The 58,528-nt window shown below is 40.0% G+C and overlaps 3 protein-coding genes across 4 annotated transcripts; 1 reads left to right on the plus strand and 2 right to left on the minus strand.

Annotated features, from left to right (window-relative positions):
- Positions 1–20,688: 20,688 nt before the first annotated feature.
- Positions 20,689–29,136, minus strand: LOC122652188 (myosin-binding protein 7). 2 transcript variants are annotated; one of them, XM_043845868.1, is made up of 3 exons: positions 27,514–29,136; positions 21,991–22,037; positions 20,689–21,083 (listed from the first exon to the last, which is right to left on the minus strand). In XM_043845868.1, exons 1-3 carry the CDS (start codon positions 28,918–28,920, stop codon positions 21,080–21,082), a joined length of 1,458 nt encoding a protein of 485 aa, XP_043701803.1. In that variant the 5' UTR covers positions 28,921–29,136; the 3' UTR covers positions 20,689–21,079. The 2 variants fall into 2 exon arrangements, with proteins under 2 accessions (XP_043701803.1, XP_043701802.1); XM_043845867.1 differs by having other exon boundaries at positions 20,689–21,133.
- A 19,573-nt stretch (positions 29,137–48,709) lies between these two features.
- On the minus strand, positions 48,710–50,454 carry LOC122650818. Its single transcript, XM_043844194.1, has 3 exons — positions 49,719–50,454; positions 48,820–49,502; positions 48,710–48,724 (listed from the first exon to the last, which is right to left on the minus strand). The coding sequence occupies exons 1-3, from the start codon at positions 50,452–50,454 to the stop codon at positions 48,710–48,712; spliced, it is 1,434 nt and encodes a 477-aa protein (XP_043700129.1).
- A 5,497-nt stretch (positions 50,455–55,951) lies between these two features.
- Positions 55,952–56,785, plus strand: LOC122650819. The gene has a single exon (XM_043844195.1). It carries the CDS (start codon positions 55,952–55,954, stop codon positions 56,783–56,785), a length of 834 nt encoding a protein of 277 aa, XP_043700130.1.
- The last annotated feature ends 1,743 nt before the right edge of the window (positions 56,786–58,528 follow it).

Below are 58,528 nucleotides of genomic sequence, written 5' to 3' on the forward strand. Positions count from 1 at the left end.
CTAACCCTTTCTCCCCTCATCTTCATCCAGGACCTTCTATTAATTCTGCTAGGCCTCCTCTCCTTGCACCTTATCAACAACCCCCAGGATTTACCAATACAGGAGAGGCAACAAGACTGAATGAGATGGACAATAAGATAGCTCTTCTCATGACAAGACACAATAACATGGAGAAAAAACTCACCCAGCTTGTCACAATCCTGGATGAGAGGGAAACAGAGAAGTTACCTAGCCAACCTGAGCCAAATCCTAGGCATCAGGTTCATATTCAACAAGGTACCCAACTCCTCCAACCAATGTTGCACAAGCCCAACAGTACCAAGGGCCCTCCAGACAGGTAAATGTTGTTTATGCTTTAAGGAGTGGCCGTGAGTATCAACAGGCTAGTGCACCTCAGTCTTTACCATCTCATACACCTGCTGACTCTCCCCCTTCTGAAGATATTCCAGATGATTTGGTTGAGGAAACCAAAGAGGATTCTGTTGAGAAAATTAAAAAGCCCAACCCTGAAAGAATTTATACCCCACCTGCCCCTTTCCCAAATAGATTGGTTAGCAAGAAATCTCCTTCTGTGGAGAAGATATTGGATGTGTTCAAACAGGTTCAGGTGAATATCCCCTTGTTGGATGCCATTGCCCAGATCTCCACTTATGCTAAAGTCCTCAAAGACTTATGCACCCAAAAGCGGACCACCAATGTGCCCAAAAAGGCATTCTTGGCTGCTAACATCAGTTCTCTCATTTCGTAGCCAGTAGCAGCCAAGCATAAGGATCCTGGCAACCCCACCATCTCTTGCACTATAGGTAATACTACTATTGATCATGCCTTATTGGACTTTGGTGCAAGTGTGAACCTCTTACCCTTTCATGTCTACCAACAACTGGGATTGGGAGAACTAAGACCCACCAAAATCCCTCTTCAACTTGCTGATCGGTCAGTTAAAGTTCCTAAGGGAATGATTAACGATGTCCTGTTGAAGGTTGGGGAATTTATTTTTTCTGTGGACTTTATTGTTTTAGATACCCAACCTACTGCCAACTTCAAGGACCAAATCCCTATCATCTTGGGTAGGCCATTCCTAGCTACCAGTAATGCTTTAATCAATTGTAGGAATGGTCTCATGAAATTATCTTTTGGCAATACTTCTGTTGACTTCAATGTGTTTAGATTGGGTAAGCAGCCTGATATGGATGACGAGGTGCAGATGCTTCAAGGATTTTCTGATGATATTAATACGTTCTTTGAGATTGATTTTGATTTGGGATTTTAAGAATGTATGCAGGAATTGGAGAGTATTGATGATACGCTCTTATCTGCGGTCTGGAGCATCCAACCACCTTTGGAGCCCCTTGGACCCCTATTCACTTCCATTCTCAAACCCTCTATTATTAAGGCCCCCATATTAGAGTTGAAGGCATTGCCCTCTAACCTCAAGTATGTCTTCTTAGGACATGATCATATTCTTCCTGTTATTATTGCTTCTGATTTGACTTTTATTTAGGAAGAAGAGTTGATTAAGCTTCTAATGGACTATAAGGAAGCCATAGGTTGGACCATATCTGATATCAAAGGTATTAGTTCCTCCATTGTTCAACATCATATACATCTGATGGAGAGTTCCAAACCTTCTAGGGAACCCCAAAGGAGGGCTAATCCTGTGATGAAAGAGACAATCAAGAAAGAGATCCTAAAATGCTTGGATCATGGCATCATTTATCCTATTTCTGATAGCCAATGGGTGAGTCCTGTGCAGGTTGTGCCTAAGAAAGGAGGAGTCACTATAGTTGGGAATGCCAATAATGAGTTAATTCCAACCCGTATCCAAACGGGATGGAGAGTGTGTATTGACTATAGGAAATTGAATGCGGTAACTTGGAAGGACCGCTTTCCCTTGTCTTTTATTGATCAGATGTTAGAGAGACTAGCTGGCCATGAATATCATTATTTTCTTGATGGTTATGTAAGCTATAACCAAATTCCTATTGCTCTAGAGGACCAACACAAGACCACTTTCACATGCCCTTATGGAACCTTTGCTTACCAGCGTATGCCTTTTGGGCTTTGCAATGCCCCTGCTACATTCCAAAGGTGCATGATGAGTATCTTTTCTGATATGTTAGAGCACTTCCTAGAGGTGTTTATGGATGATTTTTTTATTCACGACTCTACTTTTTTTAATTGCTTGCATCATCTCTCTTTGGTTCTTAAAAGATGCATAAAAAAGAACTTGGTCCTGAATTGGGAGAAGTGCCACTTCATGGTGAAGCAAGGCATAGTTCTTGGTCACATTGTGTCCAAAGAAGGGATCAAGGTTGATAGATCTAAGGTGGACCTTATTGCCAATTTACAATCACCCAAGAGTGTGAAGGACATTAGATCTTTTCTTGGCCATGCTGGTTTTTATAGGAGATTTATCAAGAATTTTAGACAGATAGCTAGACCTCTCACTTCTCTTTTGGCAAGGATTACCCATTTGATTTCTCTTCTGAGTGTCATGATAGTTTTGAGCAATTGAAAAGAGCTTTGACCTCATCCCCCATTATTCAAGCTCCAAATTGGACAGTTTCATTTGAGTTTATGTGTGATGCCTCTGATTTTGCTATAGGGTCTGTTCTTGGGCAAAGAATCAACAAATTGCCCCATGTGATTTATTATGCAAGTAGGACTCTTAATGATGCGCAGCTTAATTATACCACCGCTGAGAAAGAATTTTTAGCTGTTGTGTTTGCTTTAGAGAAGTTTAGGCCCTACTTAGTTGGATCACATGTGATTGTTTATACTGACCATGCAGCTATCAAATATCTTGTATAGAAGAAAGATGCCAAGGCTCGCTTCATTAGGTGGGTCCTTTTGTTACAAGAATTTGATTTTGAAATTAGGGATAAGAAAGGGTGTAAAAATTTGGTTGCAGACCATCTATCCCGGCTGCCTAATTCCTTGACTATTGATTCTCCAGTCAACGAGAATTTTTCTGATGAGTATCTGATGGCAGTGTCTAGTGAACCTTGGTTTGCTGACATTGTTAATTATCTGATTACGGGTGTGACACCTGTACATTGGTCCACCCAAGATAAGAATCATTTCTTTTCACAAGTTAAGTATTTCTTTTGGGATGATCCTTATCTTTTTAAGACCCGCCCTGATCAGGTAATTCGGAGATGTGTTCCTGATCATGAGCAACAATCTGTCTTATCTTTTTGCCATGATCAGGCTTGTGGAGGCCATTTTGGGCCTAATAAGACTGCGGCCAAGGTTTTACAGTGTGGATTTTATTGGCCTAGTCTGTTTAAAGATACTTTTACTTATTGCAAGGCATGTTCTTCATGCCAATCTTTAAGGTGTCTTACTATGAGAAATATGATGCCCCTCAACCTAATTCTGGTGTTTGAGGTGTTTGATGTATGGGGTATTGATTTCATGAGGCCTTTTCCTAACTCTTTTGGTAACTTGTACATATTACTTGTTGTGGACTATGTGTCCAAATGTATTGAGGTAGTTGCTTGTAAGACCAATGACCACAAGGTGGTTGTGAAATTTCTGAAGGAGAATATCTTCTCCCATTTTGGTACTCCCCGGGCTATCATCAATGATAGGAGCAAGCATTTTTATAATCGACCTTTTGAGGCCCTCATGAGAAAGTATGGTGTCGTCCATAAATTGGCCACACCCTACCATCCCCAGACCAGTGGCCAGGTTGAGGTTTCAAATAGGCAGATCAAGCAAATTCTTGCGAAAACCATTAATCCGAACCATAAGGATTGGTCTAACTGGTTGGTAGATGCATTGTGGGCCTATAGGACAGCCTTCAAGACCGATCTTGGTCAATCTCCTTACCGTCTGGTGTATGGAAAGGCATGTCACTTATCTGTAGAGATTGAGCACAAGGCCTTTTGGGCTATCAAGAAGCTTAACTTTGAACTACCCACTACAGGTGCCCAAAGGAAACTCCAACTATCTGAGTTGGAAGAGCTTAAGAATGAGACATATGAAAATGCCCGGATTTACAAGGAAAAAACCAAGACTTTCCATGATAGGCACATTTTGAGAAAATCTTTTGAGGTAGGCCAGAAAATTTTGTTGTACAATTCTCATTTGCATATCTTTCCAGGTAAGCTACGTTCTAGATGGGATGGCCCCTATATTGTTCAAAAAGTTTATCCTCATGGGGCTGTTGAAGTCCTCAATCCAAGTACAGGAGCTACTTTCAGGGTTAATGGCCAAAGATTGAAGCCGTACATAGAGATGCCTACTCCAGTTGAAGAAGAGGTCATGGATCTCCATGAGCCTCTTTACCTTGACCCCTGATATCCTAGTATGTATCCCCTCCCTAGCCCTTTTTCTTTCTTTTCTGTATGCATTGAGGACACTGCATGAATTAAGTGTGGGGGGGTGTGTTGGACTTTAATTGTGAATTTTATGAATTTTGATTGTGACGATAATTTTTGGTTATGTGCATAAGTCTCTTTGATTACGAAGTGAGAGAAAGAGGGAGTTAGGTGCCTTAGCATGCGAAATAATAAAAAATCCCTTTTCAAGGACAGTAGTTGGTTTGTATCCGGTGATGGAGATTGAGTCTGAAAATATGAGTGCTACTTCATTTGATGGTTAGATTCCTCTATGTGTTTATGGACCCCTTTAATCTTTTGGCTAGTAGTTGAGACCAATTTATTTGTGGCAAGGCATGAAAGTGAAAGTGTATGAAAAAAAAGAAAAGAAAAGAAAAACAGAAAGAAAAGTGGAATTCCTTGGGACTAGACAGGGCACTGTGCCTCATGAAGCAGGGTGACTTGATCGAAATTCCTTGGAAGGAAACTCAAAAAAAAAAAACTCTTGCATCAATGTCTCAATGTCTTATGGATACATGCAAAAAGCGAAGCTACCAAGTATTTGGGTGTCTGGTGTATGCTCCACCATGTCATTCAGAGAACAGTAGTGGAGTAGAAAAAGAGTGTGTTGTTCAGAAAAAAAAAAAAAAAAACAAAGCTTTTGCCTTAATGCCTGAAAAATAAAGTATGGTAAAAAATACTCAATGCCTAAGTCTTTGGTTCCATCGGTGCTATGAGTGGTTTACTTGAAGGTGAGTAGTGTTCAGAAAATATGAGGAGATCCATTGACCTTGATGCATGTTTGTTACTTGAATTGATGTGGGGTGATAAAATTCAAGTGTGGGGGAACCTTTGGGTCCTTAATCTTTAGTCGAGTATTTCTTTGAGACTGTGTGCACTATCTTACTTATGCCATGATTAAAATTTGCAACATTTATTTACAATTGAATTTTTTGTGTATTTTCACTGCAAACACTCACGAGACACAACTCATCCACTAGGGGTAACCTAGGGGTTTAAAGGCTTGTTGCACATGCTAAGTGCAACCGTGATTCCTATGAAAGTGAGTTAGGATTTTTTGCATTTTAGGTTAGTTTTATTTTGCTTTACTTGAAGACAAGTAACGTTCAAGTGTGGGGGAATCTGATGAGCACATTTATGTGTGAAATCTTAGGGCATAAAGCATACATTTTACCACATTGGACAGAGTTACTCGGTGCTTTCTTGTACTGTTTAGGTTTTAGGTGAATTCTTATGAAAATGGAGGAGATGATGCTAAGAAAATGTTTTTAAGCTCTTTAGAGATGTTAATAGTATGGATACGTAGCTCATCGAGTCAGCTTTGTAACGGTTCAAACGGCACTTGATTCCGAGTTGAAACGAAGAAGTTACGGCTGTTTCCGTAATGACGCGCGAAAATGGCCTGTAGGGGTTTATTTGTAATTATTGACAGTCGACCGGGGACAAATTAAAACGGAAGTTCGGATTCGAGGGGCTTTAGCGCCATTCGAAGACGTTTTTCTGGTAGCCGAGAGATTCCATTTGGAGGGCTCTGGACAGTCAAACTTCAACTTAAGATATCTTGGGCTCCCGAACTCCAAATTGGACGAAATTTTGATCTATTTTGGGTGATTTTTCGCAAGGAACACAATGGTGAGGCCTATATAACCACTCCATACTCCATGTTTTTTGAAGGACAGATTTGGCATTTCATTAATTATGAGTGGAATCCTAGTCATCACTCTCTCTCTCTCCCCTCAAACTTTTCAAGGGCACTCCTCGAACTTCACTTGGGACGGATTTATTTTGAAAGATATTTTCTCATCTATGGAAGGTTGAAAAATCAAAGATGCTTTGATTTTATTGCTTGGAGAAGATATCTACAAAGAAAAAGAAGCACAAGTCAGAATTAGAAATTTACTTTTCTAGAAATAGAAAATCTATGTAACCAATAGTCTATTCTCTCCCTCTTTCTATTTTTTCTTTTTTTCTTGGGATTCAAGGCATTATAAAAGAGGAAGGAGAAGAGAATATTCTCTTTCTTAGGGAATATTTCTCTTACACTTCTCTCTTCTCTCTTCTCCTCTCTTCCCCCTATAAATACCCGTACCTCTCTTGTGAAAAATTGCTCATTCACTTAGTGAAATTTCTTCTCTTCTTCTCCTTCTAATTTGTGATTTTTGGCTTTTCTAAGTTATAGTTTGCTTTTTTGATTTTCATTTAATGGTTATAATAGTTTTAGTTTATGCTTTAATTTCAATTTAAGTCTTCAATTGGGTTGTAATTTCTTAATTCTAGTTTAGGTTTTAAGCCTTCTAGTCTAAGTTCTTAAGTTGATGACAAGACTTGAAGATTTAGAAGAGGAGGCCATGGTAAGTTTATGCAAGTATTCAAGCTTTTCAATTATATTCATGCAAGCACATCCAGGTTTTACTATCTAAACTCTCAATCTCATTCTCCATCTCCTGGATCTCTCTCTATCTTCTTCTTCTTCTCCCTCTATTTCTTTTATTTTAATTTTATATGGTTGTGATTTGTGGATGTATTTTTATTCCCATATTTCTTTTTATGTGTGGCTGTATTTTTATTCCTTTCAATTCGCTTTAGTTTGATAGGTTAGATGCTCATGTGTTAGGACGCCGATTTAATCCCTTAATTTTGTTAGATGCTTATGAGTTAGGATGCATTGATTTTCATTAGTTTAATTAATTTAATTTAACACTTTAATTTGGTTCACTTTGCATTACTTTTAAGTTAGTTAAATAGAGTGGCGTATATCTCCTCATGTTCGACCTATAGCTACGATTGACCCGTACGCTTACGGTTTTATTTTAACTCAAACAAGGATCTATCAACAAGAATAACATTGAAAGAGGTTTGAACGGAATTAATGGAAGAAAATAAATTTGACTTACCAGTCATGTGACATGAAGCACCTGAATCGATAAGTCATGAACTAGAAAAAGGGAAAAATGCAATATTACCTTTATAGGCTAGAGTGGTTGTAGAGGAAGAGGCAGATATAGCTTCAAGTTGTTGGAGGCGTTTAACTAGCTGATTGTAATCATCACGGGACATAGTGGATGGAGAACTTGATGTGGAACTCTGGTTCATATCACTGGTAGATTTTTCTAGATGGTTGTCAGTCATGGCTGTATTGGCCAATTCATGTGCCCAGTCGGGCTTGCCATGTTTAGCCCAACAAGTATTTACAGTATGATTTGGTTTCCCATAATATGTGCATTGACGGGAAGATTTATCAAAAGATTGGGAACTAGTACCCCTTCCACCAGTGCCAGTGCCACGGCCATGACCCCTGAATTGGCTACGGCCACGTCCATGATCGCGATTAGCAACAAAAGCATAACTCTCTTTGGGAGCAGTATCAGATTTAGATGGGTATGCCAGTCGATTGATACGTGAAAACACTTCATTAAGTGAAGGAACTTTCTCCCGTGTAAGTAGTTGACCTTTCACTGATTGATAATCAATATGTAATCCAGCCAGAAATTTAGCAACATGAAATTCAGCCCGTTGTTGTTTTAACTGATCCAAGTTCGTATTGAGGGGCTGATGAATCTGAAGTTTTTCAATCATACCCTTATAGCTGACAAAGTATTCACTTAAAGTTTTATCCCCTTGTTGGAAAGTGAAAATCTTCTCATAGAGATCATATATCCGGGAAATATTCCTTTCTTGAGAAAAACTTTCACATAAATCATTCCAGACATCCTTGGCAAGGGTGTGAAACATTACATTGGATGCAATAGCAGGCTCAACACTGTTCCATAGCCATATTTTAATAATAGAGTTCTCACGCATCCACTCATCATGTGCTGAAACTGAAGTAGGATCCTTTGGATCAGCAGTAGGAGGATCATTAGTGATATATTTTATTTTTCCTTTGGCATGAATATATGCATGCACAGTCTGGGCCCATAAGAGATAATTGGAGACTCCAGAGAGCTTGATAGTAGTGATTTGAACTTAGACATTGTCCAATGTAGTTTAGGATAAGCCATATTGCAGAAATAGCAGTAGTAATAGAATCAGATTAGGGTAACACAAGACCCAAAATAGTAGCAGCAGCAGTAGTAGGAGCAGCAAAATTGGGATTTGAAACCCCAAAACAGTAGTAGAAGGGCCAACCGATAGCAATAGTAAGGTAAGGGTATGATTAAAAAGCCCAGTAAAACCAACAAGACAATCGATAGATTTAGATTTTGAAGAAACCCATACTCAACCAAATAACAGAAGAATAATCGATTGTTGTACCTGAAGAAGAGAACTGGAATTGGATCAATTGGAGACACAATTATCTAATAATAAGCCTTAACAGTGAACCACAGGGGATAGAAGAGAGAAACATACAAATAGAACTATTGAATCTGCAGTCGATCTTCATAATTGAGTAGTTTCAACTTTAAATTCTCTAATCGATTAAATCCTTCAAGTAAGTAGCAATAAACCCTTAGTTTTCAATTGAAATCTAGGGCTTAATCCATATATGCAGTAGAGGGTGCTGCACCCTTAGAAGAAATTTAAAACTTGAAGAAGACTCTCAAACCAAAATCGCAAGAGACAACAACCTAATGGTTATGCTCTGATAACATGTAACAAAGTATAAAGCTAAAAAATCAGAATTGAGAATGAGAAAGAAAGACAAGAAGAAGAAGAGATGAAGAGAAGTAGAAGAGACAGATGATGTCTCCCTCATAAGGGTTGTATGTATAATCTAAAATTACAATGAAAAAGGGAACTCCTATTCAGATTAGGAATTCCTAATCATGATAGGATTCCAAGTTACAATAACAATAAAACTAAGACTAACAATTCAAAGTCAAACTAGGACTAACAACTAGGAGTCATAACTCAAATTAGAGCTAGGAGATTATAATCCTCAAATCATTGTTCACGTCACTGTTCACGTGAATAGTGTCATGTGAACAGTACTTCAACAGTGATTTTGGAGGAATTTTGTCAGTTTTCCATCCTTCATAAAAGCCCACGGCCCTCTAACCAACTAGCAGGATTGCCATGGTCAGGGAAGGTGAATAGTACCTCTTTTAGTTGTCTTTCGTCCCTTTAAAGTCGGAATTTCTCAATTATCTTTTTTTTTGTTTTTTTTTTTTGTTTTTGTAATGTTCATCAAGTTCTTGTTTGATTTGTTGCTTTTAGAACACTACAATATTTGTCCTTTTGGTTTGCATGGTTGAATTCGGATTTCCATTCAAAGAAAGAATGGGTCCCCTACACCCAAAAGATATTTTGTTTGTTGTTGGAGTGATTACCCCAAGTTTTTGTAGACGGTTTTGAGAATGGAGAAAGAGTACATCGAGTAGAGAGGGAGGGAATTGGCCATGACTTTAATGGTGCAATCTATAAAAAGGAGTTCATGGTTCAACTCTAGTTTAAATTGCAATGATGGTCTTTACTCTCAATAAGAATCTCTCAAGGCCCTTCCGTACAGAGTTTTTGAGATTGACGACTTACCCATTCAGTAACTTCAGCACGGCACATGAACGAATGGTTCTGATCTCACTTGCTTTTATCCCCTTTCCTTGTGTTATTATCTCGCTTTGATCATATGATTCATGGCTTTTATCTCCACCCGCATGCATGGAAACACTTCCATACACCAATCATGGGCAAGTCAAAGCAAAGCCTGTTTAAGGTAGGTGACAAGCATAGTTTAAAAATCGGGAATCGAATCATTGAATTGGCCAATTCGTATCAGAATCGATTGTGATCAATCCCAATTTTGATCGATCCAACACAATCGATTCACACCCAAAACCCTAGAAATTTCCCTATTTTTTTATCTGTGCATCGATTCTAGGGTTCTTGAAGGCCGATTCTGATCCGATCTGGATCAGAATCATCACCATCTGATTTCGTCTCTGATTCCATATTTTAAAACCTTGGCGACAGGATACTAGTATGCTTTAGTTTTGAGGGAATCATCTCGCACCAGTTGGTGAATTAGATGAGGATTGTCTTCTCATTTTTTGGTAATACAAAGGGGAAATTGGCCCAAAAATTGGATAGGGGTTAAGACGCATTAGGGTGCACCAATGACAAATCAAACTGGACAATGGGATAGTGTTTAAGGAAAATCAAACACATGTTGCTCCAACATCTTACAACTGCCGATGAGGAGATTAGACAGCATAACCTAAAACAATTGTTTCGGCTTGGCAAACGAACATGTTGTGCTCCGGCTCCACAGACATGCTAACACCTTTCAAAGCACTTTGACGTGTGAACGAGGTAGAGAAGGGAATGAGGCGAGGTGAGGAACAACAACAACACAACTACATTTTTGGCTTTTCAGTCAGGGGTGTGTCAGAATGGTTAGTAATTGCTTAGTCTCATCCAAGAGTCCAATCTCTTGTTGAATCAATTTTTTTTTTTCGACTGTGATTTCTCTTGTAAAGCTCCAAGCTAAAGTTTAGGATGCTTTAGGAGTAAAGGCAAGATTTGACCTTCAATCGAGTGAATAGCAGGAGATTTAGAGGTCGTGACCAATTCCTATTCCAACCATTCCATAATAGAAAGATTTAGGGTTTTGGAGACTAGATCGATGGCTTTCATCTTTGAGTTCTGATTTTAGGGGTTTTGGGATTTTTCATTCAAATTTGTATCCAATCTAGATCGGAATTGGCAAGGGCTGATTCAATCTCTAATTCTGATTAAAATCCTTGGTTGAATAGGCCAATTCTAGGGTTTTGGGGACTAGGTAGTTGGGTTCTCAAATTTAGGGCCAATTCTAGGGTTTTAGGACCAATTCCGATCCTGAGATTGGATCAAAATTGCCAAGAACCGATTCAATTTGTGATTCTAACTTTGAAATCCTTGGTTGAATTGTTTATATGGATGTTCCATCTAGATCATCCAAGGTGCATCAATCATGAATTAAATCTCGGTATCATGTCGGCCAATACATATTTGTTATCATCTTGGATCTAATACCAATATGTCATCATACGAATGGTCCAACTAAATGTCATCAACCAATGTTGGTTGATGATCAATTCAATAGATCACCATGACTTAACCACTTCAATCCGATATGAAACTGTTGAAGCAAGACCACACCTTACTCGTTCACTGAGCTAAACACCTGAGTTGTTGTTTTAGATACTTACAGTCCAACTAGATGTCATGAACTACCATTGGTAGAAGATCGGTTCAATAAAAAACCATGACCTAATTTTTTCAGTCTAATGTGAACTGTCCAACCATGACAACAACTTACTTATTCACTAAACTAAACAACTAGACTAATGTCTTAGACATTTACAGTCCATTTATATGTTTTGAATTAATATTGATTAATGACGACAACAAAACCCAAGTTAAGCCACTAGAAAAAAATCCCAACATATTTTTAAATTTTAAATTAAATTTCTTCTGGAATCATATGTGTCTAATCAATAGGAAGGAGAAGTTTCTGTGGGTGTTGATTCGCATATAGGGACTCATGTATGAGGAGAGAGGACAGAGATTGTGACTGGCATGTACACATAGTCGTGTGCCCATCTTTTTCTCTTTCTTCCATTATCTTGCTAGAGTGTAGCTCCCCACTAATGAGGAGATAGGTGATCTGTCCAACTGGAGTGTTTAATGAACAGAGATTTTTATTTTTATTTTTTATGAAAACAGTAGGAAAAAAAACTTAGAAAGCTGAGTAGAATACATAGTGTTTGGCTTGCGCATAGGATGCAAGGTTTAGTGCAATAGCTAAGCAGAAATTGTCTTTGAACGTAGGAAAGGTGATATCTAAGGACCTGTTACTTATATACATTAAGTCCTTAGTAGATTACCAAGGCCACGGAGAGTTAGTAGGAGATGGAAGAACATCAGCAATCATTTGGTTAGAGCACCATATTTCCTTGATCTTCAACCCCATTCGGGCTGCGTGATCTAGACCAGTTCTGATACTGTACAATTCTGGTTCCAAGACCGTAGAAGACATAATATACCCTGCAGCTAATAACAAAAACCTCCCATCCATCAAAAAAATAAATGACCAGCCTGCCAGTCTTACTCCTAGGATATGGATTCCTACACATTAAAATAGGATGTTTAAGTAAAGGAATTGGATTCCAAGAAACCATTGTGCATAGAGCCTCAGGATCCTTAAATACAATATTGGGAGAACAAGGAAGGGGGTGTAAATTTAAATCCGCTATCCATCTCGAAATCTGGTTCAGAACCAATGTGGCATTTGGTTTCTTAGAGCCAAACATAACCTTGTTTCTAGCAGTCCATATAAAATAGCAAGTAATTATAAAAACCTCAAAAAACCAAATGGTTGAGGCCTTATCTAACTGACGTGAAGATAAAAAATTAAAACAAAATCCTCTCAGTGAATCATAGGCCAGAAATTCAGTACGCAATCCCAGAGGTCCTGCCACCCAAATATGTTTGACCCAATCGCATGAAAGGAATAAATGCCAATAGGATTCAGTACTATTTCCACAAAAGGCACAAGAGGGATCGACTTGGAGCCATTTGGAAATGGATGCCTTGACCGGGAGTCCTGCATGTATCACACGCCAGAAAAAAATTTTAAATTTTGGGTGAATCTTAAGTTTCCAAAAGAAATTCCACCAAGAGGAAAAATAAAAAGTAGGGGTAACAGGGGAGGAGAGTAGAAAGTTAGCAGCAAGTTTAGTACTAAATTTGCCATCTTTGGCCAGAATACACCACCTGTCATCAGTATTAGTGAAATTAAAATTAAAATTCAGGGGGGAAAGGTGTGCAGGTAGTAAGGCAGTAATAGAATTGGAAAAACGACCCTCCTCCAATCTAATTTGGGCTATGGTAGTCTCCTTATCCTTGATAGATAGATTAGAGGTACCATAGTTAGCAAGGCACAAGGGGAAAGAGGGATTCCACCGGTCTGTCCAAAAATAAGTACTTTCACCATTCCCTATTTTCCGAATAACCATCCTTTCAAGATTAGGGGTTATATGAGCAATGTTGTTCCAGATGCGAGAACCCCGTTTGGACTTGGTGGTAGGGTCAAACAAAGAGGTCTTAGGGGACTATTTAGCCTTAAGGACCCTAGCCCAAAGTGAATTGGGTTCTGTGATCACCCTCCATCCCAGTTTTAATAAGAGGGCCTCATTGTGGTGTTCTGCTTTTCGAAAACCAAGCAATCCAAGGGACTATACATTTTGTCCCAAGCAATTAAAGTAGAGTTCCTTTTGTTGTCAGAACTTGAGGCAAATTGAATCAATGTTCCTGTAGATTTGCCCAAGTAACAAGAAACAATTCATAAGATAAGTTGGGGTGGACCCTAATACCGATTAGATTAGTATCATACGACCTGCATAAGATAATAAATTGAATTTCCAGAGAGAAAGCGTCTTTTGCATTATGGCCACAATCCTACTAAATTCATTGACTGGAGACCTGCAAGGAAATAAATTAGTACCCAAATGACTGGAGGTTTTTCCCATTTCTTTAATACCATTTAGATCAGAAAGAGGTTTTCTAGTTGATGATGGCACATTCCGACTAAAATGGACCCACCTTTGGAAAAGTTAACTTCCTGCCCTGAGAGATCCGAGAAGACGTCTACTTGTGATTCGAGCCCTTAACAAATTTAAGTCATCACTTGATTGGACAACTCGTACCGTAAGGCTGAGCAAACAATGCTTAAAATAAACTAAATTAAAAACGCTGCGTTGAATGAGGGAAAGAATAAAGAGTAGAGAATAATTGCTCGATAACGCTGGGTCACAACCCTCAACTCTCTCACGAACCCTTTTCCTACTTGACATGGCCAGCTTAACTCTACTATCCTAGTCACCTCAACTCTTTCTCTCCTTTATTGCAGCTTCTCTCTTCATTTCTTCTCCTCTATCTACCTCCACCTACCGGAGTTAGTGATCGTGATCTGCAGAGAGCGACAGGTGCCAAGCCAGGTTGGGATGGAGCGTTTTTCTTCGTTTTTTCTTCTCATTTCTTCTTCTCTCCTCTATTCCCTGGTTTTGTTTTCGATTTGATCCCGGTTCCTCTAAGATCTACTAGGATTTGTTTGGACGCTCCTCGCTTGAGCTCTTGCTGCTTGATCAGTGTTCTTCCACGTTAGTGGATCACTGGTTTTGCTTTATTTGGTAGTTGCTTTGCTTGATCCTGGTACTTGAGCCAAGATCTTGCTCTGCTCTCCTTCTTTGTGCTATCCCACCTTGCTGGAGTGTGGTATGGGTGTTGCTATTCTCGGTTACCTCGTACCTCTGCTCAACTATGTCCTCCCGTAATCCCCGTAGATCTCAGGCGGTGGGTGGTCGCCGGCAGTATAGAGGTCAGCGTTCGTTTGGATACAGGCACAGGGGATCGGATTTCTCCTCTACCTCTACCTTCTCCCCTCATGGTCGTGGTGCTCAATTGTTCTTTCAACCAAGACCTTCTCAACCCCTGCGGGTTTGGCAGTGCTAATTCTGTTACTTCTAGAAATGGCTATCCGGTTATTTTTGGTTTTTCAGTTGGCTTCCCTCAGCCCTCCCACGGTATCCTTCAACAACACTTCTCGGCATTATGGCAACCACTGGGCTCGATCTCTTTTTCTTCGGTTGATGAAGGTCGATTCATGGTGGAGCTGAGTTCTACTAGTGCTCGTGATAGAATTATGTCTCTGAGTCCATGGTGGTGTGGCAAAAATCTGGTTCATGTTGTTCCCCATGATTTTGATGAAGATGCATTCACTGCTGAACGTGATTATGTACCAATTTGGGTCCAAGTCAGCCCGGTCCCGACTGATGCCATAAAGCAGGCTGTATCTTGTGTGGGCAAGGTGGTAGACCTCTACCTACAGGCTGACTTGGCACTACCTCCTATTGTGGCCTAGGGTGAAACTGCTGATTAAATGGCGGTTCCCTCTTTGTATGCACTCTAAAATTAGAATCAGCCGAGGTGAATTGTTACCCGTTGTACTCAAATATGAAGCTTTCAAAATATGTGGTCGATGTGGACGCATTTGCCATGATTTCAGTTCATGCCCCTACCATATTTGGTCCGTCGAGCTCTTTTACTTTTGACTCTTCTGCGGGTCTGTTTGATCAAGCTCTCACTACCCCTCTCTCCAAGTGAATTTCACGGGCTTCCATTTGGAGAACCAGCCTAATGACAGACAGGTTGAAACAGTGAATTTAGTCGACTCTAGGTCCTCGCCCGAATCTCTGGCACCGAGGTCTGTGAGACAAGCACCAGTGGATAGCGACACTAATGCCTCTATGGACTGGGAGGGCTTTGACTCTATAATCCCTGTCACTCCCCATATGGGTCTTAATGTTGGTTGTTTCTCTGATCTGTTGGCCGAACCCCCTTTGAACCCCCCCCCCCCCCCCAGTGTCGGTTTCTGTGGTACCATCTGAGACCCTACCTATTGCATCTCCTGCAGCCTCTAGTGATGACTCATTTATTAATGTTTTATTGACGGGAGCCTAAATCTGACTCTTTATCGGTTGATGTACTACCCAAGAAAAGAGAGAACTTGGAAGCCTTTGAAACTGGAGGATCCTCTGTAAACCCTCCTCCCCCCCCTTGCCCCTGGACCTTGACCCATATTTTGGTATTGCCTCTAACCCTGTGCCTGATGTCCCTCACATTCCCCGGCCACCTGAGTTCTCCGCGGGTACTCCTCTTGGTCTTTTTAACATTAAAAAAAGGAAACATTCATTTTCTCCCATTCCATCCTCGCTCTCTTCGGAAACTTCATCTCTTAGGCTACTCCTTGACCACTACCTCGCTTCCTCTCATGACCCCACCACCTTCCTTCAATTCATTCATGCTTGGATTGATGAAGTTTCCACAAACCATCTGTTCGGCTCCACGGACTTCACTGATGATATCAGCTTTTCTCCTGGCTTGGCAACTGGCACCACTCAGGGATCTCGGTCACCAAATCCGGTACATTTTTTTACTGTCTTTGTGGATTTCTTTAATCATTCATGTGTGTTGTTTATTATTTTAATTTGTATATCTCTTTGCAACTTAACCGTAGAGCTCTGAATCGGTCTTTCTCTCCTCGTCAGTACAGATTTTGTATGTTCTTTCTTGCCTGTTTCTTTTATCCTTTTATAATGTTTGTTTTATCTTGGAACATTAGGGGTTTTACTAATAAATTTACTCAAAAATACTTACAAATACACAGTAATAAACATCACCCTGATATTGTCTTCCTTTGTGAAACAAAATGTGTGGATCACTCTAATGTTTGATTGCACCATTCTGTCTTCTTACACACCCTATTGCCATGTTAATAGCTCAGGCACGAAAGGAAGAGTGGGAGGGTTGTGGGTGCTAGTTAAACCCCAGATTCAGGTGCGTTCTGTTGTTCCATCCAACCACTTTATTGCGGTTAAAATTATGGATGGCCCTGCCACAGTATTCTGGCTTATCTGTTTATATGCTCACCCCTCCCCCCTCCCCATGTTGCAACTCGTTTGTTTTGTTGGACGGAATTGCACTCCTTACTAAATCTGGATTGCATGTTTTGCATTATTGGTGATTTCAATGATCTTATTGTAGACTTTTCTCTTGAAGATATTAAATTTAAGGGTTCCCGCTTCACCTGGTCTAATAAGCAAGCTCCCCCTCGTCTAATTAAGGAATGTTTGGACCGGGCAATTGCTTCCCCTCAATGGTTATCCACTTTCCATTTTGCAATCATTTCCAAATTATCACCTATCGGATCCGATCATAACCCAATCTTACTTTCCACAATCGGTTCCCGACCATCTTATAAAAAGCTCCTCCACTTTCAAGATGCTTGGACCCACCACCCATCATTCTCCAATTTTTGTACCTCTACTTGGCAAGCCACCCCCTATGATCGTATCAATTGTAAACTCTCCACTTTATCCAATGCCCTTAGCATTGGAAAACCAAATACATCAGCCCAACTGGAAAGTCTGTTTTGATTCAAATCTTACATGGTCACCTATATTTAGGCCTGTAAATGGATCGGATTCGGCTCGGATACGGATCGGATGTAATCGAATTCAGATATTTCCTGATCGAATACGAATACCTCTAAATGGATTCGGATGGATTCGGAGGCAGATCGAATTCAGATTTTTGACCATCCGTTTACACCTCTGCCTTGTGTAACCTGAACCTTCCTCCCCTTAATGGATACAATTCACTCTCAATCCATAGTTTTAGATCATGATTCTCTTCTCATATTCTAGAACCTGTTGAATCTTCAAAAACCCTCAAGATCGTATTCGGATTCGGATTTTTTTTCCGGATATCTCTAATCAAATACGGATGTCCCTAAACAAATATTGATGCAAATCGAATTCGGATTTTCGGTTATCCATTTATAGTCCTACCTATATTGGAACCAACTACCAAGAGAGGGGTTTTTTTTTTTTTTTTTTTGAGACTTATCTATCCAAGAAGGCAAAAAAAAATGGACACCTATGTTGGAACCAACTACCAAGAGAGGAATTTCTCTCTTGTCAAACAAGCATGAGGACTTAGGTAGAAGAGAAGAGTGGGGTGGTGTGTTTAAATTTAGTGGTGGGTCCCACCTAAATATAAAAATAAGGGCAAATTTCACGGACACCTCCTGTAAGTATTCATTATGTCACAAACTTACCAAACTTAATCAAAATGGCAACCTTCCCCCTAACGTTAAGCACCGGTAGTACCCAAAAATAAAATATCCATTTTACCCCTTAGTTACTTAAATAATGATTTGAATGCCGTAAGTGCTTACTGCTCCACATGGGATGCTAACAAGCCGTTGTCTTGGCGCAGCCAGTATGGATGGACGGCCTTCTGCAGCACCTCCGGCCCCACTGGTCAGGCCGCCTGCGGCAAATGTTTGAAGGTCAGCCCAAACGAATAATCCTCCTCTAAAATAAAAGGTGTAATTTCATCGAACAGGTTTAGGGCAAAGAAGAAGTAGGTCTGGGGGAAGGTGGGTTATCTAACACTAAAGTTTTGTCCCTTTTGACCCACCAGACCTGCAACTGATCACCCCAAGTTAATCAGGAAGGCACTCACTCAAATTTTGACAAATTAAAGAGTTGCTGCAATTTGCCAATGCAGGTGCCAACGCCAAGACCGGTGCTCAGCAAACAGTGAGGATAGTGGACCAGTGCTCTAATGGAGGGTTAGACCTGGATTGGAGTGTATTCCAAGGGCTGGACACTGATGGGAATGGTTACAACACAGGACACCTCATCGTCAACTACGAGTTCGTCGAGGATGAAAGCTTCACAAATAAAAATGAATTTCGAAAATGGACAATGCTTCTATATTTCCATCTTAACCTAGATTTTGTATTCCCAATGAAAATTCTGTTTCTACCATTTGAGTGTTCTTTTAATAAGTATATACTCCTTCAGAACAGGTGTGCTAGCAGTGCTCAAGACACTAAAGTTCATCAACAGAGAAAACAGAGAAGCGGCAGAAACATTGAACACAGCCATGGAGGTATCATAATTCGGGTAGGAGGAAGGGAAGAAATGAAGGCGTACCATATGCAGGCCAGTGCTATCGCTATTGAACTCATAGAAGGAAGGCCTAGTGAAAATTCTTACTGTTTGATAGAGTGGATAAATCAGAAGAGGGTCTCTCAAGCTTTTCAGAAATGTCTGGATTTGCAGAGAGGGAGAAGGAGTTGGGATTGGAGTCTCCAGTGAAGTTTCTAGTGTCGACAACAACAATGGTGTTGGATTCGCAGTCGATGAAATATTTGTTAGGAAGAACATAAGCTGAGGAGACTAGTTGAAGGAGTGAAAAGTGGAGAAGAAAGAACAGAGCCAGATTATTGTTTGTCTAAATCTTGCCCATGGGTTTTGGGAATTAGAGTTTAGTTGCTACAGATTGGGTTTTGGGAATTAGAGTTTAGTTGCTACAGATTGTGATCAGCAGAGACGCTCTGTGAGAACCACAGTAAGGAAGCGAGATTCATCTAAGAACGAAGTAAAGTTGTTAGCTTTTGGAGTTGACTTGTCACCCTCAGCGTGGAAATGTTGCATTTTGATGGATGGTAATGGCTAACGACGATCACACAGTTACCTCTCTGCAGTTACCGTGAACTTTCCACCAAACCGCAATTCTGTGCTCTTTCGCACCCGAACGCATGGATCAGATGCGCGAGCTACAGCGCTTTCAAGAGAGAAGTTTGAGATAACCCTAGAGCCCCTTCTTCTTCTTCTTTAATAAAGCGCTCTCTTGGTCCTTATCTGATCAGAATTTGAATTTTATAAGGCTTGAAGAGGAAGACTGAAGAACGAGAGGAAGAAGAGAAGAAGAAGCAAAGATTTGCAGAGAACTATGGAGACAACCATTAGAGTAGGGTTTTGAACTTCGAAGTAGTGAGTTAAGAAAGAGGAACTAAACTGGGTGTTGCAGATCAGTCCTCTTCCCTGCTCTTGCTTTTTCTGCCTTTCGGACCAACGAAGATGATGAAGAGAAGGGTAATTTGGGGTTTTATCCTTAAGGGTATTATGGAAAGTTCATCCTGTAGTAAGGGTAATTTTATCATTATAAAAGAGTTAAAAGCAATTTAACTGCACAGACCTACCAGAGTGGACTAAGTTGAAATAAAAACATAAAGTAAGGGTAATCTATGATAATTTTCCAAAGTTTGGTATGTCTGTTATATTTCATATACTTACAAGGGGGTGTCTGAAATTTACCCTAAAAGTAACTCTTGCTTCTTCAACTTCCCACGGAACACATACTACACGATTTTTTCTGTTTTACTTCACCAATTTTCTATGGGGTGACGATATGAATTTCAAAATGAGACTGCAATATCATTTTGTACCCTCTTTAGACAACTTCAGATAAAAGAAGTAGGTACATGGTTAAATACATAATTACTTCGCTATCACAATTCCACCAAATGATGAGATTCTAAGTCAGAGTAGTTAGGGAAATGAGAAATGATTGACACGTCTGTAACCTTCATTGACATGAGCATGGAAGATCTCAGGATTCTGATTAGAAAAATCTCTTAGAGACTTGCACAGCTTTCTATTTTTGGTATGAAAGAAATCTCTTTACCTGCAAAGACCAAAGACAGACAAACGGATGGCCGAAAAAAGCCCAACCCTCTCGGAAATGTCACTCACAAATGGGTAGGGAAGGCCAGAAATGAGTGCAACCCGGTCTGTATGTAACATTTTTCTGTGGTCAGCTTCCTCCTGATGAGCCTCCTGGTTCAACCTGAACGCCGGTTGTTGCCGTATTCAGTGGATAACATCAGATATATCTATCCAGAGGAAACCGTAGAAGAAGATTTTATCAATAACAATGTAAAAGACCTCCGGGCCAAAGCTGCATGCTCAAGGACTGGATCAGCAGGAAAATAAGGCGAACATGTTCAGATTGAGAATTGTTTCATGAAATTGTAATATACAGTGGAGGATATCACACAAATTGCATACCTTGAAGTACATTTGTACAGATTAAAGAAACACCCAAATCTACACTTTATCCATGATTTACTACTCATCAATCCCAACAAAAACACTCCCAACCCAGAAAAGAGACATACAAAATCAAAGACTGCACAGAATAATCGAGCCTCCAATTCTGGAATCATGCAGAATCTACAAGAGAGTGCAATCCTGTAAGTAAAATCGTGTTTGATGTCCACTACTAATGGCAGAGATAAGTATAGATTCCACAGATCTGGCTCATGAATGTATGAGCCTCCAAGCTATGTTCTTGCTCGTACATTTGTAAGACACCTCCACGGCCTCATGCGAGGGCCCTTATCTAAAAGCATCAGCAAGCCCATGTTTTCGGCCGATAATCCAAACATATACCTAATACATATTTAAGCCAGAAATGTTACAATAAATTAACTGTAAACATGCAAAGAAAAGATCAACCATTGATCCGGTCATCCAACTCAAAAAGCTAGTTATAATCCAAAAACCAAACCAAACAGATCAACTCTGCATATAGTGCATGGGCTTTCTTTCTCAACCTTAAACAGTAATTTATCATAACCATCAAAGTTTCAACTCTAAATCATATGGGTATGGGTATTGGATTACTACTCTTTCAACAATGGCTCCCAAAGGAATGGACCAGCAATTGACTGGGCTAGAATCTCAATGTGATGCCAATCAATAAGGCTATACAATTTACCATGTAGCAAAACAAAGCCGTCTTCTCTGGGTTGGGAACTTTGGCAGCTGGTCTTACAAAGCAGAAAGTCTAGTAAAAGGTGGGTCATGCGGTTGAAACTGATAAGGAATTTACCAAAAGGTTCACTATTAGGTGTCTCAGCATAGGTTGTGTCATCCCTGTAGACAGACCATTGGATAGGGAGGTCAGTCTTTGTTGGCCATATGTCAATTTTATGTGTTTCATCTCAACCATATGGCCTACCATGTGCTTAACTTTCCACCTGTATAGAGAAAGAAATAAAGTTTGATGGGTAGATAGATAATTTCCGAGCCCTATCAGGTAAAACTGAGGATATACAAGGTTCTTTAGTTTTCATTTTCATGTAACCAAGAAAACATATATATTGTACAAGTTTCTTTTTCACCTTTTTTTTTCCAGTTTGTTATGCATAAAAATGTAGCAGAGACATCGTTCATGGGCATAAAAAACTTGTCTATCATAAAACAATAGTGCAGCCATAACAAACAAAAGAGGATGATTCACTCACTTGCTTCGGCATGCTTTTTTTCTCCAGAATACGAAGGACGTGACCCACTGAATAAAAAAGAAGGGTAGACATAATAAACTCTCTAGAAAGCTATGTTAATTATTTTAAAAAGAAGAAAGAAATGCAACTAGGCATTCGGAACATTTAAAACATCAGATTGCACAAAAACAGAAACATCATCAAAACCTCTGTGGTCCTACTTTACGTAGCTTTGAAATCACAGAGGCATCCCCAAGTAGAAGATAACCTTTCACCAGTGGAACAAAAAATGACAGATAACACTCAGAACTCCAGGTGATACAAAAGTAGTAGTAAAGTTGTAATAAACTTCATTCTTCAAATGCACACCCATACACCAAGACAAACTTCTATCTACAGAGCTTACTAAAACCCCACATGAAAATCAGAATTCTTCACAAAAAAATATTGAAAGAAACAGGCATAAAAAGCAAAGAATAATTAAAAAACAGTATATGCATGGTCAAGGAAGAACTTGATAGGTATGGAGTCGGTAATGAATAAAAAAGATTACATTATCAAACCATACAGGCAGGGAGAAAGGGGGAACAAGTCAATTGAGAAGAGGAATTCAAATCTACAGTAGTCCTCTATGCTTCTAACAAAGATTGTCTAGGAACTAATTTTCTCAGAACCAAGATTTTGAAAACAATCCTGGATGTTGAACCCAAAATGTGGGTCAGTCTGTTCTGAACATAGAGCATGTCAATTCAGGTTAACCAGATGATATTAGCCAATGTCGCAAATATAGCTGCAAACATTTTTTTAAGAGCATAAAGATTCTCTGTTTCTAAGCATTTAAACCAAAATTTGTTTAGGCGCAGACGGGGGAGGAAATTTTATCCTTCATCTCCTCCTCCCAAGTATATTTTTGGCTTGAACCCAAGGGTGCAAAACAACCATTTAGAAACAAAATCCAACTGTTTGTATCAGCAGAGAAAAAGCTATAAGTGTGTGTTCTCGTCAAGTGATGACATTCCCTAATCTCCCTCAGTCACCCACATTTTTCTATTGTGCAACTAGCAAAAAAAAAGAATACACAAAATAAAAAATGAGTTTAGACTTTTTTTTCCCACATTATTAGAACTTTGTAATCTAGGAACCTAGGCAAGCATTGATCTAGGCATTAACCTAGGCTCCTGAGTACTTGCCACCTAGTTGGATAACTCTGGGTTGTAAGAAACTAAGACATTCATGAACCAAACTCAAGAATTTTAACGGAGTGCGGATAAAAGAAAAAAATAAATTGAACAGAAGATAAATATTATGAACGCAATACCATTTAACTATTTATATGGTCCCAAATATAGATATAATCTATAATGCAACATAACAAACTTTTGAGAAAAATATCCTCACACCATCAGAGTGGGGATCCTTTGCCATGCCCTCTCACATCCTGACACTCTCTCTCCTCCCTAACATGTGGGAAATCGATTCCTGCACCCAATTGGTGTGACATGAGAACTGTGGAAGATACCCTCCACACTGGCAGCGTCAGAAACCCTCTCCCTAAACTTTTTTAGTATTTATATCAACTCAACTAGACACCAATGGTAAAAGTATGAGTAGATTTCTACCAAGTGCCAAGGCAGTTGTCTAAGATGTGAAGCAACTTAGTTTGATATGACCTAGGTGATGAAAAATGCACCAAAACAGCATCCTTAGAGAGATTATAATTCAGAGTGACAGACTATCCATTAGAATTTTGTACCCTATTAACTTTCAGGTAGGGGGTGGGAGGAAAGTCCGGATGCAGTTCTTATGAAAGCCATCCAGAAGCGGTCGCATTAAAAAATCTTTCCAAGAAGCGAAGTGTTTTAGTTAAATAAGAACTGCAGTATCAACATATCGGAGGTCTAGTAAACAACAACAACAACAACAAAAAACTAAGCCTTATCCCAACTCAATGGGGTCGGCTACATGGATTCAAACAAAACAAAGTAGGGAAAACTGCGGCCTAATAAAAAAAAAAAAGGGGGGGGGGGGGGTGGGATGAGGAGATGGGAAAAGAGGAATGGGAAATGAGATGTTAAATGAAAAGTGGAAAATTGACAAATGAGAGGTGGAAAATAAAAGTAAAAGTAAGTGGAAAGAGGCACAGCCCAGCAAGTCAAGAGAGCCACAGCTAAATAGGGTCTTGATGCCGGTCCAAGCACTAGGAAGAAGAAGAAGCCATGATATGGCTGCTGTTTTGTTTATTTTCGTTGGAGCCTTTTTCCCATACTTAGTTTTATTTTCAGTGTTTTAGTTGTCAGGGGTAAATCAGTATTTTACCCCTTTTAAATTGTTTTAAGTTGTGTTGCTTAGCTATACTTCCCCTCCACGATTTCTATTAGAGGGTTGATATGTTTTGTAATTAGACTCAAACTTTGGATTTGATTTGAATCCTAGTCTAAGTAGAATTTTGGGTTTTAGCCTTGATTAATAAATAGCACATATCGTGGGAGGCTCCTCCACAGTTCAATGAATAAAATTTCTGCTTCTTAGCTTGCTGCTGCCATAGCAGATTGCTCTTTGAGTGTACATCCTTGCGGATCTCAAGGTGGATAGGCTGGGTGGACTCCTACGACTCCTTGCATTGTGAAGATCGGGAAGTTTCTTCAAGTTCTCAAGCTGCTGCCATTGATCTCTTCAATCCAGTAAGTTTGAATCTGAAATTTTACTTAAACCTTCTTCTTCTCATCCTCCAGCCCAAACCCTCCTAATCTGTCCAGTCTTTCCCTTCATTAGGCCTAATCCGTACCCCGCCTTCATCCACTAAACCCTAACCTCCATTAAACCTGCAACCACCCCATTCTATCCTTAGCTTAAATTCTAAGCGACCCACATCCAGCCATCAGACCAGCCCCAAACTCCCATCAAACATTCCTCTCATCCCTCCTTACAGTCGATCCAAGTTTCAGCCCCAAACTCCCACTCTAACCCCTTCATCTCTTTGCTCCATTAAAACCCAAACCCAAAACCCTAAAATTCAATTCTGCCCAATATTGCAGAATTTCAAAACTCATCCAAACCCTAACTTCTTTATACCATATTAACCCCCTAGACCTGCCCATTAATACCCTATAAACCCCTTTCCCAATATCCAACCCTAACCCTAGTTTTGCCCTAAAGTAGTAAACCCTAACCCAATCGGCTAGCCTTTGTGTATGACCCCATTACCCTAGCTCCTAGTGGGATTACTCCTACCTAGGACTACATTAGGTCTGCTACATGGAACCTTCCTCACAACTTCTCCTATGGTCATTTTAGGTCTGCCCCTAGCTCTTTTAGCTCCTTCGATCAGGATCATATCACTCCTCCTTACTAGGGTATCCCTAGGTCTCTGTTGAACATGACCATACCACCTCAAACAACTCTCAGAGCTTGTCATTGATCGAGGCAAATCCCAAGTCAGCTCTATACGATGATTACGATCATTCCTTACTTTATCCTTCCTAGTTTTCTGCACAACCATCTTAACATTCATTCCTTACTTTACCCTTCCTAGTTTTTCCGTACAACCATCTTAACATTCATTCCTTACTTTACCCTTCCTAGTTTTTCCGCACATCCATCTTAACATCCTCATCTTTGCTACACGTAGCTTCTCAATATGACACTTCTTAACTGCCCAACATTTTGCCCCATACATCATAGCCAGTTGTACAACAGTCCTATAGAACTTTCCTTTAAGCTTTAAGGAATACATCGGTCACACAACACTCCAGACGCACCTCTCCATTTCATCCATCGCACTTTAATCCTCTGTGAAACATCATCTTCCATGTCACATTCTTTATTTATGATTGACCCCAGATATTTAAGTCACTTTGTGGCATCTCTCTTTCCTCAATTTGCACCATGTCAGTATCCACCATAGTATGACTAAAATTACACATCATATGCTCCATCTTCATTCTGCTAATCTTAAAGCCTCTTCTTTCCAAGGTCGATCTCCAACATAGTTGTCACGGCGTCACGGCGATCCAAGTCGGTGGAGGGGTGTCACGTCGATATATCGACATGTCGCCTGCCATGGCAACACCATGGCGGGCATGTCGACCATGTTTTATTTTTTATTTTCTCTATTTTTAATGGTTTAATAGATGTATACTCAAGCCATGTTTTATTTTTTCTCTATTGTTTCTCAAGTTTTAAGAAGAAAATTCAGAAATCGAAGAAGAAATCGAAGAGGGAAAGAAGAAACGAAAGAAATTGAAGAGGGAAAGAAGAAATCGAAAAGGGAAGAAGAAATCGAAGAGGGAAAGAGAGACAAGAAGAAGAAATTGAAGAGGGATGCCATGGCGTAGGTCGCCATGCAACCTTCTCCAGCGCCAGGACGCCATGGCACCTGGCGACGCCATGACAACTATGATCTCCAAAGCTCTAGTTTAGCGTTAATCCCTACTTTTGTCTAATCCACCAAAACGATATCATCAACGAAGAGCATACACCACGGGACCTCATCTTGAATGCTCTTGGTTAGATCATCCATGATGAGCATAAATAGATAAGGGCTTAAGGCTGATCCCTGATGTAAGCTAATCGTATTTGGGAATTCCTTGCTCTGACCTCCAACAGATCTCACACTAGTCACCACGCCTTCATACATAACTTTAATTACATCCACATATTTTTACTCGACACCCCGCTCTTCACTAGGACATGCCGGCTTAAATCTCTAGGGACTCGGTCATAAGCTTTTTCAAGGTCAATAAAGACCATATGGAGCTATGGTAAATGACCAAAAAAGAAAAATTTGAGAGAACATGTTAGATGACACATTCTCCCCCAATGCCTTCTCTAAATATTTCCTCTTTGGGAGGGGCAAGGCCAAAACAAAGCCAAGGAAAACTTTCATGGAAATCCACGTGGAAGTGTAGGGTTTTCTAAAGCTCCCTCAAATAGTTAAAAGGCCTAATGCTTTACAATTCCTAGAGACTGCAACAAAAGCATGTCTGTGATATCCTATAGAATGAAGATGATTACTACTTGTTGGCCTCTATACGGTTTTGAAGTTCAAATGTCCATATTTTGTTTTTTTCTTCTTTTTGACTCAATATCAGTTCCTCTTTTCTTTTATTTTAAGTGGAAAGATATTCCACTTTGTTTCTTAACTTTGTGTTATTCTTTACGCCTTCTCTGTCTTACTGTTATTCCTAGGCCTCTAAGAAACCTTCCATCTTCTGCAGCTCTTATAAGTTCCATAATGTTAAAAGTTTCATAACGTTTGTGACTGAAGAATCTAGCAAACCAAAGAAACCTCTTTACAAACAGCCAAAAGGGGAAAAAAAAAGAAGAAGAAAAAATGCATAGAACTGCAATGAATTATGACTATTTATGAAATTGACTGATGATAATGAAGAAGACCAAGATACTGCATAAGCTAACTATGCGAAAAAATGAGACTATTGTTTAGTAAAAGCAAATCAAATAAGAAAATTCCTGCAAGGGAAATGCATCAATTACAGAAACAAAACACACCATAGATATTGGTGGTTAGATGTCAAAGTCGATTACCTTCAGTACTGACATGAAGGAAAAACTCCCAACCAGAGATGGCCTCTTCACAGGAGGTATCCTTCTTTCGGGTGTCATATCTTTACACAATTGTTGAGCTATTTCCTTCAGTAATACTAGTTGTGCTTTATCAGTCCCCATTGAAATAATTGCTTGCTTCATTGATTCCCTATCTGCCTCAAGTACCTGAAGCCTCATGTAGAGCTTTTTGATATCAGGATCCCCTATATCAGCCTGGTTCAGTGAATCCATTGGATTGTTCACGTAATCTTCAAAGGTTCCAATAGCAGGTTTGAGATCTGCACCATTGTTATAAGATACTCCTTGATGGATAGAGTCAACGGTATACACTCTGTCATTCATGTCATCTCCTAGATCGGATGCATTATCAACCTTTCTCAAATTAGAGTACTCCTCTGTCTGTGAAAAATCATTCATCTTTTTTAAGCTGGGAGCAGGCTTTGGACTTTCCATCCCGGAATACTGAATTGTTTCTTTAACTGTACCAGAGAATGAACCTACACTGTCAGTGGAGAACCTCCTGGCATGCCTAGGTCGCCTTGGAGACTGACCAACCACCTCTTGCTCAAAAATGTTCCTAGACCCAGAAAATTCCCCATCCAAACGATTGGTGCTGGGATTTCTCTCCAATTGATAGATTCTGTACTCCAAATTCTGCAAATGTTCCAGGGTACGAGGGGTATCACCAAGAGGTCGAGGAGTTTCACCAAAAGCATATTTTTCAAGATCAACATCATCCTCAATATCTGGATGACCTTGGGTTTCATTCATATTGCATCTCAAAGGAGGGTAGTCATATGGGAGAAATTCAAATTGGGATTCAACACCGTGAGCACTCTTCTCACCCTCCACCTCTGCATCAGTGAACCCAAAACTCAATATCCTGTGCTTGTAGGCCTGCACCTCAAAGGTGAGAGCTTGGATAGCCTGATCTCTCTTATACTGCAAGTCTTCCAATGCAAGAAGTTCTTGCTGATCATGGGCCATTTTCTCCTCTGCGAACCGTTTGAATTGCCGGGCTTCCATCTGAATCACGGCTTTTTCCCTCTGCAACCTCAATATCATCGACATGGCCTCATTTGCAGCAGATGAGGAAGCATTCCTTTCCTCCTCCAATTCAGTGTAAAGCTCCTGAATGGTTTGCTGCTGGCTGCTAACCATCTCTCGCAGGGCAGTACATTCGTTCTCAATTTCGATTCGAGCGACAGATGATTGATTGAAAGCAGATATAATATTCGGGAAACCATCTTGAAACTCATCAAACTTCCTTTTCACGGAACGTTCCCAAGTAACAGAGCCGCTGCTGATCAACGTGCAACTACAGCTGCAGCTACAGCATTTAAGAGAAACTGTTGAAGGAGGAGAGATTTCGGAATCCATAAACATACTGGCGTCAAACACAAACAAAACTTCAGCGAAGGATTAAATTTTTCCCGGAAGCTCGGTTTCTTCCGTAGCTATTCCAGATCCTTTTAATCTTCCCATTTACCAAATCCAACAAATCTAACAAGAAACTAATCAAGAAAAAGAAAAAGAACTCTAAAACAGAAATTCAGAATTCTAAAAAAGGAAAAAGAATCTCTCTTTCTCTCTTTCTCGCCCGAAAGCCGGCCCGCCCGCCCACCCGCCCTTCACATTCTATAACGCACCTGTAAGCAAAGCAAAATCAATATGAACAAGAAACAGAGAGATAGAGAGAGATAAAGATCGTAATTCGCATACCATGGGAGAAGTAGAAGAAGCCGAAAAGGAGATCAAAAGAGAGTCGATTTCCGGTAGCTTCCGGATCTGCGGGCCTGCAAACGGTAAAACCTGATCTTTCCCCCTGCTTTTCGGTGATTAAAACGGCAGCGGGAATTCGCAGGAAATAGAGTTTGCAGAGAGCGGGAGGCCCTCCCCAAAAAAAGAACGAGGGAGAAGAACAAATCGACGAAATTTGAAACCCTAGATTGTTTTATTTATATTATTATTATGACTATTTTTTTTTTAAGCTTTCTCTCGGCTCGAGAAAGAAGAGAGAGCGAGACTTTTGGGATTTTTTATTTTTTAATTTTTGCTGTGTAGTTTGTCCGGAAAACCAAAAAAAAAAAAACTGTAATTGGGGAAACAAAAAGGAGCCCAACGCGCGCGTGTGTGTGTGTGTGTGGTGTTTTGTTGGACGCCGTAAGAATACTAACAAAATCCCTTTATGTTGGTTTTTTTTTTTTTGTCCCTTGATCCAAATCCTCATCGAAAACTCCTTAATTTGGTAACTCTTTGCTTTAACCTCTGCCAAGTCAGCAAATACTAATTATGACAAGAATGATTTTATCTAAAGACAACCGGAATAAGAAACCAAAATCGGGATCCACCGTTTAAAATCCAACCGAAAAAATTCTGTTTAATTTTGGTTTTAAAAAGTGAAAGCCTTGGAAAATTGGGTTTAGACTGGGCTGAGTTGTCTACGTGGAATCAAAATTTTAAAAAACTTTTTGGTTGTTGATGAAAAAAAAAGTCAAGAATCGTGTACAGTGTAGACTATGTCAGGGAAAAAAAATAACCAGACTCGATCATAAATCGTTCGAGTCAATATTTTTACTCGAGTCATGACAGACAGATTTGAAAATTTAATCATTTTTTAAAAATCCATAAAGTTGATTCACTTAGAAAGAATAAGATACTAAATATGTATTCTAAAACATTGAGAAACCCTCTACTCCTCGTATCCCATGCATTGATACATAATTTATTTTTTAGTTTTTCCCATATTTTTCTTTATTTTTTTAATTTTTTACTAATTTATGCATATTTATTATAATTTTTTTTGGTAAATCATATTTATTGCATTAAAAATATAAGAAAAACATGACTCACCTTGACACAGCCAAATCACCAAATTTTTCTGAAAAATGAATAGAGTCAGAAAACATGGTTTTCTAGAGTGAAACTTCATTTGATCAATACAATTTTAGTTTTAAATTAAAACCATCGATTTAAAGATAAAGTACAAAATGTATAAACTGTATCTAATCGAACTAAACTTTAACAATATTAAACGTTACATTCATGTGTATTTGTTGAGTTGTGTGAAATTTCCTACTATCTGTTTCTTTGTTGACTTACATATAAAGGATAAGAAGGTATTAGATTTGACATTGTGAGACTACATCTTCATGAAGTTTAAATTTTCTTCCCAACTTTATTTGTTTTAGTAGATTCTTTCTACTTAAACCAAATTATTGAGATGATGTATACACGGAAAGAAATAGAATACAAAAACCATATAAGAACCAAATAAATTCGACCGATCCCATAATTATTTACCATAATTTACCAATTGAACTAATGCTAGTAATTGCTTTCCAATCCTTTTGTTTATTTTATTTTTTGATGAAAATAGAAAATTATATATTAATAGGATGGCAAACTTGTACAATGTTCAATGACACAAGTACATTAGTATTAGTAGATTGTTTTGATAAAGATCTAAACCAAGTTAGAAGAGAGGGATCCATCAAAGGTTTGAACATAACATCTTTGGATCGATCCAAAATCTGCAAAAAATAGTTTAAAACTAAAAAAGGCCAAAGAGAACGGGATGAAGTTGGAAGAAGTCCAGGTAGTGCCGTGTTGGAGCACCAAACTTCTTCCAGCTTCAAACCTCTCGAGATAGCCTAGTCAAGACCATTGAGAATAGCAATCAGCTCGGGTTCCAGTTCATGATTATTTTTAATCCGACCTGCAGTCAACAAAATGAATTTGCCATCTAACAAAATGCCACAAATCCACCTAGAACAGCTCATGTCTGTGGAATCAAACCTTGGGCATAACAAAATAGGAAAAATCTATAGTAGGTATATCAAGCCTAGGAAGATCATGCATAACCTTATCAGTAGACAACATTACATCCAAATTAAACGAGGGACGAGCAATATGAAGATCCTTCATCCAAAGTTCAATCCTCCGTAAAATACTAAGAGGATTAGGCTTAAACGAACAAAACACATAATTGTTTCTAAAATTCCAAATGTAATAACAAGTTATAATAAAAATAGAGAAAAACCAACAAGAGAGGGCTTATAAAGCTTGCGACTTAGAAGGGTAGAAATGCATAATTGTCTCAGAGATAGGAATGAGATGAATTCTGTCCTCAGACCCAAAGGACCAGCTGCCCAGATATGTTTAACCCAGTCACAAGAGAGGAATATATGTCAGAGGATCTCACTACAAGTGCCACAGAAAGCACAAGTGGGGTCGACCTGAGTCCATTTCGAAATAGTATCCTTAATTGGAATCCCTACATTTAATACACGTCAAACAAAAATTTTAAACTTAAGGAAGAAGATTGAGTTTCCAAAAAAATTTCCACCAAGTGGTTAAAGAAATATCATAATAGAGGTGCAAGAAAGAAAATTAGCCGCTTTTTTAGTAGTAAAATGGCCATCTCTAGCAAGAGTACACCACCATGAATCAGGAGAATCAAAACAAGGAATATTGAGAATATTGGATAGACAAGAAGGAATAGAATTCCTAAGTATCTCCTAATTCCAACATTCATTAGAAAGAAAAAGACTAACTTTTTCAAGGTAAGTTCTTTGAGATTCCCCAGTTTTGATAGTAAAAGAAGGAATGGATGGGATCGAAGGATCAGTCCAAAAATAAGTGTCGCATTCATTCTCAATTCTTCTGAAACAAAAGGAACAAAGGGGTGTAATGATTTTAGTGATACTATTCCAAGACCATGATCCTTTTTTCAATCTTGTACTGGGATAAAAAAGAGAGGTATTGGGAAAGTATCTGGCTTTCAGGACCTTGGTCCATAGAGAACTTTTGTCAACCAAAAGCCTCCACCCCAATCGAAGAAGAAGAACATTGTTTTGAATTCGGGCAGGGCAAAAGCCCAAAACCACCAAGAGATGTGGGAGCACACATATTTTTCCAAGAAATGAATCCTTTTGTTTATTCATAAGTACTAGTTTGGGATTTATTTTTTACAATAGTCTAGCCCCAACAAATATTCCACGTGTCATAAAATGATCAAAAACCAATGATAAATAGGTTCCATCCACTGTTCAAGTCCTCGGACTCAAAAACAGGATCCCCGATCCAATCTTGAACTCTAGAAAAATCATTGGATCGAATCGATCCCAATCATTTGAAATCAGGATTGGATTTGGCCGATTTGACAGATCCACCCACGATCCAAGATCGTAATTACTTCAATATTGTACCAAGAAAAAACATAAATATCATGAGGTTACCAGTCACTCTTTTTTTTTTGGGAAAATTACATGATTAGCTACTTCTGGGTTTTCATTTACAAAACTGTCCACCCTATGTTTGAGTTAACAAAAATAGACAAAAACAAGTTTAAGGTTTACAAAACTGGACAAAATAGTGCCTCTCCCTCCCAAAATTACTTTCTTAGACATTTTTACCCCTGCCTTTGCCTTCTCGCCCAGGCATCCTCCATTCCCTGCAACCCAACCCTGTCCCCTCCACCGCCATTCTCTGCTATCCAAACCCGCCCCTCCCTTCCCTTCCCTGTGATTACCCAGGATGCCTGAGCGAGAAGGCAATGGCAGGGATAAAAATGTCTAAAAAAGTAAGAGAGGGAGGGAGAGACACTATTTTATCCAGTTTTGTAAACCTTAACTTGTTTTTATATATTTTTGTTAACTCAAACATAGAGTGGACTGTTTTGTAAATGAAAACTCAAAAGTAGCTAATCATGTAATTTTCCCTTTCTTTTTTGAACAGATTCTACCGTGGGCCCATAGGTCATTAGGTGTGACAGTCTAAGGAAGGCGGGAAAAGATCCTCTGCTAACATCTGGGGATGAGTGATTGAAGAGAAGTTGGACGCTCAAGTAGTTGGAGAGGATCCGGATCCTCTTGGGTGCCCAAGAAGAGAGGGCAACCAGGAAAGCGGAGTTGGGGGAGTGTCTAACATCTGATTGGGAGTGTTGGGGGGTGTCGAACCAGCGATCTCTCCCATGGACTTAGACTAGCACTCGTGTGTTGACAGCCACCTCCATTCTAAGAGGCATCCCCCCTTAATACTATGATTTGACTTTTAAACATTTTAGCTAAATATAATGAGTATGGAGGTATCACCCACATGGATTTAGTAATCGGAATCGCAATTGGTATCAATCTCGGTAGATATTAATCCGATACCGATCCAGATTAGTTCGAATCGGCTCACAGTTGTCTGATAGAACGGATCTACCCCTTTTTTGTTTTTTCAAATATTGGATTTTTTATTTTATTTTTTGCCCTTGATTCATGATGATTCATCGATACACGATCGACTAAGAATCAATATTGGCCTCTGCTAGTACTAATACGAATCAACCAATCCAATATCAATTCCTCAAACCATGCTAATAAAGTCTTTGATTCATTGTAGCACCAAAGGGATATATATTATGTTTTCCTAAAAAAAAAAACAAGTATTATCAGCAAAAGTTAATGTTTCTTATATCTATCTTCTACTTGTAAGATGGATTACAATTTTATTTTTTTTAAATAAGGCTGATTCACGATTCCTTATTAAATTATAAGATCTTAGAACTACAAACTTACATTTGATTTAAGAACCTCTATAACACAATAATAAATTATTTTCATTTCTAGCAAGAAATAATATATTGATGAAAGAGAGTCAGTGCATGTAAAATCACCCAAAACAAATATTGCCCTTGCCTTCATCTTGACTTCTATTCTGATCCTTGCAAGATTTGACTATTTCAATCTTTTAGTCCATTCTAGAGGAATTTTGGTTATTGCCTTTCATTTCTTCTCTCTATATTTTAAGTCAACTAAATGTGTGAATATATGTTAAGAAGACGACAGTCCACTGTTAATGCTCTCCTATAGTGATTTAGGACTTGCATTGCTTAATACTACTATATTTTAGGGAAAATCTTATTGCTAAGGAGTTTTAACTTGATCTTTTTGCCCTTTTAAGATAATATATTTCTTTTTCAAATGAAGGGTAAATCCTGACATTTCATATGAATTAAAAACTGCATTATATATTGCATTAAATAATTTTCAATTTATTAAAAACTCTTTTTTATCTTTACGTTAAATAACTTTTGGGTTTCTACCAAAAAAAAAAGTTAAATAACTTTTGGGTATAAAACAATGAGCAATTAAAAGAAGATGACAACTGTTTAGTTCACCACTTTGGTGACAACTAGTTGCACCCTTTATTTTATTATTTTAAAGTATCTACAAATTAGATCCATATGACCTTATACTTATTTAAAAAGAAAAATTATATTCCTTGGTTGTTAACTTAAATAATTATTTTTCGATAGCCATATATTCAGTTTATTGAAGTCGTGAATCTTGTTTAATTAAAATATGTGTTTCATAATTAGTTTTTTATTTATTAAGTACAAAAAATAAGAATCAACTTCTAAAGAAAAAAGATACTTCTATAATTTATTTTTAAATAAATTTAAAGGGATAGTGTTCCCCATGCTGTCAGTTTCGATAGGAATTTGCACGCCAGAGTAATGTGTGTTTTGAAAAGGTATCACTTAGATAGGGCCCACATTTTCAAAATATAGAAAAAAATAATAAAAATTGAAAGAAAAAAAAAACCCTGAAAACCAGCGTGCCTCTGCACCCAGACACATAGGGGTGAGAAATGACTGCTCCACTCCCCATGAAAGGTGGATAACACCCATGTTGAAGCTTGCGTACATGCTATTGGCCCTTGCACTGGCATAGAGGCCACACTGCCTTTTAGGGAACCCTCTCTCAAAAATTATGAGAGAGGGGAATTGCACGTTGACGTGAGACAATTTTTTTTCTTCTAAATTTAAATTAAAGGGAAAAAGAACGCTAACTGGTTGTGTGGTTCCTGGGCCTAAACACAGGACTGCATGAATTTGCCATTCAATCCCCCAATGATATAAAAAAAAATCCTACTTAGGTAAATCCCCTTGCACATGCTCTTATTGGCTCCCACGCTGGTGCAAGTGCTACACGACTAGATAATGATCTCTTAACATAAATTAAAGGGTTTTTTACAAATGCCCCCCTAAAAATGCCCATTTATCCAAATGCCTCCCACAATTTTTCTAATTGTAAATTGCCCCTACTTTCAAAACACTGTAACGCTTTAGTCTAGTCTGATAATTTGGGACGTTAGACGTTAGTTTTAAGGAATTTAATAATCAAAATGCCCTTCTAATAAAAACCCACTAGAATTAAAGAATAAAATAACCAAATTGCCCTCATCTTTCCCTAAATCGTTTAGGGTTGAAACTGAAAATTTTTTCCCCAAGTTGATTAGGGTTTGAAACCATCTAGAAAGCAAGAGATCAGATTTGGTACACCAGTTACTGTAATTAGGTTAAAAAGCATAACTAGTGGATGAAATATCTTACCAGCAACGTTAGGAGTCAATGATAGTTGGGCTATACCAGGACGAACAGAACCAGTGGAATGCATCTGTGCAACATCTGCCAAGCGGGGAAAGCTGGTAATTGGCCACTTCTCATTGATGGTTTTGATAGCTGTGAACTTGAAGAGGGATGACCAGAAGTTGTTAGTGAACCATATTCTGGAGGGAGTACTAATGGTGGCAGCACAGGTGACGGAGCAGCATGCATGCTGTGAAAAATGTGTTTGATGTTTTTAAGTGAGGAATATTAGCGGCCGGGCAAGAGAAGATCTGGAACTAGGAGCGAGAAAACATGTGCTTGCGGTGAGAAGTTGGGAATTTGAGCGTCAAGAATAAATGCCGTACAAGAGAAAAGGAGCAAGTATTCCATCAATTCAAAAACCATTAATGAACCCTTTTCACTACACCTGCAATTTCAGACTTATACAATAAAATCCAGAGGTAGGGTAGTTAACAAAAAGGAACTAAAAAGATACACTATAGGTATGTTGATTATTACTAAAGCGGGGTAGATGAGAGGAAAAGCTCATATCTTCAAACCAAAAACCCTAAGAAAATGATAGTGGAGTGCTTGCATACCTCCTCGGTTACAAAAGTTCGTTAACAAGTATGTATACATGAAACTGGTCCATGTATGAATGAATATCCGGCAATGACCAGGCGCAAATTATAGCAATAACAATAAGCAAAAAGCATATCAACATTACCTAAAAAATAAAAATAAAAACTCTTAACAAAAATACAAACTAGATTAACAAGCCTAAATACAAGAAACCGTAGCTCAGCTGATTCAAACTTTGAATTTGAATCGGACCAGTAACAGTTCAAACCAACAGGTTCTCAGCTTTTTCGTTGATGGGTTCAAACCCTAACCAATTTAGGGAATTTTTTTTCAATTTCAACCCTAAACGATTTGGGGAAGATTAAAACAATTTGGTCATTTTATTCTTTAGTTTAATTGGGTTTTTATCAAAAGAGCATTTTGGTCATTAGATTCCTTGAAACTAACGTCTAATGTCCCAAATTAACGGACTGGACCAAAGTGCTACACTGTTTTGGAAGTAGGGGGAGTTTTCAATTAGAAAAATTGTAGGGGGCATTTGGACAAATAGGCATTTTAAGGGGGCATTTGTTAAAAACCCTAAATTAAATTAAGGGGACATGTTTCCTATAGGGGAGCATGACTCCTGTGCTATTATGTACGCAGGGACCAATGGGAGCGAATGGAAGACTTATATGTATGTAGCGGCAATTTTGAATTTCATGAGGGTCGGGGCAATCATTTTACCCCATGTGTAGAAAAAAATAAAAGAAATGTTACTAAGGGGACTCCTTGTTTGATTGGGATAGGATCAATGTTGGTAAGAACTTCTTTAAAAAAACAAAAAAGGACCAAGTTTTCCTCCATCCACGGTAAATGGGGATCCCACTAATCTTCAAATCCTTTCTTTTTTATTTTTTTTGTCTTTTTAATACTGGTAAATACACAAACCACATACACACTAGTATCCAAAAGATTAATAAACTTTGGGAAAATATCATCCCCCTCCCCTCTAAGTATCCATAATATCAACCCCACCACCAAGTTTTGAAAAATGATAATGCCCTCCCGTTCTTTCGAAAGATTCTATCAACCGTACCCTAAGGGGCTAACGGTGTTAAAACAGCAGTTTAAAAGACGATATTACCCTCATCTCTAACCTCACTTATTTCTTCTTTCTTCGTCCGTAGCCACGGTCACCACCACGGTTGTATCCACCACCGCCGCCTCCACCACTGTTGTGTCCACCACCGCCGCCCTCACGATGTCCATAACCATTGCCGTCTCCATCTCTGAGCTATCTGGTTTCACACTTCACAGAGGGGCAGATTTTGACCGCCTCTGCAAACCACCACCACCACCCCACCCCTTCCACTGCACTCCCATGCCCACGCGCCACCTTGCTGCTGCACACCCATGCCCAACCGCCACCTTGCCTTTGCACCCCCATGCCCACCCGCCACTGTCCCTGTAACCGCACCCCACTCCCCTACCCATGCTTTACCGCCTTTGTAACCACCACCTCCCCACCCCTTCCCCTGCACCCCCATGTCCACCCGCCGCCACCACCCATCTCGTCTCTGCAATAAGAAAAGACAGAAGGTTAGAAACTAAGAAAAAAAATAACAGAGATTGAAAGAGGCATAAGATTAGAAACTTAAAAAAAGAAAAAAAATACAGACTTACCAGCAAACCATCACCTCCCCACCCCTACCCCTGCACCCCCATGTCCACTCGCCACCACCCATCTCGCCTCTGCAACAAGAAAAGACAGAAGGTTAGAGACTAAGAAAAAAAATAATAGAGATTGAAAGAGGCAAAAGATTAGAAACTTAAAAAAAAAAAAATACAGACTTAACCAGCAAACCACCACCTCCTGTTATGAATCAGATGAAGTGGTGCGATGACGCAAGAGAAGCAGAGATAGAAGAAGAACAAGACAAAGAAGGAAGAGAAAGCAAAAGAGAAGGAGAGAATAAGAAATAAGTGGGAAGTGAGATTTTACTATTTATATCCTTTACAATCGATCCGTACACTATGTAAAGCCATTTCTCAATCAAATTACCCAATTACCCTTAACCACTAATTACCCATCTACCCTTAACCACTAACAGAGTACCCCACAGCTTATGATTGTAACATTACCATCCCCTTCGGACAGAACCTTGTCCTCAAGGTTCTACTGAGAATCCATGGACAACTGGAGCTGAAACTCCTCAAGGTTCTGTGGTAAACCTTGTACATCGATCCTTGGATCAAACACAAAACGTATCATAATCGGCAGCTGGGTGGTGGCATTCATGGGGTTGTGGTATCCACCTGGATCAAAAGGCTGAAGGAGCTCGTTCAGTCCAACATTATCACAAACTAGTGGCGGTTAGGAAAGTTGCTGAAACTTCAAATGGAATGAAGTTGATATATTGGGATCTCTAATTAATGAAACCATTTCATTTGCAGCCTGTTCCTTAGGATCTTGAGACCTATCCGCATCCTTGATCTTGTGAGGTGCCAAAACATATCTGATAAACATGCAATTGGGATCCAGTGGCACAGTTTGAATAAAATCATGTGCTTCTTGTACCCACCCTGGCCTAGTAAGCAAATCAACAATGCCACCATAATGTTCTATCTTAGGCATGATCCCATATACTTCCCTCATCTTCTTGAAGTACTCAAATCCCTGATCCACCCTTCCACAATAACTGTAAGCATACAAGATCCGAACAAAAGTAATCTTAGTGGGAACCAATCCCTCCCTGCACATCAGATAAAAGAGATCCAAAGCAACATTGACACTTCCATTCATCCCACACCCCAATATCAATGCAGCCCACGAAACCACATCTCTTCCTAAATACAATCCCAGCCGCAGACACCTCCCAATATTCCACCCGTGCACATTCTTACCATGTCTCAGCCAACCCCTTTGGCTACAAATCAAAAGCAATCTAACCATAACCACAACATCAAGCTCAATACCTTCACCAACCATCTCCGTAAACACCATCAAACCCAACATTGGTTCCTCACGTTGCGCATACCCATCCAGCATTGCTGTCCAAAGCACGACATCTTTCCGAGGAAGTTCGTCGAACAACTTTCTTGCATAAAAAATCCTTCCCAAACTCACACACAAGAATACCAATGCAGATGTAACAAAAACATTCTTCACCTGAACTGTTGGTCCCACAAAAGAGAGAAGCATCATTTCCATAGCTTCTGTAACCCAACTTATCCCAGCAAAAGCAAGCAAAAAATATTGGAAATTCCCAAACCCCAAGGGTACTAGTGATTCATCCACAGTATACACTGGGCTTCCACTCTCCATCGAGGAGTTCAGTAGCACTTGCAGCAGTTGCTGTCGATTCAGCCTCCCCAACCCAGCACACGACCCACTGACACTCTCATATGGCTTGTTCAATTCAAGGCCACTATAAGAGTTATATTTGTTCAACCGTAGTAAACTATCACCAAGAAACTCAAAAACCATACCAGGGTGCTGCCCATTTGGGCCTGCATGCTTGAAGTGGCCAATTAATCGAACAACCCCTTTTGAATTAGAGGGTTCACCATCAGCAATCGCATAGAGGACTTCGACCTCATCGAGGGTAGCTTGAGAAAATTCCGTGGTACCTTTTTGAATCTTAAGAGCTACAAATCCCCGGTGCCATGGTTGGATTGCGATAACGATTAACAGCGGCACATAATGCATTTGAAGAAAATGGAAGAAACAGAAAATGGATTTGGACCAGTTTATTGGTGGGATTTGAGATGGTGTGAGGATCGGTGGGTAGAAATTGAAGAAGAATAAACATGGAAAATGACAAAAAGATGGAAAAAATGGAAAAAATGAAAGAAATGGATTTGGTTGAGAAAAATGGAGAAAACGGATTAGAGAAGTAAAATTAAGAGGGTCGGTGATCTGATGTAGGAAGAAGATAGAGTGAAAGTGGGTTTCGGTTCTATAAGGTGGGTTTATGGAGAATAGAAATTGAGAAAGAAGAAATGAGAAGAAACAGAAAATGGAATCTATGGTGTCCATATAGTCCGGACCTTCGCTGGTCCAACAGCTGAGACGCCGGCAGCTGGAAACTTACAGAAGTGGTGGAGGCTCCGGTGGCGGCCGTTGGTTCCCATCCTCCTCTATTTCTTGTTTCTTCATTTCCCTCCAAAGTAGAACAGGGGAGGGAGTGACATGAATGGATTGGATGTGCTCTTCCATCACTGTGAGACGAAGAGTTAGCACTGCGCCGGTGTTTTCCAGATCGACTTTGTGCATTTGGGAAGATACAATGGCAGGAATGAACTCTGTTCCGGTTGGATTCTGACCGACAAAGGAAGGAACGAGCATTGCTGCCACGATCGTTGAAGCAACCCGATTCTGCTCCATGGCTGCATCGTTGAAGGTCTGGTCTCCATGCTGATTGTGGGTGACGCTAATGGTATGAAGGTGGTCATCATTCACGATGCTGGTAGCCGGATCTGATGCCACGAGTGCCGAAACCAAAGCCGTGGAGTCTGCATGTGCATCCTCGTGCGCTAGAGATTCAAGATTTGCCATGGCGTTGGAATTTTCTTCGTTGATTAATTCAGGTACCAGACGCTGCAGTTCCTTTGATTGTTCATTTATTGCCACGGAACTAAGCTGCATATCTGATATATTGTTTAGCATCTTGACGTAGTTCTTCTTGCAATCAAGCAACAAGGCTCGAATGTTCTTCAATTCCTGAGTAAAGGCGAACGATGGGATGAGGCGGAGTTCGTCGATCATGGTTGGTTGCCGATTTCTCTCAATGAAAGCACCAATGTAATGACCGAGGCAAAAGATCTGAGGCAGGTCGGACCAATGTTATGAATCAGATGAAGTGATGCGATGACGCAAGAGAAGCAGAGATAAAAGAAGAACAAGACAAAGAAGGAAGAGAAAGCAAAAGAGAAGGAGCGAATAAGAAATAAGTGGAAAGTGAGATTTTACTATTCATATCCTTTACAATCGATCCATACACTATATAAAGCCATTTCTCAATCAAATTACCCAATTACCCTTAACCACTAATTACCCATCTACCTTTAACCACTAAGAAAAAAAATAATAGAGATTGAAAGAGGCAAAAGATTAGAGACTTAAAAAAAAAAAAAATACAGACTTAACCAGCAAACCACCACCTCCCCACCCCTTCCCCTGCACCTTCATGTCCACCCGCCACCACCCATCTTGTCTCTGCAACAAGAAAAGACAGAAGGTTAGAAACTAAGAAAAAAAATAACAGAGATTGAAAGAGGCAGAAGATTAGAAACAAAAACAAAATTACCTTACCGCCTCTGCAAATCCATGAATCGATCGTCTGAAACCCTTCTGGATTCTAATTCTTCGTTTGATTTGGGTTTTATTCCGGCGACCTCTTACAGATGGTTGTCGTCTCTTAGGGGTCGGATTTCTCAACAATTTGAACTAAAAGCGGTACCCTTTTTTGTCATCTGGTTCATGTTCTTTGATCCGCGTGTTTTCGATGCAGAAATGGGAAAGCAGTACCCTTTCTCTCATTGGTTCTGTATTCGTAGCAGAAGGGTTTCGCAGAAGAGAAGAAGAAGATCAGCGGCGGCAGTGGTGACTATGATGGTGGTTCTGGCGGAAGAAGAAGAAGAAGAACCAACAAGGAGAGGAAGAAGAGGAAAAAAGAAGATGTTGCAGGGGCAGTGGTGTTCGGTCGCTTTGGGAAAAGAGAAAAATGAGATCTTTTTGATGTTACAGGTGTGGGGCGTGCAGGGAAGAAGAAGAAGAAGATGCAGAAACAAAGAAGGGGTTTTTGGGGGGAAAAATATGAAATAGGGGTTTTGGGATTGAAGAGGGTAAAATTAAAATTAAATTATATTAAAGGTAATCTTGGAGTTTAGAAAAATTGGACATGCCCACATCATCACTTAATGACGTTTTTTAACATTCAGGGTAAGATTCTATGGAAAAAAACCATTTAGGGTACGATTGATAGAATCTTTCAAAAATAGGGGGGCATTATCATTTTGTAAAACTTGGGGGATAGATACTTATAAGGGAGGGGGATGATATTTTCCCATAAACTTTTAAGATTGTGGAATGGTGGATATACACAACACACACCACATTCACACACCCGATGTGGGACTGAACCCCACACATCCAACTCCGCAAATTTATTTTTTTTAATTCTTCATAATTCATATCCTATTGTGTCAGCATAAAATCTCACGTTTAGTTTTGGAGTTGGTACTTTTGGTGTTGGGCCATTCTTGCGTAGTTCAACTGAAGGGATAAGGTTGGGTAGGTAGTTAAGGTCGTCACGTTAGGTCACTTCACCTCAGAGGCTCAGATCGATTTTGGTCTTCTCCCTTGTATTTTATGAATTTAGCTCGTCTCCAGGGAGCCCAGCACGCCCAGGGTGCTGCTAGCCGTTGGGCTGTGTCACACACATCCCTAGATGTGCGTCGAAATGTGTGCGGCGCAGCTCAACAGTTGGATGCTCCTTGGTAGCACCCTGGGCGCTGGGCTCCCTAGAGATGATCCTGATCCGTATTTTACACAGTATTGACTGATGGTTAATGGTAACGATGATAGACTAACTAAAAGCGAGACCCAAAAAAATGTTAAAATTTTTTTTTTTTTCTGTTTTTTCATTTTCAAAGTAAGTTCACCGAATTTTATTAGCACCCTTATTCGTTTAAGGTATCAGAAAAAAATTCGAATCATCTGGAAAAAAATTATCTAATCCAAATAGATATTTAATTAATAATAAAAAATTAAATAACTATTAATCTTGAGGGCTTATGAAGATTCAACAAGTTCTAAGGAATGAGGAAATGAGAATTATGAGATTACAACAACTGAGAGACATGGATTGAGAGTGAATCATATTTACCAGGAGAGGATGGGCTAAGTTACACAAGTCTGGGATGTAAATGGATAGTCAAACTGAATCCGTTTAAGGATATCCGTACTCGAGAATGAAATATCCGGATCCAATCACATCAAATTTGTTTACTGTCTCTAGTTTTTTTTTAAGGTAAAGAAATAAGTTCAATAGTAACCATCGTTGAAAAATCAAGTTTTGATTTAGTTGAATTTGATAATCCCAGGTGCACTAAGAGGGGGGGGGTGAATCAGTGCCTTCAAAAATTCTTCCAAACTCAATCTCGTAGCTATAACAATCACACACAAAGATTGGCCGGGGCAGTCTCGTAATTACCAATCACACATGCACGTCCACCTCGCAACGACTGTGTGGCCAGGTCTACCAGACAGTGCACCACCACTCTGCAGCAAACACACTCCAAGAATATGCAGGAAAAATAACAAACACACAGTACACCAAGTATACATGGTTCGGCCAAGCTGCCTACATCCACGGAGGAATACCCGTAAGGGTTTCGTATTTCCTCAAATACTCAACTCGAATTCGACCACTACAGTAGCCCAGGTGCTACAACACCTGCTTCTGACTCCGCAACAACGAAATCTAGGGCTACAACCCCAATCCAATCAAGCCCCAACTTGAATGGAATTACAATATGAATGTCAAAATTCAATTACAAGTCCCTCCCAATAACATGAACAAAATTAGGATTCTTTCAACATGAATCAAACCCTAGATATCAAATAGAACTTGTGAAACAAAAGATTACCTCTCTCTGAGTAATCCTGTGACTAACCCACTGCTTGAAGCCTTCCTGATGTCGTGCACGTTCTCCAACGTTCAAAGCAGCATCTTCAATTGTTCAATCAAGGTTTTTCACAGTTTTTGACGTTTTTGATATTTTTATGCTATTTCTCATATTTTCACTGTGTTCTCCTTGAAAAAATATGCAATTTCAAAAAAAAGGGCGACTGATTTGGACTCCGAATGAGAGAGATATTGCCTTCCAAAATTAGATGATCCGAAAATGGCAAGTGGAGGGTGAAATTGTAATATTCAAAAAATATTTGTGACAATCGGCAAGGCACGATAAGATTGGCCGAGAGATCACATTCCAAAAGTGGTGACAGCTGTACAACACTTACCCAATTTGAAATTCCCAATTTCAAAAGCCGTGTACAAATCTCTCAAGGGACTATGTTATGGTGTATGGCGTAGCACCGTGCACCATCGAGGGCAAGCCAATCACAGAGCGACGTGATGAACAAAATCCAACGGCCACCATGATTCTGTAATTTTATAAAACAATGGGAAATGTCTGTCGATAGTAGCACTTTAAATAAAAAGTCAAAAATTTTGGCTAAGTATGAAAACTTTTGCCTATTCCAGATTTGCTTCGTTTTTGCGCATTGACACGGAAAAATCTATAACTTTCTCATCCAACACTGAAATAATACGAGATCAGTTGCGTTGGAACCGAGACTCAACGAGCTTCATTTCTTGTGAAGACCACTTCACCTAAAAATGCCATTAAACCTTTTAAAAATGACCTTAAAGTCACTGCCATTGCATGAACCTGTGATATCACAACTTTAATAGTATGAAACCTTCACCTGCTGCTTCGTCCCTTTGCCAAACACTATATAAGGACTTAATATACTGTTAAATGGTGTTCTTCAAGTGCGGGTATCCCTGTAACCCTGCCAAATGACCAAAATGCCCTTATAGCCGTGTAGGTGACTGTTTGACCATTTCAGCTCTTCCAACTCATCAAATACCACTGTCACATCAACAATATGGATAATAAGGTTGCCAAAAATGACAACACCACTCCAAAAAACCTCAATTGACCCGGTAGATCAACAATCTCCCCCTTTGGAATTGTTGGCAACTCTTTACACACACACCAACTTCTCCCCCTTTGACAACAAGTACAAAGGGTCATGGAAACTCCCCCTATCCAGAAGCTCCCCCTGTATACATGCCTCCTACTGTGCAATTGGAGTGACAACTCCAAGTTTATCTCAGAGCCATTTAAAACTCTCATTGGGAAGTGGTTTTGTGAAAACATCAGCGACCTGTTCTGATGTAGAGACAAAATCCAATCTCACCTCATTAGTTGTGACTTTCTCTTTCAAGAAGTGGTATCGGATATCGATGTGCTTTGTCCTCGAGTGCTGTATCGGATTCTTTCAAATATTTATTGCGCTCATATTATCACACATGATAGGAATCGGTTCAGAACTGTCAATGCCATAATCTGCAACTTGCCTCTTCATCCAAATCACTTGAGTGCAACAAGCTGCCGCTGCAATATACTCTGCCTCTGTCGAAGACAATGAAACAGACTCTTGCTTTTTATTGTGCCATGCAATAAGGCTTTGGCCAAGATAGAATGCACCGCCACTAGTGCTCTTCCTATCATCCGCACTACCTGCCCAATCCGAATCTAAAAATGCCATGAGAGTGAATTTAGAGGTCTTGGAATACCATAAACCATACTCAACTGTACCCCAAAGATATCTAAAAATTCGTTTAACTGCCAATAGATGTGTCTCCTTTGGGCTGGCTTGAAATCTAGCTACTAGACAAATTGCTTGCATAATATCAGGCCTTGTCGCTGTCAAATACAACAAACTGCCAATCATTGACCTGTACATTGTCTGATCAACTAAGGGGGAATCATCATCTGTACTTAGTTTGCATCCCACAACCATGGGCGTACCCATTGGTTTACTATCCTCCATCTGGAATTTCTTCAACATCTCTTTGGTATACTTCATCTGGCATATGAAACTACCGTTCTGCCGTTGGCTCACCTACAATCCCAGAAAGTATGAGAGTTCTCCGAGCATGGACATCTCGAGCTCTTTCTTCATGCACTCTGCAAACTGTTTACACACTTCATCATTGTGCCCTCAAAAAATGATATCATCTACGTATGCTACCAAAATCAATTGACTACTGCTTTCTGTCATCACATACAGGTTGCTATCAACATACCCTTTTGTAGTCCCAAATGATGCAACTAAGTATCAAGTCTGGAGTACCAAGCTCTTAGAGCTTGCTTCAATCCATAAAGAGCTTTCTTTAGTCTACAAACCATATCTGGATCCTCCCCAAGCTAAAAACCATCTGGTTGCTCTATATATACTTCCTCTTCAAGATTACCATTCAAGAAAGCTGACTTCACGTCCATCTGATATACCTTGAATCCCTTGTATACCGCCAAAGCTAGGAACATCCGAATGGATTCCATCCTTGCTACCGATGCAAAAGTCTCATCAAAATCTATTCCTTCCACCTGAGCGTAGCCCTTGCACACAAGTCTAGCTTTGTTTCTCATCACTTGGCCATCTTCATTTAACTTGTTCCTAAAGACCCACTTGGTTCCAATAAGATTCTTGTCTGCTAGTCTGGGAACTAACTCCCATGTGTTGTTCTTCTCAATCTGATCCAGCTCTTCGTTCATGGCCTTAACCCAACGTTCATCTTTGCTTGCTTCATAAACGGACCTGGGTTCCACCTGTGACAATAGAGAATATGTAATTGCCTTCATCTTTCTTGTTTGCATGCCCGCTTTAGGATCTTCGATAACTTGATTTGGGGGATCCACTTTTTGCCACTTTTCAAAACTAGGTCTTCCATCTCTCTCTGTCACTGTGTCAATCTCATGGGCATTTGTGTCTGCATCCTCATACTTTTGAACTTCCACAACTTCATCATTTATAGTCGCATCATCATCAACCTCTTCAAAAGCTTATTCTTCTAACACTACTGGTTTAGAGTGGGGTAATGTTTCATCAATCTTCACATCTGAACTCTCCATAACTTTCCCCAACCTCTTATTGAAGCACTTGTAAGCCTTGCTCTTTGAGGAATACCCTAAGAAAATCCCTTCATCTGCTCTACCGTCAAATTTTCCAAGGTTGTCTTCCTTTCTTTTGATGAAGCAACGATTACCAAATACCCTAAAGTGTTTTACTGTGCCTCTTCTATTAAACCATAATTCATATGGAGTCTTGGATTCTTGTGGTCTCAACAAGCACCTGTTGTCAATGCAGACAGCTGTATAGATGGCTTCTCTCCAAAAATGTTTTGCAATATTATTATCTGTAAGCATTGCCCTAGCCATTCCTTGAACTGTCCTATTCTTCCTTTCAACTACCCCATTTTGTTGAGGGGTTCTTACTGTCAAATGCTGAATTCGTATGCCATGTTCATTACAAAATTCTGTGAAAGCACTCCATGTGAACTCCTTTCCTTGGTCAGATCTGATGCACTTGATTATTTTGCCAGTCTCATTCTCAACCTTTTTCTTGAACACCTTGAGGCAGTGTAAGGCTTCAGTTTTGTCATTGAGAAAAAGACCCATGTCATCCTTGAGTACTCATCAATAAGTAACATAAAATATCTCTCTCCTCCAATTGCTTGAGTTCTCATTGGTCCACACAAATCTGTATGAATTAAGTCTAAAGGCTTACTAGGATAGTGTTCCTTTGACTTGTATATTGCCCTTGTTTGCTTACCCTTCTGACATGGTCCACAAACATGATTTGTGAGGTTCTTGATTTTTGGAAGATCCCTAACACCCTTGTTCTTACTCAACTTGGTTAAGTTCTTGAAATTTATATGCCCAAGTCTTCTGTGCCAAAATGTAGTTTCATTCTCCTGACTAATCATGCAACTGTCATCATTGCTCTCTGTAAGAACATAAAAATTCCCATCTGTCCCGGAACCATGAGCCACTTTCTTTCCATTTTTCGTCTTCCTTATCTCAAAACCTTCCTTCGTAAATAAGACCTCATTTCCTTGGTCATATATCTGGCTCACACTCAGAAGGTTATGTTTCAACCCGCTCACATACAACATCCTGCTAGATTTTATTCTTCCTTGATCCAAGTTGACTGTCCCTTTGCCTTCAATCTTGGCCCCTTCATTGTTCCCAAATTTAATTGAGCCACTTTCAACTTTATCAAGATTTAAAAATCTATCTCTTTCACCTGTCATATGAGTAGAACACCCACTGTCAAGAATCCATGGAGATGATCTTCTTTGAGCCTTAAAAGTCGTCTGAACAATCAATGATTTGTTGCTTTCTCCTATCTTCTTCTTCTTAACCCAAACAGCTTTTTCAGATACAGTGATGGATTTTCTGGCTTCCTTCTTTGTAAACACCTTCTTGTTCTTTGTGTGATATTTCTTCTCCTTCTTCATAGACTGCCTTTGAGAGGGAACCAAGGTCTTGCAGTTTTTTGCAATGTGACCAAGCTTTTCCACATTCTGATCTACCAATGGTGCAAACCTGTTCTTCATTTTGACAACTGCAGGCTTGACATTCATTCTACATTCTGTTACTCTGTGTCCATACATGTTGCAGCCATAACAATACCCATTGAACCTTTGAGTCTGCCAAATATTCTTCATGTAGTCTTTGGATCTCTGATAGTATACAGTAGTAAATCCATCCTCGTCAACCTTCTTGCTAGTAGAATTCATATGTCTTGAACCTCTTCTCTTCTCACGAACAAACCTGACCGGATTATGTGCAGTGTCATTCCCTTTTATCTTCACTCTCTTTGAAGAACTTCTATTCTCATAGCCAAGACCAGATTTATCATTGATAGGTCTTTGTCTACTAAGGAGATCATCTAACATGCTAGCTCCATTTGATGCTTGATCATGTTCTTCTTCAGTTTCTTGAACAGAAACCTCCTTGCCCTTGTCATTCACAGTTCTAACTATTGGAAATGTATTTGCAACTATAAGGTAGTCCTTATTTTTCAAAATTTCAACTTCTACCTTTAGTTTTACTATTTCTTCTTCAAGCTTGGCACATTCATCAACTTTCAAAGATAAGTTAATGCTAATATCTTCAGTCATCTTCTGTGTTTCTTCAATGGTGAGCTTTAGTTGACTGATTTTCTCTCCTTCTACTGCAAGCTGCTTCTCCAACATCTTGCTTTTCTTTCTTTCTATCTTGAGCTCATTTAAGGTAGTATAAAAAATAGTTTTCAGATCTTTAGCTTCTGATTGTTCATCCTCATCAGATTTTTCTTCCTCCTCTTGATTGTCATTACTTGCTAAGACCACGAACATTAGTTCATCATCATAGTCTTCAACTTCTGTTAATTCATCTGAAGAGGAGTCATCTTCTTTTGTCATCAAACTCTTTTTCTTGAAGGTGTCATTCTTCTTTGAAATGAACTTTTTCTTTTTAAAGCTGTTCTTGGAGGCTTGGGTGTCTTCATCATTTGACTCAACTGTTTTGCCCTTCTTTGGACACTTAGAGGCAAAATGTCCTATACCTCCACAATTAAAGCACTTCAAGGAAAGTTTTTCCTTGTATTTACCTTTACCATTCTTGAACTTCCTGGCAAGGTAGGCAATAAGCTCATCATCAGAATCTTCATTATCATTTTCTTGCTTAATTTTCAACTTATTCATGGCTTTAAATGCAAACTCCTTCTCTGTGGATTTAGGCTTCACCATTCTCATTTTATATGCTGTCAATATACCATGCAATTCATCTAAACTCAACTCATTCAAATTCTTTGACTCTTCTATAGCAGACACCTTTGGGTTATAGAGATCCGGCAAGGACCTGAGAATCTTCTTTACTACCACTGCAGCCTTGATTTCCTCACCAAGACTTCTGATGGCATTTATAATTTCATGCACTTTGCTCATGAAGCTTTCCACTGTATCTTCATCAGACATCTTCAAATTATCAAACAGTGACCTATAGTGTTGTACTTTTGCCTCTTTGATCTTCTCATCACCTTCATGGACATTCTGTAACTTGTCCCACACTTCTTTAGCAGTCTCACATCCAACAACCCTGGCAAACTCAGTGTTGACCAATGCACTCAAAAGTGCATTCTTAGTCTTAGAGTTATTTTCATACGTCTTGCGTTCAACTGTATCAGTTATATCACTTGTGGGAATTTTGTATCCATTCTTCACAGACATCCAAACACCGTAGCCCAATGATTTCAGATATGTTTCCATCCTGATGCGCCAAAAATCATAACCTGTTCCATCAAACTGTGGTACCTTGCTATGACTGTAACTACTGTTGTTGTCCATCCTTCTTTCTCTCAGCTCACTGTCCCAAGCTGTTAAGCTTCAATTTACTAGGTAACTTAGCTTTGATACCACTTGATAATCCCAGGTGCATTGAGAGGGTGGGGTGAATCAGTGTCTTTAAAAATTCTTCCAAACTCAATCTCGTAGCTATAACAATCACACACAAAGATTGGTAGGGGCAGTCCCGTAATTATCAATCACACATGCACGTCCACCTCGCAACCACTGTGTGGCCAGGTCTACCAGATAGTGCACCACCACTCTGCAGCAAACACACTCCAAGAATATGCAGAAAAAATAACAAACACACAGTACACTAAGTATACGTGGTTCGGCCAAGCTGCCCACATCCACGGAGGAATACCCATAATGGTTTCGTATTTCCTCAAATACTCAACTCGAATTCGACTATTACAATAGCCCAGGTGCTACAACACCTGCTTCTGACTCCGCAACAATGAAATCTAGGGCTACAACCCCAATCCAATCATGCCCTAACTTGAATGGAATTACAATATGAATGTAAAAATTCAATTACAAGTCCCTCCCAATAACATGAACAAAATTAGGATTCTTTCAACATGAATCAAACCTTAGATATCAAATAAAACTTGTGAAACAAAAGATTACGTCTCCCTGAGTAATCCCGTGACTAACCCACTGCTTGAAGCCTTCTTGATGTCGTGCACGTTCTCCAACGTTCAAAGCAGCATCTTCGATTGTTCAATCAAGGTTTTTCACAGTTTTTGACGTTTCTGATATTTTCTAGTATTTCTCATGTTTTCACTGTATTTCCTTAAAAAAATATGTAATTTCAAAAAAAACGGCGACTGATTTGGACTCCGAATGAGAGAGATATTGCCTTCCAAAGTTAGATGATTCGAAAATGGCAAGTGGAGGGTGAAATTGTAATATTCAAAAAATATTTGTGGCAATCGGAAAGGCACGATAAGATTGGCCGAGAGATCACATTCCAAAAGTGGTGACAGCTGTACAACACTTACCCAATTTGAAATTTCAAATTTCAAAAGCCGTGTACAAATCTCTCAAGGGACTATGTTGTGGTGTATGGCGTAGCACCGTGCACCATCAAGGGCAAGCCAATCATAGAGCGAGGTGATGAACAAAATCCAACGGCCACCATGATTCTGTAACTTTATAAAATAATGGGAAACGTCTGTCGACAGTAGCACTTTAAAGAAAAAGAAAATTTTTTGGCTAAGTATGAAAACTTTTGCCTATTCCAGATTTGCTTTGTTTTTGTGCATCGATACGGAAAAAACTGTAACTTTCTCATCCCATATTGAAATGATGCGAGACTAGTTGCGTTAGAACCAAGACTCGACAAAATTCATTTCTCGTGAAGACCACTTCACCCAGAAATACCATTAAACCTTTCAAAAATGACCTTAAAGTCACTGCCATTGCATGAACCTGTGAAATCACAACTTTAACAATATGAAACCTTCACCTGCTGCTTCGCCCCTTTGCCAAACACTATATAAGGACTTAATATGCTGTTAAATGGTGTTCTTCAAGTGCGGGTACCCCTGTAACCTTGTCAAATGATCAAAATACCCTTATAACTGTGTAGGTGACTGTTTGACCGTTTCAGCTCTTCCAACTCATCAAATACCACTTTCGCATCACCAATATGGATAATAAGGTTGCCAACAATGACAACACCACTCCAAAAAACCTCAATTGACCCGGTAGACCAACAGAATTTTTTTTGGTGAAGGATTCAGTTGAATTGAGTCAATACAAAAAAGAAAATCATAAACCTAATCAAGAATCACGTGGAATCAACAGACAATATAACAAATGCATGGGAAAAGTAGATCCCATGTCACATCTGGGTCCAACACTCTCTTTGCTTTAAAAAAAAACTGTGGTCTTTTCTTTGGCCCGAAGTACACGATTTTAAAGCCTTAAAGGAAACTATTGATTGTTTAAATTTTTTTGGAAAATAAAATGATTGTTTTTATATAAAATTTTCAAAGATTATTCAAAAATGGGTTTTGATTTGTCAAATTATCTATCTAATTTTTTTATTTAATTAAATTACTTAAAATTAAGATGGATATTACAAAAATACCCAGAATAGTTTTCCTTCGTCACCATCTACATTTTTGCCCTTTCTCCTTCCTCATCTCCAGTGACTTCAACCCCAGATGCCCTTCAACCACATGTCTCCGCCGACTCCATTGTGTCTTGGAGTAGAGCTCACAACAACTTCTTTATTGTTAATTTAGGACTCCCACCAGCTTTGCAGTACCCTCTCCCCCTCAAATCCTTCAAGCATGGCAATTTCTCTATCGTGATTTGTCAGCTCAACACTTGTGTATCTAGTTGTGTTCTATTCCATTCATTTATTTCTTTCTTTTTTCCCTACTTTGAGTTAGGGCATTGAGATGAGAAGTGTTAATATTTTGCCATATTGGAACCTGCATAGTCTTCAGTAACCTTAGGCTGTGTTTGCTATGTATTGTTGGAATCCATTTTAGGTCGATTTCAAATTTTGAGCAATAAAAACAACAAAGAATGCAAACCAAACACTCCCCTAATCTTCTTGGGCTTCTTCTACTTAGGCTTCTTAGCGTTAGCACCCATTCTCAACACCACCGAAGGCCAAGCATTTCTACCATCTCCATCATCATCAGAATGGTGTTTTGATCTGAGACCAATTGCGGTCGCAACAACAGTCACAATAGTCTTTTGACCTTATAGGGTTTTCTTTGCTCTGTTTTTTTTGGTTTGTGGGGAAAGGGGGGGAAGGTCAATGTTTTGGGTATTTTTGTAATCACTATTATTATTTTGAATAATTTAATGGGAAAATTATACTGCCATCCCCTGAGGTTTGTACTAAATACAAGGCAACCCCTTGTGTTTTGAAAATATACACCCGACACCCCTGAGTTTAGGGTACTTGTTACACTCTGCCCCTATCCGTTAGAGCATTTCCATTAGTTGCTGATGTGTTGGCCATTGATGCCTTAAAATGACAAATATACCCCTAATGAGATGTGAACTTATCATTTTGCCCTTGGGGAAGCCCAAACTTCACATCCCCTTCCCTTCCCCTGCTACTCGAACTTACCTGTGACAGAGAGGCCGCAGCAGGAAGGCACAACGACTAAGGGGGTTGCATTTGGGCGTAACGGTGATAGGAGGCAGTGACCAGGGGTCACGTTTGAGTGAAACGACGGCAGCACAGGCGACAAGGAGTCGTTGCGGCTTGGGTTTTGGTTTTGAATTGAGAATGAATTAGATGTTCACTCGAAACGGAGCCAGATTCCCCTGAATACTTACAGAGCTGGTTTAGAGATTTACGTGTCGTTCCATGGAAATGATGAGTTCTGGTACTCAAACTCTCTCGATGCTTACATCAAACTGAACAACTTGCCCATAGGTTGAGGTAATGGAGATTTTCGGCAGGTTTTTGCGACAATCGATGGTGTTTTTGTTGGGTCACGACCCTTTTTCCTGTCATATTTATCAGAGGAATCAATTCGTTGTTCTGGGTACCGGTTGTGGCAATTGGGGCTTTCAATCTGCCTTTGTATGATTTGAGCAAGGCCACCTGCAGATGGGTTTTACCGCAAAACCCTTTCTCTGTTTCCCATCTTCTTCCTCTCTTTTATCTCCTGAACCCACTTTTTTCTCCTTCTTCTCCTTTTCTTTATTTCCTCAATTAACCGAAAATCCTCTCACCATCCATTATCTGAAATCCTATTTCAACTGGGAGAGACCCATGCAGATTTCTTTGGAATCGAACACTATTCTGACGATGGTTTTTCGAATCCTAGAACCAGAGTCTAAGGAACACTTATGGGGAAAGGCAAAAGGAGGAAGGTAGATGAGATCAGTTAGATGTGATGATATCAATAATTAATTTGCTTATTAGGAGATGTTTGCAATGTTGGGTAAAGTGGCAAACGTATCATGCTCTTCGATTCTCAGAATTTTCCCTTTTTCAAATAAAGTTTTATTTTTTAAAACTCTCTCTTACATTGAAGCAATAAAACCATTTGTCTATGAACACAGATTTGCAGAGTGTGTGTGAGAGAGTCTTCCTTTTCTTTTGCATTTAGATTTCCTTTTTATCTGGGTTAGGGAGAAAGGGATCAAAAAGACATCCTTTCTGAGTCTTCCTTCTCCACCTCCTCTTTGACATTTTGTTATGCGTCTCTCTGTGGATGTGTGGGAACTGAGATTCTAAACCTGATTATTTATGTTTTGAATAGTAATTAAAGGAGAGGAAAATCTAGTCTCCTTTTGCCTTCTCCTCACCATTTGTTTGTTAAAGCTCTTGTTGGGATATAAGATCGAGCAGGGCGAGAACGGATTGTTGAGGTCGTGGGCCCAAGACCTAGGAAGTGAACACGACGGATACAAGCACTAGCCCAACCTCGTGCCAACAGCGCATAGCTCGTCATCCTGTGAGATGACAGCGAGCACAAAAGAAATATCCTGCGTAGTTTGCGTAAGCAATTCCACGTCTATAAATAGGAGGGTCCCCCACCCTCATTTCTCAAGTTTTTTCTCGAATAGGGAGACCCTCCAGGGCTTGTTTTGCCCCCTTTTCACCCTCTTTCCCTCCATCTTTCTCTCATGAGTATGTGAGTGAGTGGAGTTCTTCGACGTGGGTAGATCCTTTGGTTACCCATCCAAGCATAAAGCGATTATGCTTACGGATAACGAAAAACCCCCTTCACAGCCTTTATTCTGTCTATATACAGATAACGAGAATCTCTTATTTAGCTGTTACTCTGCCCGAAGTCTGAGTAACAAAACTCATCTCGTATAGCTCTCATTCTGTTCGACAAGAGAGAGACAAGCCGATCGTTCGTCTCCACCTAAGCCGTGGGACATCACATATTTCGCCCTCGGTGCGCTTTTATTTATTTCTTGTATTTCTAGACAGGTATCCGTCTTTTTCCCTCTCATTATTTTTGGCATAATGTAGATAATTAAAGTAACTCGTTTTAGTGTACATAATAAATGATTTTTTCCTTCTTTGTCAAGATTAGTGCATCATAACTTAGCCTTACATGTTAGTATAGGATGTATTATCAAGGGAGAATATTCGAAAATCAGCATCTAGAAGAAAGACCGATTTATCCGGGCGAGGTGGGTGCCTAACACCTTTCCACCCTCATAACCTGACTACTTACCCTGAATCTTTGACCAGACCATATGGAATCACGTAGCCCTTTCCGCTAACCCCGGATGGGGCTACACCCATTGGGTCTTAGGCCCTAATCCTAGGTGGTGACTCCATTCCTTTATAAAGCATGATCCCAATCCCCATGATGATATATAGAAACGATATGCCGTTATTCATCGAAGCGAATCCTTATCGCCATAAGGCTGAGGAACCCTCGTCCCGAGGACCACGATACTTACACTACCTAAGGGCTTTAAACCCCACACGTTCGAGGCTTATGATGGGAAGGGCGATCCTAATGATCACATCAGTTACTTCAACACCATGATGACGGTCTACGGTCAGTCCGACATAGTGTCGTGTCGTTCTTTCCCCACCTCTCTCAAGGGACCCGCAGCGCTGTGGTTTGAGAAACTGAAGCCCAACTCGATTCGAAGCTTCACAGAGTTGGCCAAGGCCTTTGTCAGCCGCTTCCAGAGTAGTGTGAAGCAGAAGAAGACCGCAACCAACTTGCTGGCAGTCAAGCAGCGCTCTGATGAGTCCATCAGAGATTATATCGCCCGCTTCAATGCGGAGAGCTTAGAGATCAAGGACCTGGACGATGCAATGGCCTTCAATGCCTTGCACAATGGGGTCACCAACCACGATCTAGTGAAGTCGCTTGCGCTGGAGCCGGTAACGACCATGCCACAGCTACTGGATCACTACTACCAATACGCCAACATGTTCGATATCATGAAGGCAAGAAAAGTAGTGGATGGCAAAGTCCCTGAGAAAAAGAGGGCAAGCGAGAAGGATGAGAAGAGGAAGGACACCAAGAGAGCGAGGTCAGACAGGGACCAAAGCCCTGACTACACCCCGCTTAACACCACCAGGACCAAGATCCTCATGGAGGTCTACGACCGGGGCCTACTGCAGTGGCCTAGACCAATGTTCTCAAATCCTGAGGACAGAAACAAGAACAAATACTACAAGTTCCACAAGGATGTCAGGCATGATACCAAGAACTGCAGGCAATTGAAGAGAGAGATAGAAGATGTGATCCAGAAGGGTCACCTGAAGCGGTATGTGAAGGAAGACGCAAAGGACAACCCCCGAGGTTGTGACGCCGTAAGGAACGATCGGGGAAGGGACGGCAGAGCTCGTAGAGGAGACGATTGAGATCGCCAAGGTAATCGACGAGACGATCAATGAGAGGTCCACAGAAACCGGGATGAGACCAATACGTCCACTGCACCTGCCATTCTCACCATCCTGGGAGGGCTAGGATAGGAGTCAACCCGCAGAGCCAAGGCGAAAGTGAGGTTCATGGTCGTGGCTGAAGTCCTTGAGAAAAGACCACGCACTGAGCCCGTAATCACGTTCTCGGACAAAGACATGAAGGGGCTAAGTTGGCCACACGATGATGCCGTCGTGGTTCAGGAAGTCATAGCCAACCGACCTGTCCACAGGATTTTAGTAGACATGGGAGCATCTGTAGACATGCTGTCCTATGATGCATACTTGCAGTTCGGGTTCGAGCCAGACACGCTAAAGCCCGAGACAACACCTTTATACGGAATCTCGGGCACGCCAGCCTCGATCGAGGGGTCGGTGGAGCTCTTAATGACGGTGGGAACAGCACTGTGCCAGAAAATCGTAAAGGTCAACTTCATGGTTGTTCGAGTGGCAACCGCCTACAATGCCATACTGGGCAGACCCAGTTTGAACAAACTAGGAGCGGTAGTCTCCACAAAGCACTTGAAGGTCAAGTTTTCCACTCCTAACGGTATAGGGGAATGCTAAAAGGAGCAGAAGAAGGCCCAGGAGTGCCACGCTGCATTCTTAAAAGGCATCAAGGGCAACTGCAGAGGAACAGCCTATCAGGTGGAGGTCGTGGATAATCGTGAAGAAGATAAGCGCTATCAGCGAGGCAAACCAGTAGAGGAGCTTGTAGAGGTCCCGTTGGATGAACGGAACCCCACAAGAACCATAAAAATTGGGTCTTCACTAAGAGGGGAAGAGGCAAGGGAGCTCACCTTGTTCCTCCAAAAGAATAAGGACGTATTTACCTGGTCGACAACCGCCATGCCAGGCATACCCCGTCACGTCGCAGATCACGCCCTGCACGTGGACCCCAACAGAAAGCTAGTACAGTAGAAAAGAAGAAATTGAAAAATTGAAGGCATCCAGTTTCATTAGGGAAGAACAATTCCCCACTTGGTTGGCCAATGTGGTGATGGTCCCTAAGCCAAATGGAAAATGGAGGATGTGTGTGGACTACACAGACCTCAATAAGGCGTGCCCCAAAGATGAATACCCATTGCCAAGAATCGACCTCCTGATAGATGCCACAGCAGGGCATGAGAGGTTGAGCTTCATGGATGCTTACTCTGGGTACAACCAGATCCTGATGAAAGAAGGAGATGAAGGTTACACAGCATTTTGATCCAACTAGGAGAATTTCTGCTACCTGGTGATGCCGTTCGGGCTGAAAAACACGGGAGCGACCTACCAAAGAATGGAAAAAAAAATTTTCAAGGCCCAGATAGGCAGGAATATGGAGGTATACGTAGATGATATGCTAGTAAAAAGCATTAAGGCCCAAGATTACTTGGCCGATCTAGACGAAGCATTCCAAGTGTTGCGGGCTCACCAGATGAAGCTGAATCCGGCCAAGTGCGCCTTCGGAGTCAGCTCTGGCAAATTTTTGGGGTATAGGGTGTCCCAAAGAGGAATCGAGGCTAACCCTGCAAAGATCAAGGCTATACAGGAAATGAGCCCTCCCAGGACCGTTCGAGAGGTACAAAGGTTGAATGGGAGAATCGCAGCACTGGCACGCTTCGTGTCCCGTTCGGGGGACAAATTCTTGCCTTTTTTCAAAACCTTGAAAAATCTCAAAGATATAAAAGTTTTCGCATGGAT

This window comes from Telopea speciosissima, chromosome 2, assembly GCF_018873765.1.
Source record: "Telopea speciosissima isolate NSW1024214 ecotype Mountain lineage chromosome 2, Tspe_v1, whole genome shotgun sequence".
NCBI classification, from domain to species: domain Eukaryota; kingdom Viridiplantae; phylum Streptophyta; class Magnoliopsida; order Proteales; family Proteaceae; genus Telopea; species Telopea speciosissima.

Excerpts from the sequence above, each read along its gene's own strand:
- LOC122652188 (XM_043845867.1), bottom strand. The coding sequence starts at position 28,920 with ATGTTTATGGATTCCGAAATCTCTCCTCCTTCAACAGTTTCTCTTAAA. Across the intron at positions 22,038-27,513 it reads CCTTCATGTCAGTACTGAAG|TGGGTCACGTCCTTCGTATT; the intron begins GTAATCGACTTT and ends TTTTTTATTCAG. Across the intron at positions 21,134-21,990 it reads AAAAAAGCATGCCGAAGCAA|GTATATGTTTGGATTATCGG; the intron begins GTGAGTGAATCA and ends AATATGTATTAG.
- LOC122650818 (XM_043844194.1), bottom strand. The coding sequence starts at position 50,454 with ATGGACAACAACAGTAGTTACAGTCATAGCAAGGTACCACAGTTTGAT. Across the intron at positions 49,503-49,718 it reads GAAGTTCAAGAATGGTAAAG|ATGAATTAACAGAAGTTGAA; the intron begins GTAAATACAAGG and ends ACTCCTCTTCAG.
- LOC122650819 (XM_043844195.1), top strand. The coding sequence starts at position 55,952 with ATGACGGTCTACGGTCAGTCCGACATAGTGTCGTGTCGTTCTTTCCCC.